Source organism: Oncorhynchus tshawytscha, linkage group LG05 (genome assembly GCF_018296145.1).
Source record: "Oncorhynchus tshawytscha isolate Ot180627B linkage group LG05, Otsh_v2.0, whole genome shotgun sequence".
Lineage (NCBI taxonomy): Eukaryota > Metazoa > Chordata > Actinopteri > Salmoniformes > Salmonidae > Oncorhynchus > Oncorhynchus tshawytscha.
The window spans coordinates 26,477,786-26,538,910 of NC_056433.1; the positions used below are offsets into that span (position 1 = coordinate 26,477,786).

The 61,125-nt window shown below is 42.3% G+C and overlaps 3 protein-coding genes across 6 annotated transcripts; 1 reads left to right on the forward strand and 2 right to left on the reverse strand.

Moving 5' to 3' along the window:
* The first annotated feature begins 28,760 nt into the window (after positions 1–28,760).
* LOC112251747 (POU domain, class 3, transcription factor 2-like) lies at positions 28,761–32,179 on the forward strand. Its single transcript, XM_024422699.2, has one exon. It carries the CDS (start codon positions 28,932–28,934, stop codon positions 30,060–30,062), a length of 1,131 nt encoding a protein of 376 aa, XP_024278467.2. The 5' UTR covers positions 28,761–28,931; the 3' UTR covers positions 30,063–32,179.
* A 5,670-nt stretch (positions 32,180–37,849) lies between these two features.
* On the reverse strand, positions 37,850–45,862 carry LOC112250398 (failed axon connections homolog, metaxin like GST domain containing a). The gene is made up of 6 exons (XM_024420500.2): positions 45,357–45,862; positions 43,107–43,242; positions 42,716–42,912; positions 42,233–42,450; positions 41,697–41,813; positions 37,850–39,310 (listed from the first exon to the last, which is right to left on the reverse strand). Exons 1-6 carry the CDS (start codon positions 45,614–45,616, stop codon positions 39,024–39,026), a joined length of 1,215 nt encoding a protein of 404 aa, XP_024276268.1. The 5' UTR covers positions 45,617–45,862; the 3' UTR covers positions 37,850–39,023.
* A 675-nt stretch (positions 45,863–46,537) lies between these two features.
* Positions 46,538–56,506, reverse strand: LOC112250399 (cyclin-C). Of its 4 annotated transcripts, none has more exons than XM_042321751.1 (12): positions 56,326–56,506; positions 55,778–55,884; positions 51,080–51,164; positions 50,572–50,731; positions 50,345–50,396; positions 50,138–50,193; positions 49,202–49,237; positions 49,007–49,098; positions 48,854–48,921; positions 48,674–48,753; positions 48,466–48,584; positions 46,538–48,356 (listed from the first exon to the last, which is right to left on the reverse strand). In XM_042321751.1, the coding sequence occupies exons 1-12, from the start codon at positions 56,355–56,357 to the stop codon at positions 48,302–48,304; spliced, it is 942 nt and encodes a 313-aa protein (XP_042177685.1). In that variant the 5' UTR covers positions 56,358–56,506; the 3' UTR covers positions 46,538–48,301. The 4 variants fall into 4 exon arrangements, with proteins under 4 accessions (XP_042177685.1, XP_024276270.1, XP_024276269.1 ...); XM_024420502.2 differs by having other exon boundaries at positions 50,572–50,641; positions 56,326–56,505; XM_024420501.2 differs by lacking the exon at positions 56,326–56,506 and adding an exon at positions 56,144–56,193 and having other exon boundaries at positions 50,572–50,641.
* Positions 56,507–61,125: the final 4,619 nt, after the last annotated feature.

A 61,125-nucleotide genomic window follows, 5' to 3' on the forward strand; every position in this document is an offset into this window, starting at 1 on the left:
ACATCAAAAATGTTCATTTTTATTATTCATGTCTATAATTTTTCAATATTAATGTAAGAAAATTGGCATTGAAATCAAATAACTATTGATATTACAGAACAAGCAGTAAAGCTTTATATGATATCAAGTTTTACTTTTAGCTTTGAAACTTTATGGAGTAGTGGTTAGTGGGTAAGGCCACAATGTCATAAATATGCAAAATATGATCAATTATTTCTCAATTATGCTTTTAGATACAAATATTATATATATTATGTCAACAATCTTTGTAAAACAGGAAATTACAACTTTCCCTAAATAATTTTACTTCTGGGTGAGCGAGATTAGTTTTAACCCTATCCCAAACTTTAACCCTTACTTTAACCACTCAGAATGAATGCCTACATTTAACACTGTTGCCTAAATTTAACCAAAGCCTCGGAATTAATTCCTAAACTTAACCAACGAGGTAAGTTTCTGTTTTGTGCAGAGTATCTCACAGTCAGCCATGTTGGATCCATTATCGACTAACCCCTATCTCACAAAGTCAGCCATGTTGGCTCCATTATAGACTAACCCCTGTACCTCACAGTCGGCCATGTTGGCTCCATTATAGAGTAACCCCTGTACAGCACAGTCAGCCATTTCGGGTCCATTACAGAAAAGCGGAGCCATTTAGAAAGGGGGCCATGTTTGAGGTCACGCCCTTGTTTATATGGGGAGCTGAAGCTGATGGTTTTAAAATGGCGTCCAGATGGTGACAGAGCCTTGATTGCAGCAGAGGGGCTTCTGCGTACCACCCACTCCTGCTGTCCAACTACACTCCTCTATCTTCTATCACTTCTCTATCCCTCCTCTTGTTGTCTCTGGGCTCTCTATTTACTCTCTCCCTGGATCTGTTTCTATACTGTCTCTGTGTTCTCCATCAACTTATCTCTGTATTTTCCCTTTATTCTAAAGCTCTCTCTACTCATTTACTCACAACCTCTCCTTTCTTCCCTTTGTCTCCTCCCCTTCCTCTCTCTCTCTCTCTCTCAAACACACGCACACACACACACACACACACACACACACACACACACACACACACACACACACACACACACACACACACACACACACACACACACACACACACACACACACACACACACATATACAGTTCTCCTGCAGACCCAAGTGATGCATGGCAGTAGTGTGTACATTGTCTGTGTGATGGATAGGACTACCCATGGGTAAATTACAGTGTGTCGCCTCCACCCCCAAGCTTAAATAAAAACACTCCTCTATATTGAGATCGAGAGAGGGAGAGAGAGGAAGAGAGAGAAGGGAAGAGTGAAAATGAGCGATAAGGAGATGGATTGAGGGAGGTGGAGAAGGAGAAGGAGGGAGAGGGAGGGAGAGCGGGAGTGTGGCCACCTGGGACAAAGGAGTTTGTATGTTGTTCAGAGTTGATCTTGTCTCAGGTGTTCAGTGGACTCATCGTGATCATCATTCCCAAGACTCTCTATCCTAGAGAGGGAGGGAAGGAGGGAGGGAGGTGAAGAGGGGGGGAAGGAGGGAGGTGGAGAGGGGAGGAGGAGGGTCGCAGGCAGCAGATACAGATGTTGTGATTGTTTTTGTGTCAGTGTGAAATATGATTAGTGTTCTCTCTCATTAGGGAGCTGATCAGCCTCGTGCCAGCCCCCTCACACACGTTCGCTTATGCACACACACACACACACAGACACATATGCTTGAGCTTTTATTTTTGTGTGGCATCAGTGTGTGTGTATGTTTGTGTGTGAGAGTGTGTCCTCATCTCAGCAGCGAGTGAGTGATTCCACAGGCTGTTGGCATTGAGCCAATGGAGCTCAGAAGGGAAAAGGAAAGAGAGGAGAGAGAAGAGAGAGATGGAATTAAGAGAGGAAGAGAGAAGAGATGCAGATCGAGGGGAAAGGGAGAGAGAGGCAGGGGCTGTGTAATTAGTAGCAGGTTTTATGCAGTTCTTTGCTTTTCTGTAATTAAAAATGGAGAGAGAGAGAGAGAGAAAGAGAGAGAGAGAGAGAGAGAGAGAAAGAGAGAGAGAGAGAGAGAGAGAGAGAGAAAGAGAGAGAGAGAGAGAGAGAGAGAGAGAGAGAGAGAAAGAGAGGGCTGTGTAATTAGTAGCAGGTTTTATGCAGTTCTTTGCTTTTCTGTAATTAAAAATGGAGAGAGAGAGAGAGAGAGAGAGAGAGAGAGAGAGAGAGAGAGAGAGAGAGAGAGAGAGAGAGAGAGAGAGAGAGAGAGAGAGAGAGAGAAAGAAAGAGAGAGAGAGAGAGAGAGAGAGAGAGAGAGAGAGAGAGAGAGGCAGGCAGGCATAGTTATTCTCCCTTTTACTCTGCTTCAGGGGCAGGTGTGTATAGGTCTGTGAGAGAAGTCCAATAAACCTTGCCATTTGCCAAGTGAACTTCACCTAGAAATTGATGAAAATTACTGTATTGAAACAAGCTAATCATTGTCTTTTGTCATTGGTGAGGATGAGGAGGAGGATGAAGAAGAAGATGGTAAAGAAGAAGAGGTTACTCAAAGTATTTGGGTAGGTGCATTGGGGAAGATGAGGATGATCATCTAGAGGTTATGTGTTAGGTCCTGAGGATGAGGATGAGGATGATGAGGATGATGAGGATGAAGGAGTTGGTGTGCTGTAGCAGTGATGCGTCATTGATATTCATAGCAGAAGATGCTGATGAGGAACCCTATGCAGTAACCCTGGGCTAACTCTATACTGCTGAGCTGACTCTTTCTCCGAGCAAAGTTGGCTCTAAAGTCTTCTCTCTCTTCCTCTTTTCTCTGGCTTCCTCCCCCCTTCCCTCTCATCTCTTCTTCAACTCCATTTATATCATTTCTCTTATCTGTTTTTTCTCCCGTCTCTTTCGGGATCACTTCCCTTCACTCTCTCTTCTCTGCTCGTTTTCCTGTCTCCCCCTCACTCTCCCAGGCTTTTGAGTTAGGCCTGGCTGATGCATGCAAGTAACTCACCCTACCAACCACATCAATCTGACCTGCCCACCCAGGTGAGGCACAGCAGCCATTTTGTGCCAGAACACTCACCACACACAGGCAGTGGCGAGCCGAGCAGTGGTTGTGCCAACAAGAAGCTGGGGATAATTAGGTGACGTACTGTGAATTGGGACTTCAGCCAGGACACTGGGGTTAACACTGCCACGAGTGTCATGGAACATTTAGTTCCCATGTATTAACAGAGTGAGGTCCTTGGTGTAACATTGCCCACAGGACGGCACCCCTTGCAGGGAAGTATCCCCGTCAGCTTTCAGACCAGAAGGAAGTGTCCCTTAGTGGCCCTCCAGCACCAGAATTCTGATTTTCACAGACCATGCCTAAACTTATGTAGCTTCAAATAAAATACCAGCAGAGGGATAGCTGTGTGTGTGTGTGTGTGTGTGTGTGTGTGTGTGTGTGTGTGTGTGTGTGTGTGTGTGTGTGTGTGTGTGTGTGTGTGTGTGTGTGTGTGTGTGTGTGTGTGTGTGTGTGTGTGTGTGTGTGTGTGTGTTGTAGTTGCAGTCCAGAGATACAGCCTCTGCAGACAAATATGAAGAATGACATTTCTCTGTGCTCTCTCTCTCTCTCTCTCTCTCTCTCTCTCTGATTGTCTCTGTGTCTCTCCTTGTCTTTTACTCTCTGAAATACTTTGTCTCTCTCTCTCTCTCTCTCTCTCTCTCTCTCTCTCTCTCTCTCTCTCTTTCTCTCTCTCTATCTCTCTCTCTCTCTCACACACACACACACCTTCCCAGGGGCTCTCAACTGTGATAGCAGTCCAGCACAACCTTGTCATTCATCCGACTACTGATACTATCCTCTTTTCCCTCCTCCCCTCCCTCTTTTTTTCTGCTTCTCAGAAGAGAGACGTGAGCGTGTGTGCAAGAGAGAGCAAACTGAGAGGAGAGCTGAGAGGAGAGCTGAGAGGAGATGTTGCAATGTAGCCAGAGAGAGAGAGGGAGAGGGAAAGAGAAAGAGACAGAAGCAAAACAAGTGAGTGAGAGAGGGGGCGAGGGAGATAAAGAGACAGCCAGCGAGAGGGAGAGCTAGCACGCTCACGAAAAACACTGATACCCTCTCCTGCTTCTTCTCCCCTCTCTTCGTGCTCATCCTCCCCTCCTCCTCCCCTCCTCCCTCTCTCCTCTCCTCCTTTGTGCTGTGTCTCAGTGGTGCTGGCTTTTGAGTGGCAGGCCGTCACAGATCAGCTCCCAGCTAAAGCAGGGCTGCCAGCCCTGGGCTGACGGATCAGGACCAAGCCTAAGTGGGTTTATCAGTCCGGCGTAGAGCACCCCCCCCCTCCAAGACACAAAGAGTGGGGATAATACACACACACACACAGAAGCACACACAGACAAGCAGACACACACAGGTTAAATCACACGCGCACAAGTTCAGATACGCACACACACACACGCAAAGAGGAGGGGTTATTAGGCAACCAAAGCAAACCTGCGAGTGAAAGTGCCTTACTGCCTGCCTGCTAGCAAGAGATGTGACTGGATTCTTAAGCAGCCAGCAAGATGGAGTGAGGGGCTGCTGGATACACACACACTCACAGGCTGAGAAGCGCAGGCGTGCGCACAACTGAACACACACACAGGGTTCAGGTACATATGCTCAAACTAGAGTTTGTCTGTGCTTCCATAGTAGCAATAAAATCACAGTATCGAATTGCAGTACGTACAGAATCGTGAGAATCGCAATATGCATTGTATCGACACCAAAGTATTGTGATAATATCGTATCGTGAGGTCCCTGGCAGTTCCCAGCCCTACGCGGGATTTGGTATACGTGTTTGTGCAGATTTCCCTGTCTGTAAGTGTAAAGACTTTGCTTTATTGCTTTACAGTATTTAAGGAATCATCATCCATGAGAAAAGTAAACTATTTTGAAAACCTGCTGAAACTATACTTGCTTAAGTAACCAGACACCTTCAGCGTATACTGTACAAACAGCACTGTCTTTCTGATTTAGGAAACCATAAACACCAACACTACTTCACATCCCTGCAATGGATGTTTTGAGATTATAATCAGGTGAGAAAGTAGTACTAAACTTATGTAAAGTAATTCTACATGTTATTCTTCAGGATTTGGATAAATCGCTTATTTCTCCTCAGTAAATATGTGTGTGTCGATATGTTCTCTGTGTGTAGGCCGAGTTCCTCTCTCACTGTGTGTAGTTGGGGATATCTCGTTGTGTAGCTGTGGAAGAGGCAGTGCTAATTATGTCATTAACACAGTAATTAGCTGCATGTGTAATTGGTGGTGTATACATAAGGCAGGCTTCAGGTTGGAAAACACACACGTCACCTGAACTAACCAGCCAACCAACGGCCCATCGTCATATCAATGTAGACACATACACACACAGAACCCTCATGATATCAAACATCTACACACACAGACACACACACACACCTGGCCATGTCAATAAAGCTCTTAGAGACTTGAGATGTAAGGGTTACAGGTTTGGATCGATTGGCTGGAGCTCTAAGGAGTGAAGTGTGTGTGTTTGTGTGTGTGTGTGTGTGTGTGTGTGTGTGTACTGTAGGAGGGGGTAGAGACAGAGAGATGACATTTTCATCTACTGGCAGGTTGACACATCCTCTGGGAGGGGCCATGGGAGGGGGAGGGGTTAGACAGGATTGATTGACACGTGTGTTGTGTGTGAGAGAGGAGATGGAGGAGAGAGAAAGGGAGAGGGTGGTGGAGGAAGAGGAAGAATGAAGGCGATAGCAGAGAAGAGAGGGGACAAGCAGCAGCTAGGAAGAGGAGAAGGGAGGATTGTCAAGGTGACGCTCTGGGTCTTATCCATTACACATAGGTTCTGTTTGTTTAGAGGAAACGACATGTTCGCCTTCCCAGGAAATGACTCCTTTGCCTGTGTAAGATCCTCCCTAGAATGGAGACCGCTGCACTCAGCTCTTTTCCTCCTTTCTCTTTTTTCTCTCCTTCCCTTCATCTGCCCCATGCTCCATCCATCGCTCGTCTGTCACGGCGGGGGTGCAGCCAATCCATCATGGGTCGGAGCTAGGCGAGGCATCAGTATGTTTGTTTGTGTGTGCGAGCGTGTGTATGGCACATTCAACCCCTCCAGTTAGTATGTATCGATGTGTGTGTGGGGGGGGGGTGTAGGTGTGTGTGTGAGTCTGTGTGTGTTTCCTCCCTCCTCACCTGTGTTTAGGCTTTAATAAACACTACCCTCTATGTGGTGTGACATGCAGGAAATAGATGTGCTGTAGATTGGTTCTGAGTGCTCTTTGCATTCTGATGGATTGCTGTGCAGGGCACAACCACGCCATGCAGGCCTGGAAATATGATGAAATAATACCACCACGGTGTGTGTAAGAGAGAGAGAGAGAGATGCAAGAGGTGTTGTAGAAATCTGTGAGGCATCGGTTCCCTCTATTCTTGCGCTGTATACTGTATGGGAATAGTCACCATACAAACTGCTCAACTAACTATCCACTGATCCTAACCCTAGCACAGTGTACGTGTGTCTGTGTGTGATGGTGTGTGTGTGCATACTTGTGTCTGTGTGTGCGTGTTTGGTGTGTATGTGTAATCTGCCAACAACTCTAAGGTAAATTATATCCCATACGCCCAATCTTTATTGCTGTAATAGACCTACCCCAGTCTGGGTGCATGGTAGTCCACTACTCGCCCTATTAAACTATTACACTAACAATCTCCTATTGAGCTATTAGCCCTTCGAGCCGAAGCCTGGGAAAGCCTGGATAACTGATGGCCTGTTGTTTTATTTACATTCTCATTTAGGTTTTTTTATTTGTCTTGTAATAACCTTCTGTATTTATGAGCCTATTTTCAGAGTTGTTACTGGAACAAATGTGAGTGTGTGTGTGTGTTTGTGCGTGTGTGTGTGCCCGAGTGTGTGTGTGTGTGTGTGTGTGTGTGTGTGTGTGTGTGTGTGTGTGTGTGTGTGTGTGTGTGTGTGTGTGTGTGTGTGTGTGTGTGTGTGTGTGTGTGTTGTACTATACTGACAGATGTATCACACACCCTCATCTCCCAGTGTGCTGTCTATCATTGTGGTTTTCTGTTGAAGATAAAGGGTGGCAATGTACTGAGTCTGACACAGACTTTGTTGGGCGTCACAATCTCACTCCATCATAAAACATTGAGCTGCATGTATAACATTTCATTGGTGTTTCGGTACCTAATCACTCAAACTGGAATCAGAAGTTATCTAGCTCTTTTTCCAAGACGAAAAGATGCACCTCAAACCTATGTGAATGTACTGTGTCTATGTTTCAGTTATGCAGCAAACTCATACACTGCAGGAGCTCTCTCTCTCTCTCTCTCAGCGGTGCTGTTTACAAACCACTGCTCCTACTGTATGTAGCCAGTGTATCAGATTGTAAATAATGCAATGTGTGTGTTTATGAACCCAACACCCCCTCTCTCTCCCTCTCCTCTCTCTCTCTCTCTCTCTCTCTCTCTCTCTCTCTCTCTCTCTCTCTCTCTCTCTCTCTCTCTTCACAGGAAATTGAATCGAAGGGATTTGCTGGGTTGACCCTACCTGACATGTGTGTGCGATTTTATTGAAAAACAAACAATCAATGAAGAAAATGGATTTGATTCACAGTCGGTGTGTGTGTGTGTTATCCTTACACTACTTGCAGCCTGTACCATTTTTTTCTTACTTTAATCTTGAAGTATTTCTCAATTGCAATGCTTCAAATGGATACAGTATGTTTTGTTGTAGAGCGTCAATAACACTGACCATTGGCTGCAGCCATGACCCTGATCAGAGTGTGTCATGCCAGTTCCTCCGACCTTGACCATGACTATGACCACACACCGTTAGATGTTAATGATCCGTGGACACACACATACACACGCACGCACACACAAACACAGTCCATCGACTCAGGCACTCACCATAAACACACCACTGATGAGCTTCCTGCTGGGCTGCGGGTTGAGCCTGACTGTCTCTGGAACTCTGGAGGGCTGGTCTCTCGTTAACCCCACAGCCCTATACTCTCACCTGGGCAGAGCTGTGTGCATGTGTGTATGGGCAGGCAGAGTTGGCAGGTGGGTAATAGAGTCATTAGCAAGCGCAAAACAATAATGGTGTGTGTGTGTGTATGTGTGTGTGTGTGTGTGTGTGTGTGTGTGTGTGTGTGTGTGTGTGTGTGTGTGTGTGTGTGTGTGTGTGTGTGTGTGTGTGTGTGTGTGTGTGTGTGTGTGTTTGTGTGTGGGTGTGTGCGTGCGTGCGTGCGTGCGTGTGGGTGCGTGCGTGTGCACTATCGTTTATACAATTAGATAGCTACTTTACCAGTGCCAAAATTTGACTGTAGGGTGTCAGCAAATATAATTAAAAGTACCCTATTAATCTATGGTAAAGATACTTTTACAGTGCATTCGGAAAGTATTCAGACCCCTTGATTTTGTTACGTTACAGCCTTATTCTAAAATCAAATCAAATTGCATTAGTCACATGCGACGAATACAACCTTACAGTGAAATGCTTACTTACGAGCCCCTAACCAACAACACAGTTTTAAAAAACATATGGATTAGAATAAGAAATAAAAGTAACAAGTAATTAAAGAGCAGTAAAATAACAATAGCGAGACTATATACAGGGGGTCCCGGTACAGAGTCAATGTGCAGGGCACCGGTTAGTTGAGGGAATATGCACATGTAGGTATAGTTATTAAAGTGAATATGCATAGATGATAACAAAAGAGAATAACAGTGGTGTAAAAAAAGGTGAGAAGGGGGGGGGCAATGCAAATAGTCTGGGTAGCCATTTGATTAGATGTTCAGGAGTATTATGGCTTGGTGGTAGAAGCTGTTTAGAAGCCTCTTGGATCTAGACTTGGCACTCCGGAACCGCTTGCCGTGCGGTAGCAGAGAGAACAGTCAATGACTAGGGTGGCTGGAGTCTTTGACAATGGATTAAATAGTTTTTTCCCCTCATTTTTTACACACAATTTACACACAATACCCCATAACGACGAAGCAAAAACAAGTTTTTAGACGTTTTTGGAAATGTATATTTAAAAAAACTGAAATATCATATTTCTAGAAGTATTCAGACCCTTTACTCAGAACTTTGTTGAAGCATCTTTGGCAGCGATTACAGCCTCGAGTCTTCTTGGGTATGACTCTACAAGCTTGGCACACCTGTATTTGGGGAGTTTCTGCCATTATTTTCTGCAGATCCTCTCGAGCTCTATCAGGTTGGTTGGGGAGCGTCACTGCACAGCTATTTTCAGGTCTCTTCAGAGATGTTCGATCAGGTTCAAGTCCGGGCTTTGGCTGGGCCACTCAAAGACATTCAGAGACTTGACCCGAAGCCACTCCTGCGTTGTCTTGGCTGTGTTCTTAGGGTCATTGTCCTGTTGGAAAGTGAACCTTCACCCCAGTCTGAGGTCCTGAGTGCTTTGGAGCGCTTTGGTTTTCATTAAAGATCTCTCTGTACTTTGCTCCATTCATCGTCCCTTGATCCTATCTAGTCTCCCAGTCCCTGCCGCTGAAAAACATCCCAACAGCATGATGCCCTAGGGATGGTGCCAGGTTTTCTCCAGATGTGATGCTTGGCATTCAGGCCAAAGAGTTCAATATTGGTTTCATCAGGCCAGACAATCTTGTTTCTTATAGTCTGAGAGTCCTTTAGGTGCCTTTTGGCAAACTCCAAGCGGGCTGTCATGTGCCTTTTACTGAGGAGTGTTTTGCGTCTGGCCGGTCTACCATAAAGGCCTGATTGGTGGAGTGCTGCAGAGATGGTTGTCCTTCTGGAAGATTCTCCCATCTCCACAGAGGAACTCTGGAGCTCTGTCAGAGTGACCTTTGAGATCTTGGTCACCTCCCTGACCAAGGCCTTTCTCCTCCGATTGCTCAGTTTGGCCGGGCGGCCAGCTCTAGGAAGAAACTTGGTGGTTCCAAACTTCTTCCATTTTAGAATGATGGGGCCACTGTGTTCTTGGGGACGTTCAATGCTGCAGAAACGTTTTGGTACCCTTCCCCAGATCCCCAGATGCCTCGACACAATCCTGTCTCAGAGCTCTACAGACAATTCCTTCAAACTCATGGCTTGGTTTTTGCTGTGACATGCGCTGTCAACTGTGGGACCTTATATAGACAGCTGTGTGCCTTTCCAAATCATGTCCAATAAATGTAATTTTCCACAGGTGGACTCCAATCAAGTTGTAGAAACATCTCAAGGATGATCAATAGAAACAGGATGGACCTGAGCTAATTTCAAGCCTCATAGCAAAGGGTCTGAATACTTATGTAAATAAGGTATTTCAGTTTTTTAAACGTTTTTTTATACATTTGCATGAAAAACGTACACTTTGTCATTATGGGGTATTGTGTGTAGATTGATGAGGATTTTCTATTTATTTAATCAATTTTAGAATAAGTCTGTAACGTAACAAAATGTGGAAAAAGTCAAGGTGTCTGAATACTTTCCGAACGCACTGTGTATCGACATTCTTAGGACCGTTTCAAACGTCTGAAATCAAAGTCTGTTTCTAGTGATTAAGCTGGGAAAGGGCTTGTTACATAAGCCAGTTTGTCCACGTTTTATTGTTATTCAGAGAATATCTGATATATTTGGATTTGGATGTGATTGTAACTCCAGCAGGGGAGAACGCTGTGCATTCCTGCTTCCCCAGATAGAGTGAAATGAAATGAAAATAAAATTAAATGAGATGCTCTTCTCTCTGATCCTGGTCTCAGCCCTTTCCTCCGCTCAATCTCAACCCATCCCTCCCTTACCTCCCTCTCTCGCTCATCCTTCATTCCCTCCCTCCCTTGCTTTCCCCTCCCCCACATACCCCTGGGTAATCAGGGTGCTCTCTCATTCCGTGGCACACGGACACACATTGATCTGGTTCGCACACACACACACACACACACACACACACACACACACACACACACACACACATTGATCTGGCCCGCAGGTCAAGTTCAATAGGAACATCCAAACTGCTCTTTTTTCAGATTGTTCTGCAGTGCATGGTTCTGCAGTGCACCGCAAGGAGCTCACACACACACGTTCACTATTTTGCACGCACACACAGAGCAATAGACACATAGTCATGCAGGCATGCACACTCATCCACACACTCCATAACACAACTGTGTCTCATAGGCTCCGGCCCTGACCTGGAAACCACCCAAAACACACGCCATGTACCTCTGAGATACACATAAAACATCAACCAAATCAGAACCTCGTGTTTTTTATTTCACTACACACCATCACACCATTTCTGTAACTGTGTGTGTGTGCACATCCATTTGTGTGTGCGCACACACATAATTAAATCTCAGGGTGAGGTTGTGTGTATGTGAAGGAAGGTGGGGGTTGGTGGGGGGATCCCACTCTGCTAAAAGTGTCTCTTCCCTCGCTCTGTAATTTTTATTCTGTTATGATTCTGGAGTAATTTATCCCACTGAGAGAGAAGGAAAAAGAAAGAGATTCAGAAAGGAGGGGGGGGGCAATGGAGAGACTGAGAAAAATTGAGAAATAGAGAGGGAGAGAGAGGATGAGTGGTAAAGAGAGAGTGGTAAAGGGGTAGAAAAAGATAGAGAGAAGAGAGAGAGGAAGTAGGACATGAAAGATTGATGCAGAGAGAGAGAGGGTGAGAGGAGAGAGTGAGGGAGAGAGAGAGAGAAAGAAAGAAACAGAAAGAGTGAGAGGAAGAGGGGGAGGGAGAGAGAGAAAGAAAGAAACAGAGGGAGAGGCAGGATCCAGAATCTGCGGTGCCACGCTTTGATTTAGCAAAGCAAATTAAATTTTGTTTGCTTTATGCAAAAAAGCAGTGTTGGCCTCAACCAGCCTGATTCCACTGGAGGCGGATTATCGCTAATGGGAACTAGCTCCCCACAAATTCATGCTACAGGGCTACCACTAACGGATTTAGTCTCATGCATAGAGATGGGATATGCTACATGAATTAGCTTAGCGCTATGTAGCCAAGCAACTCTCTTCTAACCCTTTGAGATCACAGGACCAAATTAATTGGCTAGGTTGCTGGAGTTTCGTTTTATTCTTACGGAATAATTTTTTATCCCGTCCTCCAAAAGCTCACTTGATATGCATGGAAAGAACATATTTGCTATTGTGCCTTGACAAAAGCAATCTGTCTTTCTTTTTTTTTCTTTCTTTCTTTCTTTCTTTCTTTCTTTCTTTCTTTCTTTCTTTCTTTTTGTGGCTCAGCCATTCTCTTGTGGAGGGAAAATGTTTGCTAGGGTTGGTACATAAAAATGTGCTCCTGAACACATACATTCCTACACTCTTAGAAAAAAAGGTGCTATCTAGAAAAAGGTTTCAGCCGCAAACCCCATTTGGAACCCTTTTTTATAAGAGTGTACAGAACACAACACACTACAACCCCATTCCTACACACACACACACACACACACACACACACACACACACACACACACACACACACACACACACACACACACACACACACACACACACACACTGTCGCTCTGGCAGTCTGTCTTTCTACTTGCCCATTAAAACTCTCAAATTCCCAATGCTTAGGGATACCTTATTGAGCTCATGAATATCTCTGTGCCCCGGGGTAACCAGGGGTAACCATAATCAGGAAGTATGGAGATAGTAGTGAGCTGAAAGCTGGGTTAGAAACCTAGGAAAGTGGCAGAACAGAAGTAACTACTATAGGAAGTAAAGGAGAGAATCATTATGTCAACACTGCCTGGGAGACATTAAAAGACAACAACAAATACTTACACAATGTTGTGTACGTATGTGTAGACGCAGAGAGAGAGAGAACAAGACAGAGTTGCTTGCTTATTGCTCCCTGAGGTCTTGGCTTCATCCATTCCGGGTCCATCTGGGTCTCCATTTTGGCTCTGTGTCAGAATGGGATCTTTAGATGCAGTAGTAGTATAGTCCAGCCTCCCAGCCGGCCCATTAGACACAACACTTACTGTGGTGTACATCTGAGTGAATAGGGAAAGGGTCAAAGACAACTGACCGGTATCCTAAACATGACCAGGACAAATGGCCACCAGGGAAATGTGACCTTAGAAATGATTAAAGACAGCTTGAACACTACAGTAATCAATTACTGGAGTCACACTAGAGCAGGTTTCCCCAACTACTAGGAATTTGGCCCACGGGTGATTTTATTAGTAGCCGAGGGGGGCTACTATACGGGGATTGTTTGTGAGAAGATTACCACAGCCCTCTGCAATTAAAATCGTTAAATTAACCAATGGCAGTGTTCATTGCTAAAAGAGATACCTATTCAACAAAATGGGAAATCTGAAGACTTCATGAACTAGAAACAACAAGCTAAGTTGGAAGGGATAATCAAACTCCTAAAAGAGAAAATGAAATCACTTGAAAATCATTCTTGTAAATGTAATGTGCGGGGTCACAGGACTTGAAACTAGAGTGGAAGCGGGCAACACAACTTCCTTCCTTCTGTTTGGGCAGGAGAAGCTGGGTCCCATGCCACTCATTAACATTGTGCACCACACGGATCAACTCCACAACGGCTCTCACTGTATGATTGTAGGGATCCACAGCTTCGAAGTTAAGCAGCGAATTGTTCACCTTGCAGCGGAATCCGGGGCTCTGACCTATGCAGGGAAGAGGATCAGCATCTACCCAGACCTAAGTGACAAACTGCTAAAACCGAGGGAGACCTACAACAAAGTGAGATTACAGCTACGAAAGCTAAACCTGAGATGTGGCTTCATCTACCTGGCAAAACTCATACTGACCTTTCACAACACAACACGTTTTTCACTGCCATGGAGGCTCAAGACTTCTTCGCAAAGCACATCAAACCCAACACACAAGGGGACAAGCCGACAGATGGAACCCCATAACTGGCTCATTATTCAGGTATGCTGTCCATGCACAATCACACAGCCTAGCCTATGGCTATGATGCTGCCCTCAGCATAAGAAAATGATGAGGACACCCATCATGTTTGGTTACAAGGAACGATGTTGCTATTATTGCTGAGCATTGAACTTGCCGTAATTATATTGCCTATGTTCCAGGACATTTACACAGTGATGACACCACACCAATTAATGAACAATGGACAATATATGGCTGTGTCATTAGTACTGTGACTGTTTCTTGAGTGGGTACAGCGCATTGAATCAATTTAGACTAAATATGACCATATAAATTGATAGCTATCCCCATACTAATTTTTCTTTCATTTTGTATTCATTTTTTTGCTACTGGCAAGGAGAGATGGCCACTCCCGTATGAGATACTACCTCACAATTGATTTGAGTCTTTTCTTCCTGTTGATTCCTGTCCCCTTCGGTCCCCAGCTGGTTAGGTTACAGAATGTATCTCCCAGGGAGGACTTGCCCTACAGACAATGATGGATTATTATAGAAGATCTAGAGTAAAGACTCCACTTGTTACTCACACCCTCTTCTTTTTTTGTAAATAGCATAGAGCACTTGAAAGAGGGCAAATGTAGGTTTAAGGTCATTTAAAAAAAATTAAGATAATGGATTAAGTGCTATTGGTTCTACAGCTATCCTATTTCTGATGGTTTAGGCACTAGGCTTGCATATCTGTCATATCTTTCTTTTCATTTTCTTTCATTTTTCCTCATTACTTAAATACTGGAAGTCAAACGATACCCCCCAACGTTAGGACAATAGAATAATCAAATGCTTTATCATTTAAATATTGAAAAAGAATCTGTCTACGGACAGAAACAACATAACACAATATAAAGTCTTACAAGCATTAGAAACAACATTGGGTGTGGATACGGTGGGAACATGTGGTTCTGAGAAATGTATGTAAATGTTAAGTCTATTGTTTTTTCTATGTGCATTGCCTTCGGAACTATTCAGACCCCTTGATTTTTCCCACTTTTTTTTACGTTACTGCTTTATTCTAAAATTGATTTTTTTTTAAATGTCAAAAGTCCTCTGCAATCTACACGCTATACCCCATAATGACAAAGCGAAAACAGAAATACCTTATTTACATAAGCATTCAGACCCTTGGCTATGAGGCTTGAAATTAGCTCAGGTGCATCCTGTTTCCATTGATAATCCTTGAAATGTTTCTACAACTTGATTGGAGTCCACCTGTGGAAAATTCTATTGATTGGACATGATTTGGAAAGGCACACACCTGTCTATATAAGGTCCCACAGTTGACAGTGAATGTCAGAAAAAACAAACTAAACAAACTAAAGAGAGTTCCTTGATGAAAACCTGCTCCAGAGCGCTCAGGACCTCAGACTGGGGTGAAGGTTCACCTTCCAACAGGACAACGACCCTAAGCACACAGCCAAGACAACGCAGGAGTGGCTTTGACACAAGTCTCTGAATTTCCTTGAGTGGCCCAACCAGAGCCTGGACTTGAACCCGATCGAACATGTCTGAAAAGACCTGAAAATAGCTGTGCAGCAATGCTCTCCATCCTGACAAAGCTTGGGAGGATCTGCAGAGAAGAATGGGAGAAACTCTCCAAATACAGGTGTGCCAAGCTTGTAGCGTTTGCAAACATTTCTAAAAACCTGATTTTGCTTTGTCATTATGGGGTATTATGTGCAAATTGGTGAGGGAAAAAAACAATTTACTACATTTTAAACGTAACAATGTGGAAAAAGTCAAGGGTTGTGAATAGTTTCCGAATGCACTGACTGTATGTCAAATAAAAATTATATTTTTAAAAGGTACGGCAATTGCACCATCCACAACCACAGGGGTCTGGAGAGGTGGGTGAGCTCAGCCCAATCCATCACTGGGGGCACACTGCCTGTCCTCCAGGACGTCTTTCAGCACCCGGAGTCACAGGAAGGCCAATGAAGATCATCAAGGACCTCAGCCACCTGAGGTCCTTGATGACCTGTTCACCCCGCTACCATCTAGAAGGCGGAGACAGTAAAGGTGCATCAAAGCTGGGACCGAGAAACTGAGGCCATCCGACTGTTAAATCGTCACCACTAGCCAGGCTCCTGTCCTGAACTTAGTTGCTGTTACTAGCCAGCTACCACCCAGTACTCAACCCTACATGTTAGAGTCATTTTTGTTGTTGTTTTTGTACCTTTACTTAACTAGGCAAGTCAGTTAAGAACAAATTCTTATTTTCAATAACAGCCTAGGAACAGTGGGTTAACTGCCTTGTTCAGGGGCAGAACAACAGATGTTTACCTTGTCAGCTCAGGGATTCAATCTTGCAACCTTCTGGTTATTAGTCCAACACTCTAACCACTAGGCTACCTGCCACCTCATTGAACACTGGTCACTTTAATAATGTTTACATACTGTTTTACCGACTTTATATGTATATACTGTATTCTAGTCAAGGCTCATCCTGTATAACTACTGCTGTACACACCTTTTCTATTCACATAGTGTCCATACACACCACTATAATGTAAAAGTGGAAATATGTTTTTAGAAATTCTTACAAATTAATAAAAAATTAAAAGCTGAAATGTCTTGAGTCAATAAGCATTCAAACCCTTTGTTATGACAAGGCTAAATAGGTTCATGAATAAAAATGTGCTTAACTAGTCACATAATGAGTTGCATGGACTCACTCTGTTTTCAAAAATAGTGTTTAACATGATTTTCGAATGACTAGCTCATATCTGTACCCCACACATACAATTATCTGTAAGGTCCAGGGAGGTTTTCCAATGTTTTTTAGGATAAAGATAAACGGAATAGAACTAAGCAAAGGCAAAATCCTAGAGGAAAACCTGGTTCAGTCTGCTTTCCAACAGACACTGGGAAACAAGTTAACCTTTCAGCAGGACAATAACCTAAAACACGAGACCAAATATACATGAGTTGCTTACCAAGACGACATTGCAAAGTTGCAGGTTTTAATTAAATTGGCTTGAAAATCTATGGCAAGACTTGAAAATGGCTGTCTATCAATGATCAACAACCAACTTGACAGAGCTTGAAGAGTTTTAAAAATAATAATGTGCAAATATTGTACAATCCAGGTGTACAACGCTTTTAGAGACTTTCCCAGAAAGGTGTAATCGCTGCCATAGGTGATTCTAACATATTGACTCAGGGGTATGAATACTTATGTAAATAAGATGTTTCTGTATTTCATTTTCAATAAATTAGCAAACATTACTAAAAACATGTTTTCACTTTGTCATTATGGGGTATTGTGTGTAGATGGGTGAGATCATAAAAACAATTTAATCCATTTTGAATTCAAACTGTAACACAACAAAATGTGGAAAAAGTTAAGGGGTATGAATACTTTATGAAGGCACTGTAATCTATATTCCGGACTCTGACATTGCTCGTTCTGATATTTTTTAATTCCTTTCTTTACATTTTGGGGATTTGTGTGTATTGTTTTGTATTGTTCGGAATCACTGCACTGTATTTCACTGCACCTGTGATAACATCTGCAAAATATGTGTACCCGACCAATACATTATATATTATTTGTTTTACATATCTTACATACTTCATCAGAAACTAAAGCTTATTGGGCAGTTCTATCTCTCGATACAGATAAAGCTTTTGATAGAATAGAATGGTCATATCTTTGGTCGATTTTGAAACATATGGGGCATGGCTCCAATTTCATTAATATGATTAAAATACTATATGCCAATCCCTCAGCCAAAGTTATAACAGGCGATACCTGCTCTGTTCCATTCAGAATAACTACAAGTAGCAGACAAGGTGATCCCATCTCACCTCCGCTATTTTTATTGTCTATGAAGCCATTGGCCCAGGTAATTAGACAATTGAAAGAAATCATCTCTAATATCTCTCAATTCTACAGATCATCTCATTATATGCTGATGATATCTTACTTTATCTAGGCAATGTATCTATATCCCTCCCAAACGCTTTGAAGATCATAGACAAATTCAGCTCCATCTCAAGTTATAAAATAAATCACCCCAAATCTGCCCTACTGCCTCTCAAGACCCCGATGGAAGACTCCATCTCTACTTATGGAATCACAATAATTTCCCATTCATATTTGGGAATACATATTATTTCCTTCCTTAGATAAAACGATTGCCAGAAACTTTAATAGAACACTCAAATTAAGTTAATCCGACCTCAACTAGATGGACTAACATCCCAGTTGCTTTAAAGCTTAAAGTTTCAATATGTAACTTTTTGGGGACTAATCAAATTCACATTTGTGAATTATGGATGTCATTCTTATTGAAAGCAATTCTAAGAAGCAGATCTGTTCTATGTGCATATTTCTATGCTTCCCAGTCTTTTACTTTCGGTTTTGTACACCAGCTTCAAAAAGTAGAAAATACAATATTTTTGGTTATGGAAAATACATTTCACAGCTGTTTAGAAGGTACAATGATTCTCTACACTATACTTGCTTATTTTGTCACATAAACAGAAATTAAGCGAGTTATTTAAAAAAAATTGTAACCAGGAACCAGCAGAATATCTATTGTCAAAATGAATATATCGCCAAGACTGAATTTCTGTAGGTCAATTCTTCCCTTGTCTCCCCCTTCTGACTATTGTGATAAAGTCCATAGTGTGGTTTCCGCATGGCAAGGTAAGCGATCCCGGATAAAATGAACATACTTACAAAGAGGGAAAGATGTAGGAGGACTATCCGTACCAAACTTGTATTTTGTCCCATCCTAAATTGGTTTAGACATGATTCTTTCACACCCTGGCTGAGTATTGAGAAATATGGTATCCTATTGCCCTGGAAGAGGTGGTTTTCACTAATATATCCCTTAGACAATGTAAACTAAGATTCGGTCCTATTATTGCTAAAAAATCTCTATTTGTCTCAAAATTGAAAAACAATATTACTGGGAATCAAAATGGCATTCACATACTCCAATATTTCACAATAATGCCTTGCGATCTGAAGAGTAGACTTTTGTATCCCCTCAATGATCCAAAATGTGAAATATGTGCCCTTGCCGATATCATGGACGATAATGGTTTGAGAACATTCCAAGATTTGAAAGACATACACATTACCAGGCAACTCCTTTTTTCAAAATGTACAACTTAGGTCAGTTATGATGGCATATGGAGTCCCTTGGGAAACCCAACTACCAAACCATCCAATGATGGGATTTATAAATAAATGATCTGGGCCCCCGAAAGGACTGATCTTCATAATATACAGTACGTTGAATACAAGGGGCCGCCCATTTTGTGACGAAAAACGACATTGCAACACAGCGTTACGCTCCGTACCTTCCGTCTCCATAGTGTGTAGATTTACCTTAAGGGGGGACAAAAATAAGAGGGTCCCTGAATGGTCGTCCTCCATACACGTTCCCATCTTTAAAGCCACAGAAAGAGAGTCAAGAAATGGGGAAAGAGGGAACAATGAAGAGACAGCTGGAGTCCGTACATTGAATAATTGTAGAGAAAAGAGGGAGAAAGTATTTTGTGTAGGATCAACATGGTGAAGTTTTAGTGATCACCAACCCTAGTCCCGGAGAGCTACAGGGCGTGCAGGCTTTTGTTCCAACCCAGCAAGCTTGATAATTGGTTAGTGAAATCAGGTGTGTTACTGCTGGGCTGGAACTCAAACCTGCACCTGTCATAGCTCTCCAGGATGACCACTATAGACTATCACATAAGCTTCCTTGATTTGAAGTTTGGATCGTCACCCATCAATGGCTTTATTGATCAGTATTGGTCATTGATACTTTGGCGTGTGATTGCTGGATCAATTTGGTCAGTCCTGCAGTCCAGCGTACATCTCTTGTGCGGGGTCTGACAAAGTCAATCATGAGTGAGAACCCAATTGCTTTCTCTCCTTTTCCCTTCCCTTCTCTCTCTTTCTCTCCCTTTCTGTCTTACAATATCAGAAACAGACAAAACCACACATACACACACACGCTCACACACAAATGCATCATATCTCAAGCACTTCCATCAAATGCATTTATGATAGATTTACCTGCCCATCTCCAATAACAAGTGAAGATTGTGGACTGTCAACGGACCCATCCATACATCTAGATTTACCACTGTTCCAGCCCATAGTGGGAGTCATCCATACTGAATATGTGTAAATGTTACCCCGTGGTGCGTCCATTTGTATGGATGGCTGTAGATGCATCCGTTTTATGGGCCACAGCGCTATATTGTCAGTATAGTTCTACTGAGATTGACTTGTGTTTTAACCCCTGAGTTGGCCATCAGTATTGATTAGAGTGGACTTAGCCTGGGTATAATCCGTGCTTGGCCCGTCACTATCGATCGGGGGGAGCTTTCAAGTGGGTTTAACACCCCCTTCCCCTCTCCTCTGTTTCTACGCTCTTTCTTTCTTGCTCTTCTTTCATTACTCATCCGAGTGGAGAAGTGGAAGAGGAGTGGAGGAGTGGAGGAGAGGGGCTAAAAGGGATTCACTATCATGTACAGAAGCAGATGTGACAGACATACCTCTCTCCAGGACATTACACACCGTTACAATGCTCCTCCAGTAAAACTGTTAAATATGACCATATGTACAGCTCCTCTATCCTGGGTTTGTTCAGGACATTATACAGCGTAACACAAGATTCATTAATATATGTCACTGTTAGAATGCTCCCCAGTGAAATATGACCACTCACCGAGTGGTGGGAGATGTTCCCTTGTTTCTTTATGGGTACATTTTAGATGGTCATATGCTACATTCTGTGGTTCCATCCGTGTGTGTGTGTGCATGCGGCTGTGTGTGAATTTGCACTCATCCTGATATTCGTGCTGTCTCTGTGTGTGTGATTGGCAGAATATGAGTTTATTATACTGTGTGTGTGTGTGTGTGTGTGTGTGTGTGTGTGTGTGTGTGTGTGTGTGTGTGTGTGTGTGTGTGTGTGTGTGTGTGTGTGTGTGTGTGTGTGTGTGTGTGTGTGTGTGTGTGTGTGTGTGTGTGTGTGTGTGTGTGTGTGTGTGTGTGTGGGGTGCTGAACGTAGTGTGGGAGACGGAGAGTGTGCTTGGCGTTTCTCCTCCATTCGTCCTCCCAGAGGCAGATCAGGCGGAGGGGAAATAAATTGGAGAAAGAGAATAAATCAATGCTAAACTGAGCGCCAGCGAGACCTCCTAACCCTGACTCACACACAGGCGCACACACACACACAGGCACATTATATCCAGAGAGAGGAAGGGAGGGAGGGAGGAAGGAAGAGAGAAAAGGAGGGACGAAGAGGGAGAGAGAGAGAGACCTCATAACCCTGACTCAAACACACTGCACTATAGGGAGAACAATACGACCAGGACTGGGTGTATTTGCACTGGGAAAAGGAAGACTCAAACACGCATGCACACACACATCATATCCTGTACATAAAACAGAGTATACATTATTAAATAGCCCACCCAAAACAATTTTACAATCTCAAACATTATGCTATTACACATTTGTTTTCACAATGGAAATACGAATACGACGCGTAAGCTTGTGTAAGTGCAAGCTGGAGCATACAAGTCTTCAGAGGAGAGCTATGGTGATAGGAGTGGGGGTTGGGGTATAGAGATTGAGTTTGAGGTATAGAGATTGAGGTTGAGGTTGGGGAATAGGGCCAAGGCTCTTCAGTCTTTTCCATTCTCCTGCAGTCCTCCAAACCTCTTCTCTCCTGAGTGCAGCCAGCCCACTGAGACCTGATCTAATGCCGAGTGCCACATGTGTTGGAGACGGGGAACTTTGAAGAGAAACTCACTGGGGGTGGGTGCGTGCGTGCGTGCATGCGTGTGTGTGTGTGTGTCTCGCTCTGTCTAAAGGGCTGTTTGGTGTGTTCTGCACAGGTCGAGATGGGGGAGGTGGGTTCTTGGGGTCTTGCATTCAGATGTAATTAGTCGACACAAAGGCCTGGTTAAAGCTGGAATCCTCCGAGCCCCTCTCCCTTTGATTATGTGGGCCAGCTGTGGAGGAATGGCCATTATCTCCCTGTATCCAGCAGCATAAAGGAAACCCCCCAGCCTCACTCACCCCTGCTTTAGGGTTCCCACAGGGGGAGGGCCATGCTGTGGTCACCCCGTTGTACACACATACACACAATTAGCCTGCTCCTTGCCAAGAGTGTGTACTATCTGTATTATAAATATCATAAAGCGGAAACTCACTGCGCGTGGGGACACTTACCCCATTAGAGTTGGAGAAATTGAATCTTTACAGCATGAAGGCCATATAATTACTGTTAATTTAACACTCAGATTCTCTGTCATTAACTCTCAGTCTTTTGAATATATAGTCAGCTGAGGCTCCTGAAACAGAGAGACAAAGCCTTTCTAACTGGCCTGTGTTGACAGCCGTGCCAGTCCTTTGACTGAATTAACACATACTGTAGCCTGTCCGTCTTAAAAACAGGACACACATCGTTTATGCGTTATTAAGTATTGTAATTGGGCGGTCAGTAGTTTGCATATTACACCATTAGGGTAATATGTTTTGCTTCTCTCTGCCCATGACCGTTGGAGGCCCCCGGTGACAAGTTCGGTAATTCTCGGAATTATGACCTAATCATCACAAATGTTCTTTCGATCTGGGTGATTCATTATAGGCTTGATTGATGCCCAGATCGGCTACTTTATTTGATTCTTCAATTCATTGATTTATATGTTATATATGGAAAAGTGCATGACTTTTTAACCAATTCTTTAAGCTATGGTATGCAACTTGCATTGAAGTAACTTGATCTCAAAATTATCTTAAAGTTGCATTCCGTAAACTTTCCACAATCAAATAGCCCTGTCAATGATGAGTCTGTAATAGGCAAATAAATGACGGAATACAATTCCTTGATAATTTTTTTAATGGCATGCCTATCAAGTTTCTTGTTTAATCTATTGCCACAGAGTGGTAGGTAGGACAGACAGCATTTTCAGTTTACAAACAGCACCATCTTCCTGATTCCCTGCTAGTTCTGGTTCTTGGAGGTAGAACAAACATTGAACAAAATAGAACAAATTAAATTTAACATCCCTGCAAATAATTCAGTTTTGGTGGAAAGTAACTACAAAATTATTTCACAAATCTCCCCAAAACAATAGTGTAGGCTTTATTTCAATATTTGAAATGATTTATATAGTTGGCACCTATACAGTTTATAATAAGTGTCACTTAATATCCAACACTGTTTTGCCTTCTCTCTCATGTTATGCATAGAAAACTATATTTATTATCAGTCCTAATTAATATCACAAAACAAATGCCCTTCATCCTGTGTTCTAGACTACATTATCCCCTACTGTGTTCAAGAAAACTATGGAGCACAGGTGTATTTGCCTTTGATTATTTGTAATTATTCATGTTCATCTTTATTTATTTATTTTAGGTGGTGGGCCAAAGCCAAAAAACGTGAAGTTGATCAATCCCTGACGAGGGAAGAGATGATTTTTTTTGTAAATTACAATAAAACATTCATATGATGACTATAACATTTGTTGGCCCCTTCAATTCCTGCACATGTTCTCATAAAAAGTATATTTCAACACACTGTCTGCTCAAGAAAATATGCAGAACTGCTAAACTTGGTACCAATCAGAACTCCTGTACATATCCCTCATGATGAAGGCAGCCAATGGCCTGTTTCTATTTACCATGTAAACACAGCTATGTAAAAACACCAGCTGCTGTCTGATGAAGTGGACCAGATATAGCTAGCTAGCTCCCAAACTGAAGTAAGAGAAATATCTGTTTTCGAGTGCACTTGATGCAGAATCCAATACGAATGGTCTTGATCATATGAAGAGGTATCTCCGTTGACCATTTAGCCAATTTATTGAAAGTTAGCCAATGTTACAGTTTTGACTAGCCTAGCCAGCTATTGTAAATGTCCATTTGTGTTTCATTAGCTATATGTCTGTGAATTAAAAATGTTTTATCATGTTTTGGCATGATTATGTCTCATTTGAAGTGACTAGCAGCAGGCTTAAAGAATCATTCAATTATATACTTTGCATAGAAACCCGAATAAAAGCATGCAGAGGTGTCATGAACGCTAGACAGCTGCATATGCATATTAGCCAATACATATGGCATAGCCTACACATAGCGTACTTTGCAAATTGTAATACAATCTTCTCTAAAAACAGTTGTACAATGTACTCTGCAATAAGATAACCAGAGTTTGATTTCTAAACCAGATGAGTTCTCAAATAGCTGCTGCCCAATACCATGGTGGGCCTGCATAGAGTTGGATGCATTGGAATATAAGGTATGGAGAATGATAGAGGCTGTAGGATTATAGAAAAAGCAGTAGGGAAATGAATGTTTGAGTTCAGTGAATGTGAGTATATTTAGGTGGTTCAAATTATTAACTTTCCTACTAACTTTCTAAAAGTTGATGATACCAAAATCTGACTAATCCATCCATCATTCTACTAACTACGAGCTATGGATTTCTCTTCAAAGTCTCCAACCGTCCACAAAGGGGAAGTGTTTCATTCCCTTTGACCTACACTGTTGGAGCTCGGCACTTAAGATGTCCACTGTACCCTGCATTTACATCTGCACCCCTGTGCATGTGACTAACAAACTCTCTGAATCAAAATATACCCCCCCCACACACACACACACAAAAAATGTATTATTGAGAATAAGACTAGTAAAATACACCAAGTGCAATTTATATATTTGGCTATGCATCAGCAGTTTTTCTCTTGTTATGTCAGTCACTCAATTAGCTGACAATTAGCCATGTCAATTGTTTGACTGATAGCTAGATTAACTATCTAAAATTGTTGTAATCATGGCCGAATACTGACTGGGCACACAGGGCACATGCCCAGGAGCCCTGACCTCCAGAAGGCTCCCATTGATTTTGTTGGTCATTCTCATTCAGATATCATATTAACATGGCATAAGTCATGGCAAAATGTGTAGAATTGCAGGAATTTAGCATTAAAGGCTCCCACCAGAGGGCAATGCCACCACTATTTCTACGTAATTTCTGTCCGATAGCGGAAATAAATTATTTAGGATCCACCTCCAAAGAATGACGCAAGCTGCTAATGCATATTCACAAATTAGGGTGGTGAACGTTGTGGTGATTTCCACGTGGATTCAAAAATTAACAACAAGTAGACACTTGTTATTTCTTGCTGCACCAATCAAAACCATTCATCTTGTGGCGATGGGGGGAGCGAGGTTCCAAAATGATATCATATCACACACAATTTTACCATTTATAAAATAGCATTTTTTGAATACAGACTAGCTGAAAAATAAGTGAAAATGTACAAATTATCCAATAGAATATAATACTTTGCTGGTAAAAAGTGGAGGTGCAAAAATGCAAGTTTGCAAAGCCTATTTTCATTTTCTGCATGGCTCAAATGGCCAAGTGTAGGCTATGGCAAAAAGCTGTTTGGATCAGCCAAAGATGATATATTATATTGCTCAGCTCAGTCACAACTTGTAAAGAGGAAGAACATTGCAGGTGTTTCTGATTAATAAACAATGGTGGGTGGTAACATTTTTTTTTAAATAGCCCTGAAAAGAAACGAAGAGTGAAAAGTATTAGCACGTCATAACATAGGTGAAACATATGGCATTGACACAGAAAATATCCAAAGTTACCACTGGATTTCCCACTTCAACCCCAAATATATCATACTTTGACTAAAACAATTACTTATTGACTTAAATCATTGTGCAACGTTATGGGTATGATATGGGCATTATCTTTCAGCTGGAAAAAAAATCCACTCCTGTGGGTGTTTAAAACTACAAAGATGTATTTCCACCCCATGGAAAATGTGTAGAATTGCAGGAAATTAGCTGTAAAACGGAACAAAAAAAATGTATCTGCCCCATGGCAATTTTTTTTAGAAATGCATTCAATTTGTTATAAAATTGCAACATTTTCTCTCCACAGCATGGAAAAATGTTTAGAATTGCAGGAAATTAACTTTTACAAATTAAAATGTTCTCTCCCGGGGCCACTAAAATGTTTTGCTGCAAGGTGGGGGGCCCCTCAACCAAATCTTCCTTAGGGCCCCCAAATGGCTAGAGCCGGCCCTAGTTTCATGCATATACATTGGAACAAAGAACACCATCCCAAATAGTGTTTCACCATTTATTGGGTACGGAGACAAATAGTAAAGGTGTCTCAGGCAGTATTTGAAGTATCTAAATATAGTGTAACCAATCAATGTATATCAGGTGCCATGGAAGGCACAATCTTACAATGTTGCAGTACAGAAATGAGAGCTTTACCATCTGCCAAAACGTCTGGGTTTCTGATGTAGACTGTAGAACTGTCAACAACACATGCTTCAGTACCCCTCCCTTCTCTCTAGGAGCATTTGTGTGCCCAGGCCCGTTAGGCATATCAAAATAAGCCCACCCTGGTCACCAATGTAGCTGACCGATGTTGAGAGAGACAAGTGCTTTAGCATAATGTGTGTGGTCCAGAGACGAGAACTCAACCATCTATGGCAAAAGTCTGAGCTCCTGATTGGGACAATAGAATTCTCCCCACTGCATTTTACAATAGTAAAATAATCTGTCTGTAACCTGTTAAACTGATTCTACATTGAATTTAGTATTTGAAATGCTCAAACAAGCACGTGTATCTGTAGTGGGTGTTCCTCTACTCTAAAATGCACAAGACTGTGCAGACAAAATCCCCTCAAAAAAGACAACATTCAAATGCTTATGTGGTCCCAATGTCTAAATAGTGATGGCAGAGTTAGTTCAAACAGCAGTAGAATGGTTCTCCTCACAGGTGAGTGAATTGGCCCATGCTTGGTGAATAGCACTTGGTTGATCTCTGGGAGAGGGACACAGGAGAGCTGAATAGATCATCTGAGACAAAAAAAAAGTGAGAGACAAGAATTAATACAATAAATCATCACTGTGAAGGAATGTAGTTTGTGAGCTTGAAAATGAACATCCTGACAGTCTGAGGCGGGGTTCTCTGCAATCATCCTACTCCAACTATAGACAGGGATAATGTGGCATTTCTTATTTGTGAGTATGAATGAAATTAGTGGATCCTGCCTTTATGACTCTGTTATATTTACACTACTTGTCCAATAGATTTTTGTAGTCTTAAATTATTACTTGGAATAAACGAAAAGCTAAAACAATCCGTGTCCAGGAATGACATGCTAGCTAGTGATAAAGCTATCTAATCCTGCTAGCTAGAGATAAAGCTATCTAATCCTGCTAGCTAGCAACAGATCTACTTGTTGTAACTCGCTCGCTAACTAGAAAGCTGCTACATTACTATGGTTGCTGGGTTGTAAATTGGGAGAAATTTTACAGCTTGCTAAATAGTTAGATTACAAATAAATAAATACTTTACCCGATAATAGTGTGTCAGGGAGATCTCTCTTGAGCTGTCACCAGCTGTCTACTGCCTTAGGTACTGATAAATTGATTAGCAGAGGTGTTGAGCAGAGAAAGTACCACAGATAGTACACAAGTTTTGATTGGTTTACAGTTTAGTACTAGGCAGCGTTTGACAGACCAGCTAGAGAACATAAAAATAAGTCATTAGAAAATTGCAAGAATTGACATTGCCAACAAACAGAAATGTGTTCAGAATAAATGCATATACACAATATGTCAAAACCAGCTCCTCCCTAGACAGAGATGATCATCTCAAAAACTAAAGCAGGTAGCTAGCTTGATATGGCCCACCACCTATTTGGATCCACATTAGCTTTTGCAGAAGCAGCAGCTACTCTTTCTGGGGTCCACAAAAAAAACAAATGACCTGACAAGTAATTAAACATTGACAGACAACAACAAAACACTGATAGACAACGACAGTCACACAAATGTCAAATACAATAATATAGAAACAATACAACAACAAAAATTATACAAACAAACTGGCTAAAATAATACAAACTAGCTATTGAACTACCTAGTAGGCTACTGTGTATGGGGCGTGTATTGGTACCGGGTTCCAGTGTGGGTGCATGAATTGCGAAGTTTACCAAACAGGCACAGAATATAGGGGCACTGTGGGCGCCAGTGGGTTAGAGAGGATATTTATTCACCACTCTCTCCTTGGCCCCGAGGTGCCCTCTTCGCTTGCCTCCTTTTATTTGCTGTGTCGGCCGAGCAAGCTGCTCGAATGGGCCCTTTGGAATGGAACGAAAAGAAGAGGCAAATGCAGCTGTGACGTGGGCGTTGTTGTTCCATTCAATGCGCTCGCTATGGCAACGGGGCAGAGGGCCGGGAAAAATGCGCCCCTTCTCTTTGGACAGCATCGCGAGAGGCAGCTGGAGGCTCCGTGACAGTTAATATCCCACTGCTCTGAGCGCAAGCCTCCATAAATACAGGTCTACACAAAACAAGGATTTTCTCAAAATGCAACTCTATAAAAAATGTTTGGTGAATAGGTCTAGGCTATATTTATGCCAGGTAGCAGTTGTAAATGATAACTTGTTCTCAGCTAGCCTACCTAGTTAAATAAAGGTGAAATAAAATACAAATATTTGAGCAAAAAATTATAAACATTTGCACAAATGATATAGCCCATGGTTCTTATGAATTTTTACGCATTCAGTTTGTGGATGTTTCTCACAAAAAAAATATTAATAGCCTACTTATTCAGGATACATTACATTAATCGAACATACTAATAAAACTTTATCCGAAGGTAAAGTTTAATGACTCGTTTTTTCCACTGAGATAAGAGTATATCCAGTGTTTCTCAGTCAACCCCAGCTTTTCACTCTTGCCTTGTAGTTTGCAGCAGGACTGGCAGTATTGTTGGGGCGAGTGATAGGGGCTTCTATAGAACCTCCCGTGACCAATGAGCGTGGTGCTGTCAGGGGTAACCACATCTGTCAACCGTTCTTGGCCAATAAAGAGCGGAGCGAGGCGGACCTCAGGTGCGCGCCTCTGCGTCCCCTTGGCACGGCGCCAGGGAGAACGAGAGAGAATCCTAGCTGCCCCGTGGCGGAAAAGAGTAACTGTCAAAGGCAGCTTCTTTAACAAGAGAGCTATCACTTCGGCTCCGAGAGTTATGGCGACCGCAGCGTCCAACCACTACAGCGTCCTGACTACCCCCAGCAGCGCGCCGCCGCCGCACTCGGAGTCCGGGAGCATGCAGCAGGCAGCGGCGTACAGGGACGCGCACACCCTGCTCCAGAACGACTACACGCTACCCGGCAGCGGTCATCCCCTCAGCCACGCGCACCAGTGGATAACGGCTCTGTCGCACGGGGACGGGGCTCCGTGGCCGTCGAGTCCCCTTGGAGAGCAGGACGTGAAGCCAATTCTACAGAGCGACCGGGAGGAGCAGCAGAATTCCGCTAGTCTACAGCAACAGCAGCAGCAGCGACATCCTCACCTAGCGCACCAGGCGCATCACGACGCCAGGGCATGGCGAACGAGCACGGCCACCACGCACATCCCCGGTATGGCGACGTCTGACGGCCAGAGCCTGGTGTATTCCCAGTCTGGGTTCGGCCTGGGGGGAGCAGAGCAGATGCACCACCACTCCTTGCGGGACGAAGACCACCACAGCCACAGCCCGCACCTGAGCGAGCATGGAGGTGGGGGCCAGTCGTCTCTCTCGCACCACCAGCACGGGGGACACCCCGACCACTCGGACGAGGACACGCCAACTTCAGACGACCTGGAGCAGTTTGCCAAGCAGTTCAAGCAGCGGCGCATCAAACTGGGCTTTACCCAAGCTGACGTGGGGCTAGCGCTCGGGACCCTGTATGGAAATGTATTTTCCCAGACCACTATCTGCAGGTTCGAGGCGCTTCAACTAAGCTTCAAAAACATGTGTAAACTCAAACCACTGCTTAACAAGTGGCTGGAGGAGGCGGATTCCACCTCTGGGAGCCCCACCAGCCTGGATAAGATCGCGGCGCAGGGGAGGAAGAGGAAAAAGAGAACCTCCATCGAGGTGGGCGTCAAGGGGGCTTTGGAGAGCCATTTTCTCAAAAGTCCCAAACCCGGCGGCGCAGAGATCACCTCCATAGCGGACAGCCTGCAGCTGGAGAAAGAAGTTGTGAGGGTTTGGTTTTGTAACAGACGGCAGAAAGAGAAGAGGATGACGCCCATTGGAGGACAGTTACCTGGAACTGAGGACATGTATGGGGACACACCACCTCACCACGGCGCTCAAACCCCTGTACAATGATCTGAAACCCGTTATAGTAAACACACGGATCCCTAAAGGATATGAATGACCTTTATGTTTCTCTGCCGGGCCAGTTAGCATTGGACTGTCGCCAGTGCTAATTTTGGACCTATGGAACACAGTGGGAATACCGAGTGTTGGAACTACAGCACTACACCCCAGACACAGCGAGAGCTATGTGGAGTTTTCATGCAGTGGAGATGCTACGCGCAATAACGGCTACATGGACCGTGTTTGGTGTGTGTGCTAACCAAAAAAAGGTTAAATATCATTGACATCAAATCGATGTTATGGCCAAGACGTGTAAAAAAGAAAGACAGTATAGGCTGTGTGCACGAGCCTACCCGCGGGAAACAGGCATACAAGTTGCAGCCGACAGTCGGTAAATAAACGCCATCTTTCAGTCATAACAAAAGCAACAGGGGTTTAACACGGTCGAAGCTCAATACACCTGCTGAACCATTTAATACTAGCCAGTGCCATCACCAGCGTATTATTATTTAACCCATTTGTATTGTTATTATCAATGTATTATTATTATTATTATGTTTCTACCACAAAGGCAAAGCATATACCATGGTTATACTGTGTATTTCCAGAGTCATAAGGCATGCATACATGGGAAAAGGGACATGGGATATATTGAGATGTATTTTGAGATGTATTTAATCAATAAATCAATATGATCAATATTTAATCAAGTTAATTTTAATCAAACATTTGTCATAATTAGTTTCAGTTTGACTAACTAGCCTATATTTGAATTGCAGTTGGTTAATGACCATCAAAAATAGTAAACACAGTAGATATTACACTGTCAACAACATATTTACCAAGAGACATTATCTCAGTTATATATGTGGTCAGATTGTATCCAAATAATCTAAACCCATTTTCTTCATAAACATTAAACTGTCATATAATAGGCCTAAATAATAATCATAATAACAATAACAATAATAATACAGTAATAATAATTGTGGCTTTTGTATGCCTTGGCAAGGCACACACCACGGGGTCAAAATAACCATGAAAATAAATTCATTGTATTTTCCCTTGACACTTCGTGACGTGTCCATCATCGTGTACATTTGACCGTTCTGCGCGACTTTTTACAGTAGGCTATGTGTTGTATTAGTACATTTATTTATGTGTTTCCAAAATGCTGTGACCAGAAAGACCGAGACTGTAAAGACCCATACCATATCACTGAAGCCTGCCATTTGCCTTCGTTTCGTAAGAAGAAAATAACGGAATATATATGTACCAGCTCTGTCTTCAGTGGCTCTAATTAATCTATACAATGATTAATTCACTAAGAAGAATTATTCGTGGGATGTAACTTTATTTGTTTTTGTATGGCTTTGTATGTTTGTTTGTTTGTTGAATTTCCTCTTGTAGACCAGTGCCAAAGCACAAACACGTGCACTTGCTCTTGTGCCACTCAACTTGTGATATGTAGGCTATCTGACAGCATGCAGGGTCGGGGTCAACTTTGGCAATTCCTGGACTAAATTCAAAACCAATGACAATAGTCCAAATGTGTAAGCTATTTCTAGAACTTGGATTTGAATTTGAATGGTGTCAGGAGGAGGCTGATTCGGGATTTGAAATTGAAAGACGGAAAATTGAATTAAATTCATGGGGAATTCTCCACATAGGCTACTGACAAAAAATGGATTACATTGGTATAGCAAATCTATACACCCCCCACACACACACACACACACAGTCAAACTAGTCTAATATTTCACTGATAATACATAATAATACATAATAAAATGTAACATAAAATATGCCTATGACACAAGTAGGCCTTGAATTAGTGAAAAGGCTCCCTAGGAAAATACTAATTGAGTAGGCCCACACATTGAATACAAAGAATTGGTGGAATTCCATTTAATTAAATTGTATTTCCTGTCATTCACATTCAAATGTAAATATATTTTCTTGACAATTCAAATTCAAACTCAAAAGGTTGGATTGGATGTGAGTTCATACGTATTCTGAATTGACCCGATCCTGTGACTGATCAAAAGAAGGGGAAAATAAAATAAAAATTGCACAATTTCTATATTATGCTTTTTGTCATTAAAATGTATTTGTTTTTTATAATCCTTTTGTATTCTGTTCATATTATTTGAGCCTGACGAATGGATCACGGCTGTCACGCACAACGCTGTCGCAACAGGCTTGAGCGCACGAACCTGCGTTATAATTATGGATTTTATCAATCTGTCTTGGTTGCTTGCACAAAATGTCCTTCAGCGGTTTCCGATAACTGTATATTACCGCTGATTTGCACAGATATTGTCTTGGGAAAAGAAATCGTGTCGTTACAGAAGTAGCCTGTTAATAACATTTATACAAAAAATTATATTGTTCTTACTTCGACGTTATTTCTGTGTCCACTATTGGAGTCACCGTTTTCTACATGTTGCAAAGGTGTAGGCCTACAAAATAAAACAATTGCGACAGTTATAAAAACAATTTGCTTTTAGACGTCTTTATGGAGAATATACGATTACAGTGTTTCTAAAAAGAACCACATTTCTTACATGAAATGCAATAAAATCGCAGAAAAACGATATGCTATTACAGGTTATTATGTGTACACAAACGCACCAAACATTGTGACCAGGACTCAACACACCGTCAGATAGCGTACCCTAAACTAGCAGTCATGTTTGAACATATAGGCCCAGTACTAATAATTTCTCAAATTCAGTCAATAAAAAAAAATCTACATTCTCGACCACCAATACATGAATGCGCTATTGAATAAATATTTAAACTGGTAAAATATCACTTTTGGTACCTTTCGCTTTCAAAATGCCAATGACATCTTTTTTGGAAAAGGAGAAAGACATTATAAGTGGCTATAGACAGGCTTACCAGGAACATCGGTGGGATTGTATTATTTGGGCCTATAAATTAAAGCTAATTCCAAATTTTGAGAATGTATGAACAGCAAATTATTATGTGGTGATGTAGGATTGTTATTGGTTGTATAGGAGTGTTTATCGTCGAAAACATTCCTGATGTCTGTATAATAGCTTACCATTTCTGCTTCAGGGTGTCCTGTCCTTTTGCAGTCTATGTGGTCCTACTGCCTCGGAGGAAAACACGGTGGGGTGCTGCTCCGTCAACCTCTGTAACAGCCTCAGAGGGCCATCTAGTGGACTGTACTGTGTATCGCTTCAGGTTTGGCTTGTGGTTCAAACAGCCTATTGCTGCTGTTTTTATCACTGAGCACTTACATCTCTGTAAGAGATGATCTCATCTTCTGGCTCACTCTCCTTTTTATATCCTTGTAATAATCTAATACAAAGTCATCTGCAGTCGAAGAAACCCTGTATCGAACTGAGAGAGAGAGAGAGAGAGAGAGAGAGAAAGAGAGAGAAAGAGAGACTGCCCTCAGCGAGGATAAACAGATCCTTGATATTGGCAATAGGACATATATGTCAGTTTGCAGGGATCTCTACACTAAAGTTACAGTAAGGGCAATGCAGCCTCATGTCTTCACACACAGCATAGTTCATTATGAAATGTAAGAAATATACAGTATTTCAGTTGTGCAGAATATGGCCATACTATTTGTATGCATGCGTTCACAAGAAAGAGAGTGAAAAGAGAAGTGTGCGTGTGTGTTTAAAGGAAATAGACAGAAAGGGACATTTTTAAAAAAGAGAGAAAACACCATTTATGTGTGTGGGAGAGAGAGGGGCAATGAGAGAGTGAGAGTGTGTGTGTAAACCCAGCTCTCTGGAGGACCCTGCTGCCTCGATTCTGTCCTATCAGCAGGCGACCATCTGCCCTGCTCCCGGCCCTCAAGCTCCTACAGGCACTCTCTGCATTATTCATGTCATTACACACACACACACACACACACACACACACACACACACACACACACACACACACACACACACACACACACACACACACACACACACACACACACACACACACACACACACACACACACACACACTCTCTCTCTCTGAGTCCTCTGCCGCCGGCTCCAGCACTGTAGTCTGCCATCTCTGACTCACCAGAGCTTTATAATAATAGGATGCTGCTCCAGTGCCATTGTCTGAACTGGATTTCCCATTTCAAAACAGAGTGAGGCAAGACATGAGAGAGGAGAGCTACCCACTGTCTGTGTGGAGAGACCCTTAACGGATTTCAATCACAATACGGCCACAGACTGAAAATGAGCCAAAGTCCTCCAAATCGTATTCTTTAGCTCTTATTCTCTGTCTTTACCTTTCTGTTTGTCTGTCTCTCTGTCTTTACCTTTCTCCCTGTCTATCTCGGTCTTTCCCATCATGCCCCAGTCTTTCCCCACTCCGTTTTAGACCCCTCTCTCATGCACCCCCCTCTCCTCACACATACATACACAAAGAAATGGGCAACAAGGCTAATCCTCTCATATTGTTGGCTTGGCTTAGTATTGTCTTAGCACACTAAGAGGGACACTGAGACAGATGTGCGGGTGATAACACAAATTGATATACTCATAGTATATCACAGTAAGTGATGATAAGATATGTCTAGGGGACCTATGGAGTTGTATGACGTTGAGCCCTAGATGCTGAACTAAGAGAGAGAGAAAGAGAGAGAGAGAGAGAGAGAGAGGGGCAAAGAGAGACAGAGAGAGACCAACAGAGAGAGAGAGAGAGAGAGAGGGACAGAGAGAGAGAGACAGAGAGAGAGAGGGACAGAGAGAGAGAAAGAGAGAGAGGGAGAGATACCAACAGAGAGAAAGAAAGTCAGACAGTATAGTACTGATAGCAGATCTAGGATTGCAGATCTCTGTCTATCATGCAGAGGTAAAACACAATAGAAACAAAAACACAATAAAAACTAAAACACAGGTAACCACAGTAAAATTTTAAAAAACAGGTAAAACACAATAGAAAACAAAACACAGGTTACCCCCCAAAAAAACAATAATAAAAAATTAAAAACAGGTCAAATCCAATGCCATTTTCTTTTCAAAATCACGCATGGTAAAATGAACACAGCTATATTTAATGAAATATTAGGAGTAATTATTTTTCATACAGCCACTCATCTCTAGTGGTAATACATTCATAGGAAGTTCTTATCTATTATGTTACAGAGTTTTTCTTTTAGCTCATATACACATTTTCTTTTTTTTGCTCACCTATATCCAGTATACACTATGAGAGTCCACACATGTTTCAGCACACACAACACAGACTGACTATGTAATATGGCTCTAGTAGTCTAATAGCACAGATCTCAACAAGGAAGTGAAACAATAGGACTGAACTCTGACCCCTGACCTTTGCTATCTGTAACGGAGTGGAACAAAGTTGGCCATAGACACTGATCTAAGGTCAGTTTTGCATGGCCCTCATGGTTAAGGTATAGATTAGAGGAGGGACAGCTGATCCAAGATATGTGACCATGGGCAACTTCTATCTAGTATCCTAAAGAGGACCCTGGAAAGCCTATGTCAATGGTAACGTTCCACTTGGCACAAAGCTAAGCGATGAGGTATGGTAGGATGAGGATGACACAAGCGTTTTTTGGTTTGTTTTGAGAATAGATGTGTACTAGATAAGGGACATCATTAAGCATGCCCATTAGTAGTAGGGGTTTGACACGTCTACTGGATCAAATCATAATCATCAAACATTATTTTAACATGTCACGATTCCACGGTTGAAATTGAGATTACATCATAGTTTTGACAAACCAATGGCAACCCAGTTCCAGTAGAATAAGACAACTGCACACAACATAGACGTACAACGACACACAACTCGTTACCGTGTTCAAATAGGAGAGAATCTGAACAAAAAACCTAATTGGCAGTATTAGAACAAACGTACAAAAATATATAAGAAAATAAATAGCTACATTACATTAGTGCAAAAATAATGCCTCATAACATCCCATCCCCTCCATAAATACACAAAACAAATAGAAAACAAATAAATAGAAAATAAATAATGTAGACTACATATAAATACATAAATAATATGCTGGCACTGGCTTAAGCGGCCAACACCAAGGCTGTGTCTCTCCCCTGGCTCTTATAAGTGAAGGCAAGAAACATGCAGACAGGGTATAGGGAGTGACACAGACAGTGACAGACTGGTATACATCATCTATACACAAAGGCTTGTGTATCACTGTGTAAATTCACACCATGGTACCCCATATGGAGGCGGACTCTGTTTTGTACTCAGATGTGGCGACACTTTCATTGTGCAGGAGAATTAAAGTTGCAATAAGGTTTGTAGAGGATCTTAATCATCATCAGCATCACCATCGTTACCATTACAATCAGTATTATCATCTTTGCATTACTAACCGCTCCTCCCTCCTTAGAGAACCCAATCTAGCCACACTACTTCACGACTATTCTCTGCTGCCATTAGACAAGTTGAGAGCCCTGCCAAGTTGAGATCCCTGTAACGTCTAATGTGGCCATGTGTATCTATCAGTATCTGTATATGTACATGTATCTGTGTTTGTTACTGTATGTATCTGTAACTGTGGCTGTATCTATCAGTATCTGTATATGTACATGTATCTGTGTTTGTTACTGTATCTATCTGTAACTGTGGCTGTATATGTATCTATCAGTATCTGTGTCTATATTTGTATTTGTATCAGTATCTGTGTCTGTCTCTATGTTTGTGGTTGTATCTGTATCTATCAGTATGTGTATCTGTGTCTATATCTTTAATCTGTGTCCGTATCTGTATATGTATCTGTGTCTATCAGTATCTGTGTCTATATTTGTATCAGTATTTCAAATCAAATGTATTTATATAGCCCTTCGTACATCAGCTGATATCTCAAAGTGCTGTACAGAAACCCAGCCTAAAACCCCAAACAGCAAGCAATGCAGGTGTGGAAGCACGTATTTGTGTCTGTCTCTGTGTTTGTGGCTGTATCTGTATCTATCAGTATCTGTGTCTGTGTCTATATCTTTAATCTGTGTCTATATATGTATCTGTGTCTATCAGTATCTGTGTCTATATTTGTATCTTTATCGATATCTGTGTATGTATCTATCTGTATCTGTGTCCTTATCTGTGTCTGTGTCTTTGTCTATATATGTATCTGTGTCCGTAACTATCTGTATCTGTAACTGTGTCTATATCTGTATCTGTGTCTATATCTGTATCTGTGTCCGTATCTGTAACTGTGTCTATATCTGTATCTGTGTCTCTGTCTGTGTCTATATCTGTATCTGTGTCTTTGTCTACATATGTATCTGTAACTATGTGTATCTATATATGTATCTGTGTCTATATATGTACACTACTCTGCACGCTCAGCTGTGAACACCCAGCCTGAATGCCTGTACGTTGTACGCCTCGAAATCAACACATGACGTACGATGACTCTACGCCCCACACACACCACACACACCAGAAATAGGCTAATTAGAATAGACTGTTTCACTGTTCCACACAGCCTACTATTAAGTAAGACTAGCAACCAAAACTGTGGATTATAGTAGTGGTTTCATACTTAGCACAGAGTGAATTGATGCTTAAAGCAACAATGACCATTCTCTTCCTTCTATTTCTAGATAAGATTCATTCTTAAAGTGGGGTGGACAGACCAGCTATATGTGATGAAAACTGAGATGCTGAGCAAAAGCCTAAGTGTTCTTTTCATCTATTGCATCTTTGTGCTCTTTCTCTGGCCTGAGGTACACACATATGCACAGACACACTGCATCACAGTAAACATTAAGACAGGCCAGCGTAGAAACGTAGATAACAGATAACCAGCAGGATAAAGTGTGATTTTCATTGGCACCTATCAGCCATGCAACTCCATGTCTATCTAGTCTATTTCTACATGATTGTTACATCCGCCCTCAATGGCTAAAAGTACACACAACTAAGGATCTCCAGTAGTTTCCTCTCCTCCTCTTCTTTTCTTCATCTACTATGAAAGAATTGGACAAGTGGAAGAAGAATTGGACAAGTAGGCATCCACCATATTGCTTTCACCTATCCAATGTTTTCAGATCTGTGCAGATTATAGAGAGGAGATGAGGAAAGGAAGCCACTTTAGACTTTTGAGATGTCCCCAATCTACAGTATCTGCAACTCCTCCATAACATCAGACTATTCTAAAAAGGATTGAGGAAATATTCAATGGCCTGACTGCAGATGAAAAGTGTCAGTTGGGGGTCACCAGGTAGTTTGGTCATATTTAACAAGCACTGAGATGTTGTATGGGAGAACCACATATTTGCATTATATGACATTGGGATCATATATGTAATTAGCAGGCTATCTATACTATATATACTCATATTAAATCAGATTTGGGATCTGATTACATATTTATATGGAACTGCACTCATCTGCATCTTGTCTGAACAGTGTCTGACATATCAATATAATATCAATAGAATGATTCATATTTTGCAAGGACGCAAGTCACGGGGTCAGTACGTCAAACACACAATGCATCTCAAATTGGGGGACACAGGTAACACACACCACGTTGTTGCCGTGGTAACAACAACTCGACAATGCAAAACTGGGCAACAGGCGTTGATGTCACCCAGGTAGAGGAGTTTCACAGCGATGGCGTCATTAACTCCTGATCTTTCTTTTTCTCAACTCTTTTCTCCATCGGTTTATCTTTACCTCTTTCTATCACTCTTTGGCTGTTTTTCTCTCTATTCCTATTTTACTCCGTTTTTTTCTCTACTTCTCTATCTCTATTCCTTTATCTATATTCAGGCTTTCATTTCCTGCAGTCCATCGTGTGTGTAGAATCTCTGAATCCATCACTCATTAACACAAACAACAGCCTCTGGCAACAGAAATGCACCCCAGTAGTTATTCCCTGCTCAACAGGTACAGGGCGTTGTGTTTGGGGGGAGGGGGGGGCACGAGACCCATCCAGGCGTTGTGTGTGTGTCTTGTGTGTGTCATAGGGCAGTCAACACTTGAGCTGCTCCATCTCAGAGCACTCTGTGTCCATGTCCGAGTCGCAGAGCGAGTGGCCCGTGAGGTCACTGTCTGGTGAGATTGTGTGTGTGTGAGGAGGGCTGGCCTCGTCCTGGAAGGTGTCTGTACGGGAGTAGAGCCCCAGGTCCTGGAGTTTGGACGGGGAGTCGTCGTCCTCTGTGGCGTCATCGTAACAGAAATCCTCCAGATCAACGAACCATTCGGGCCAGAAGCGCCGGCGGATCCTCTCACAGTAAATGGCCAGGTTAATCAGCTCGCCTGGAGCGGATAGGGTGGGTCAAAGGTCAACACAAAGGCAAAGGTCAACAAGCTCAGCTTAGAATGGGTTAAAATGTGGTGTGTTATATTCAATAAAGATGGAGTCTATTCCAGTCTGATTGCTGTCAAGGTTTCTTCCTCATCACAGTTTTTTCCCCGTTTTTTTTTTTTTACATTTGACAATTTGTTCTTTTGTGTGTTTCCACATCACCGCACAAACAACACAAAAACAAAACGTCCACTATACAACACATTCCCCAAGGTGATCAACATATGATTTCCAAATTTCCTTAAACACTTCTGTTTAAAAATGTTTTTTTATAATATACAAAATCCAACGTTATGTAGCTAGATTGTTCAGTCCTCCACTTTGTTATTGAGGGTAAATATGAGGCCTTCCAATTGATGGTTCCACTTTTTTGCAGCAATTAGACATAGATCACAAAACTTTCTCTGATATTGATCATCAATATTTACATTTCGTAACCGACATAATCGTAGAGATAGATGGATATACATTCATAGACCCAATGAAATGATAGAACATACATTATCCCAAAATGGTATCACTTTATCAGAAGACCACCTCATAGGTAATAGGGTTCCTTTGTGCTATTTCCATATCCAACAGAGATGTGACATTTCTGGGTGCATTATATTCATTATGGCAGGAGTGTAGTAAGTCCTATGAATTATCTTAAATTGCAGTAGTTTATGTCTTAGGTTGTAGGAGCAGGTTTTAGCATGTGCACATATCTGTGACCAAGGGTTCTCCTCAATTTCATCCTTTAGATATAGAGTTTCAAATCAACCCTTCACATAACTTGGCAAATCAACTTCTTTGGCATATGAGCTTCTTTCAGTATTTTGTCTATTCTAGATGCCTTAGGTACATCCAGATTCTGTTGACGCAATTGAATACGATTTCAGAATACTGTAAGAATTCTGTAAGAAGTTAAAGAAATCGGCCTTGGATAATCCAAATCGGTCTTGTAGTTGATTGAAAGACAGTAGAGATCCATCATATTACACAGGTTCAAAATGCATGATGCCACTTTGGAACCAGGACTTAAAGGTGTTGTCATTAAACACGGCAGGTTGCTCCAAAGGTGCCTGGCAATATTGGGTCTTTGAATGGAGAATCATTGGATTGTCCGTTTTTTTCTTGGACCCGAAGTAGTGAATATATTTTAGATCCTTAAGGTATTACATTTATGGCTTTGATACTCCTCCATGCACAGGATAGTCTGCTGTCCATTGTTAAGTGAACGCAGGTGTGCACCCCAGTAATGCATTTTCATATGAGGTAGTCCAAGACCTCCAGCTGCATAGGGTAAGTGTAAAACAGTCAATTTGACTCTTGAGGTCTTTCCATTTTAAATAAAGTTGGAGAGCAGGCCATGTATTTTATTAAAAAAGTTGGATGGAATTGAAAATGGCAGGACCTGAAATACATCAACCTTGGTAATATATTCATTTTGGATTATGTTGACCCTACCTAACATAGAAATAGAGAGAGATCTCAGTCTCTGAACATTGGACTCAATCTTATCTAGTAATATAAAATATTTGATTTTATATGCCTCCTCCTGATTGCATGGTATCAGTACACCTAGGTATGTCATATGCATCTTTGTTCATTTTAAAATGTACTTTCTAAGCTTGAGAAATCATACTTTGAAATGGGCATTATTTCAATTCGCTTTGAATCCTGATACAGCACCACATGTGTCTAACAGAAGTCAAATAAATGACAGAGAATGTTGTGGTTTAGATAAATAAAGTAAAATGTAATCTACATACAATGATATCACCTGTTGATCTCCACCAATCTCTATTCCCCGGATTGAGCCATGAGTTCAAATTCATGCTAGGGGTTCTGTGGCTAAAGAAAATAAATAACTAGACAAAGGTCATCCCTGTCACGCTGCTTTGGGGGATTTGTACAATAGCTCAATCCAGGAGATAAATACCTGACCAAAACAAAACACTTTAAAGACAGCCACCAAATATGCCCATCCCACCCTATCTAATGCTTTTCAGCATCTAATGATACTGACACTTTTGGAGCATTCAAGTTTTTAGTATGACGGATTATATTGAAAAAATGGCAGAGATTGTTTGATCTGAGTGAATCAACTTTTGTATTACTGTTTGTATGCGGAAAGCCAATACTTTAGCAATGATTTTGTAATCCACATTCAAGAGGAATATTGGGCGGTAAGATCTGCATGACAATGGTTACTTTATCTTTCTTTTTAAGTAGTGTGATTTCCCTCACTGTTGCCCTAACTTGCTATTTATTTATTTTTTGGAACCCATGTAGGCCGTTTCTGGGGAGTAATGTTAACCATGACACGCAATGTGGCTTGTTGGTGAAACTCACCTTTGATGAGTTGCTCTGGCCTTGTGCCCGGCAGGGTCCACATGGCAGGGGCTAGATGGCTGAACACAGTGGCATCCACCATAGACAGCTTAGGACCCATCAGGTACTTCTTATCACCTACCCAGAAAAACACCAAGAATCAGGGGTCGAGAAGAATGTTGTATGGAAACAAGGGACATGGGGGTAAAATTTTGACTGGAAATTAGTCCTCATGGTGTAGTATCCTACTTTCTCCAGAAGAGGACAGAATTGTACAATGTATCTTGTTATAAAAAGGATGCTCCTTTAAGCACTTGAAACTGGCCATAGTACTGTAAACCCAAGTAAGTCAATTAAACCACAATGGAACCTACAGCTGGCCTTAGTTAGCTGTAGAACCTACAGCTGGCCTTAGTTAACCTACAGCTGGCCTTAGCCCTAGTTATGAGATTTACAAGGCTTGTAAGGCTGCAGACTGTACCTTGTGAAATTAGTGGGGAATGATGATCTGTAGGATTATGATTTGAATGATTATCTACAGTATACCCTCACCCTACCGAGTAGGGTGGCCAGCGTCCGCATGTCCTTCTCCATTAGAGCGTAGACCTCCTCCCTGGTAAATCGTCCAATCCCATGGCCGTACATCTCCCTCTTCACGATGCTGCCAGTCAGGCGACTCAGAATCCACTTGAGTAGGTCACTCAGTGGCCCACTCACTGCCAGCATCTTCTGGGTCTCCTCCAGGTTGTCCACCCACTGACAGTACGCTATGGTCCTGTCATCACACACAGACGTGATGCTTGTTAGGTCAACAGTATCTCAAATCCATACGCTGATAAAGTGTGGTCCCGATGGCACAGTTGGTTGGAGCATGGAGTTTGCAACACCAGGGTTGTGAGTTTCAAGGGACAGATGTAATGGTTTGCGACCCAATCACATTCACTAGTTTATCATCTTATCCCTCAGTATCAAATAAATTAGGTCTCCCAACAGAGCAGCATCTAGTGGATGTATTGCTGTAGTGTCAGGAAGTGTCTCACCAGTAGAAGTGTTCCTCCACCATCTTGGTTACAGCCTGGGACACAGCCTTCTCCGGAGGACTGAGGTTCTTGTTGAGGCTCACGCCCAGCTTCTCCTCCAGGAAGTCGATGATAAACTCTGCACCAGACACCTGCTCCTGGTTGTACTCTATCCATGGCATTTTCCCCTGGGGAGACAGCTTCCCATCAAAGTAGTTCTGCATGACAGAGGGAGAGAGAGAAAGGAAAGAGGAAGAAGGAATTTCAATGGTCAGTTACTCTTCAATAGAAAATGACACAATGTTAGTTACATCAAATAATTCAACTACGCACCAACCCAAACATCACTCTCTTTCTCTGTCTCTCTCCCCCTCCCCATCTCTCTCTCACACACAAACACACACACACACACCTGGTAGGGCAGGTCCACCATGCGCAGGTAGGTCTCTATCTTGAGGCAGAAGGGGGAGAGAGATGGGACACCACTCTTTGGCCTGGAGAACTGGTGGAGGATGATGGTATCTTTAGAGTTCAGCTCCTGTTCTTTCCTATGAACCAGCCAGAGCAAGGCAGTTTGAGCTCCACATTCTAATCACTCATTCTTATACATTTTATTGAAAGCAACTTACAGTTAGTGCATATATTCATTAAATATGTGTGCAGGCCTCCCGAGTGGCGCAGCGGTCAAAGGCACTACATCACAGGGCTAGAGGCGACACTACAGTCCCGGGTTCGATCCCAGGATGTGTCGCTACTGCGACACCCATGAGGCAACTGGCCCAGCGTTGTCTGGGTTAGGGGAGGGTTTGGCCGGCTGGGATGTCCTTGTCCCATCGCGCAACTCCTTGTGGCAGGCCGGGCCTTGGTCGCCATGCTGACTTTGGTCGCCAGATGTATGGTGTTTCCTACGACACATTGGTGTTTCTGGTTTAAGCGAGCAGTGTGGCTTGGCGGGTCGTGTTTTGTAGGACACATGGCTCTCGAACTTCACCTCTCCCGAGTCCATACGGGAGATAGTTCAAGACTGCAACTACCAATTGGAAATCAAAAAATAAATGTGTGGGAATCAAACCCTCAACTCCGAAGTAGCAAGGCCATCCTCATATTAAATTAGTGCAAATGATGTCCCAATTCAAACACACTGTACATTATTTTAAAATCTCTGGATATGTGGATCCCCTAGTAGGCTATAGTGCACCCATGACACTTCCACGCTTTTACATATATCTGGAGTCGATTATAGGCTAATGATCAAATTGTACTTTGAAAATAATCAAGGAAATGTTCTTAGATCTTACACAACAATCTCAGGTGCTACAGTAGATCCCGTTTTACAGCTATATATCATAGAGCGCTTTGCACAATACCCATGCTGAAACTTTCCTCGGGCAAGGGCGCCATTGCCACCGGGGAACTACAATGTCAAAACGAGTAGGACACAACCAAGTGAAATATTGCAACACATTATCATGGTCACTGTAGCTGATCCTATTACACGTTCGTACTGACCAACATAGTCTCAAATAGGGGCCTTATTAAATGAAAAAAAGTTTAAAGGGGGTTGTTTACAGGTAGCCTACTACTTTGAAGGCGCTGAAACACGAGGACCGCATGTTCTGAAATACTGAGGAGCTGTCCATTTAGCAGTGGTGCTGAAATGCCCACAAACATCAAAAAACAAACGTATTGATCCAGTTATCTATAGAATGCAAAGCACTTCGGTGTAATGACATATAGGGAAAGTAAATGAGACAGTAACTACTTAGAAATCGATTTAAAATGGGTCTCTAAGATAGAGTACAGGCGGAGCAAAAAAGAAGAGCTATGAGAAAACACACACAGTGCTAGCCACATGTCAAATAATAATAATAATTTTAAAAATATATTTAAAAAACAAGACAGTCAATCAAAATGCCCTTCTGTGTATACAACAACAAGCTTTAGGCCACAATGATTCCTATTGGTGTAGTGTGAAGTCAATTCAACTCGAATCCCGCATCCATCTCTGTAAGAGTGTGTTTATCTAGCTGAGTTGGCCATGGGGTTATCGTTGCAGGTAACCCGAGATGGGTTTTTTTAAGGACCGCAGCGACCAAACTCAATTCCCCCAGACATTATTTCAGCTCAAATCTAGGGATTCTACTGCGAAGCTGCAGTTTTCGGTCACAGATGGTCAATTCCTGTTAGCTAATACATATCCGGGCCTGGCTTTTAGCTGTATACTTTTCTCAAGTGTGAGGTTAGTAAAGGTCATTCTATCACAACCGCAATGTTTTTCTATACTGCAAGACTCGACTCGACAGAAAACGAGAAGACATGTTTGGCTTGGGTACAGCCATCTAGCCAATATCACATGCCCGGTCATCCCATGCCCTTGAGAAATCGTAAATAAATAAAAGAGTCAACCTTTGCAGCAATGAAAATTATCTTATTGTATTTACACACAAATATCTCAAATACCAGGCTTCACGCTACATATGAACAGATCAATGGATGGTTTTAATTTGACATCTAGTCCTAATAGCCACAATCACTGGAATAGGAAGAGGCATAACATTTGCGTGATTCATTGGTTAATTTATTTTCTTTCCATAACGGGACAAACAAGGAATCTCCTTCAAGTGGTACGGGCCGTTAGGCTGCATTCATTTTGGAAGCCTACCTGATGGCGAGCAGCTCGTGCAGTAGATAGGCAGCGGCGGCAAGCAGAGCGCCCCCGGTCAGATAGAGCGTTTTCCGCCACCACGAGTCCGACCCAAGGAGCGGCATGATCCCGCCGTAGTCCTGCAGAGGGTAAGCGATGATGTACCCATACAACGAGAGCTGCTCATTGGAGCCGCACAAGCCGAAGGAGAAGCTCTGGTTCCGTCCAAGATCAACCACAAACGATCGCGTCCAGGCGAACCCGACGCGCCAGTACATTCTCTCTCTCAGTGGCCTTTTTCTGCCTTGCTTTGGCCGGTTTTGGCTTCATCAACGGGGGCTTCATGCGTGCAAAGGGGTCGTTGCGATGCGGGATGCAAGGACGAAGGGGATAGGGGCCATCTCGCCTGGCGGTTGTCCCGTCCCCGCTGCGGGGTCGGTATCCTCCGCAGCCGATCGTCGCCGCTCTCTCACTCTGCCGCGGATAAGTGACGTCACGATAGCTGTACCTTTGAAACTCTGTTTTTGCGATCAGTTGGGCAATAGCATAGGCTACTCAATTTCCTGATATCTTCAATGTAGGCCAATTGCTGAGGCTACTTTTTTTTTTTAAACGTTCCATAAACTTTATAATATACATGTCTGCTTTGCAGCTTTGGTAACACTAATACGTAACGACTCTACATTAACTCTCCTTTGCACTACATATCGCACTAAAGTCATATAGGCCTAACTATTGTATGGTGGTGTAGCCTATGACTTTTATTTGTTGCAAGATGATCAGTAGTTCTAGAAACTTTTAGACCATTACAAAATTAAATCCAGGCAACACTAGAATGTAGGGTTATACGTGGTAGCCTATACAACTGAGTTAGCCTCGTATCGTAGGCCTAAAGCCATCCTGAAGTCTCGCGAGTTTATAGTCGGTTTCGCTTTACCGATTAATGAATGTATTTATTTTGGATTATGTCTGTATTGTTTTGCATTACTTCACTTTTGGAGCTAGAAACACAAGCATTACGCTGCACCCATGATAATATTTGCAAATATGTGTACCGACCAATAAACATTGATTTGAATATTTTGAGTGAAGTGAAGCGAAACGAGAACGGGTCGGTCAGGATGGTCATGCGTCAGGCAACAGCTGAATGCCCCTGAAACACAAATAATATAACACATTCAGTCGTGCAAAGAAGGAGCTATAGCTGCATCAACCCATTTGGTTACTGCAATATTCATTTTATTACCACAATAGATTTTCAAAAAGAAATACAGTTCAAGTAATAGCCAATACTTGACAAACCACACATTTTCATGTTGTGTTTCTATAGAGACAGGGGGAAAACCTTAGTAGGCTAATCCCAGTCAGTCAAGTAAACACATATGACAAATGATGGAGCCTGTAAAGGGAAAGGGAACTCTGAGGCAAAAGGCTGTATCTCAATAGTCTAAAAGCTGGATCCTCGCTCTCCTTTATCTTTCATGACTTGCAAACAGCCGGTATGTGAAAGTAATATGGAGCACAACCACCAACAGCCTGATTTCATCTAGATTTACTTTGCATCAGTGTATTTGAAGCAACCGATAACAAGGAGAGGAATTCACTTCAGACTATTGGGATGCACCCAAAGGGACCACTAAAATATCCCCCCCACCCCCGAAAACAAACAAAAAACATCACTTCCCTGCAATAGGACAGTGTGCTTGTAAGTCTTATTACCTTGATAAACAGCTTATTTTGTAAGGCATTCAAGCACCCAGTTCTGGACACAGATGAACACGTACATATCACAGAAACCAAGAGAAACAACCTCACACACACACAACTCCCACTGTATTACTGTACAGAAAATATATCAATATCTACAAGTAAATATGCACACAAAGGTATTGTGACACTTCAATTTGATTAAATACATGGTACATGCAGACAGAAAACATTGGACCCTGGCTTGTGTAGGACTGATTCAATATGCAATCAAGAACACACAGCTAAAAATCCACCTGCCTTCCCCACCAAAAATGTGGTCCTAACAATTCTCCACATAAAAAAAGCAGAATAAAAAATAAAACGTTTTTGTTGCAGGCTAATTACATCATGATAGTAAACACATTTGAGTAGTTTTACTTGAAGCAGACAGCAAATACATTTCATGATTTCTACCCAAGCAAATTTGCCCAATCAAGTAAAACACAAACAATGAAATGAAAGACATGAGTAAAGCTATTTACAAAGGCTGGAGATGTAACAGGTAATGAAGACACTTGAATCTAGCGGGTATACCCCCAGAAATTCCATTCTCCCCAATGACTTCACCTGCTAAGCTCTGTAACCAATCAATGTAGACCTTAGATAACAGGACATCCAATCGGGTCACAAAATCGAACAGACTTACATCCTTTCAGAACGCACCTCAAACAGTACAGGGTCCAATCATCTTAGCGATACCAGTAAAAAGGACTACTATTCTCCCTGAGGAATGAAGACACTGCCAAATGGGCCACTCACACATCACAATCACTAATGATCAAGTTCTCTGGCCCCAAGAAGCTCCATATTATATGATTGTTCCCCGAGAGTGTTTCAAGGAAGTCAGGATCATCACAACTCATAGTCCCCCCCTCCCTCACTACATCCTCCTGTTTCTCACAGTTAGGTCCATAAGGTTTTGGTCGCGTTCCCCTGCTCAGACGTTGAATGCATCAACCAATGGTTGCGAGCGAAGTCATCAACTGTGCCGGTCGGGCACTATATTGCTATAACATGTGGTTAGCTGATACATAAAATACCTATCCAGGTGTTTTAAGATCTGCCATGCGTTAGCAACACCTGGGCACAGGAACGCGCCCTTTAACTGTTGAGGGATGGAAACACAGGACTGCCGCCGCCAATTGGCTAATGCCAGCATTCCTGTGGCCATCTGATGAGTTATCATACATGTGCCGAGGTGGACGTCCCATTGCCTATGACTGGATGTAAGAGTTATTCTGGTTTCCACTGGAGCTCTGGTCATTCTCACTGGTACACAAACAAAACAGAAAACAGTTAGTTGAGACAGGAAGTGAATGGGTCATGTTAACAGTATATAGGTGAAACACTAAGGTGAGATTAGGATAGATCTCTGTACCTGTTGGGAGGCGGCTTGGGTTTAGGCATCTTGTTGAGCACTGCAGCCATTTCCTTCCTGTCGTCAAAATTCTTCCACTGGTCGTACAGCTTCAGGATGACTCGGATGATCTCCAGGATCTGAGCACAGCATATACGTTACCGCACAGACAATCAGCTTTCCCCTCCGATTGATGTATTAATATGCCATTTGTTTTGTGTGGCCGTACCTTCTCCATGTCGACAGAGAGCTCAGCAAACCACTGCCTGGCGTCTTTCTGCTGCACCACACAGGCAACATGCAGACATGCTGTGGGTGCAGGGGGAAGAATGTGTGTAACACCTCACCTATATTTTATTGAGCTGAATCTACTAGTAGGAGATGTGAGAGGCCTGACGGGGTGTCTTACCTAGTGCGATCATGAAGGGAGGGTAGAGCAAACAGAGGTCTGTCCTATACGTGTCATTCACTACTCTCCTGTAGAGAAATAAGACAGTGTTTCAATATCCTCATATCAAATCAATACATGCTCCCGCAAACAAAGAAGAAAAAAAACACATACCAGGCCAATGGCAGTAGCATGTCCTCCTGCCCCATGTCCTGCACATACTGCAGCAGGGGTCTGTAGGGGTGGTATACTATCAAACAGCAGTCCTGGAACACTCATGAAATAAGTTAATGAATCCATCCATCCAACAAATTGATGACATCTAGCATTGAATGTATTGTGACAGAGACAAAAACCTTCTATACTTACCATGAGCTCTAGTAGGTAGAACTCACATTCTAATACCTGTAATGAGGAAAGCAAATGAAGTACAAACTCAGTTTAGTAAATATATCAGTGTCATAGTCTCAACTTGTATCCCTTTTCTCTCTATTATCTGGGAAGTATCTGGGAATATTTCCAGTATCTGGGAATAACAACATTCTGCTAACTGAACCCCTACAGTGTGAATAATCACCTCCTTCATTGCGCCACCCCACCAGAGAATCAATAATTGTCTACAAGGTGTTAGGACAGCCTCAACGTGGTCCTGGCAACTCCGTGGAATAGGTAGATAAATAACCGGCGCTGCAATCGTATTCCACTTAGCGCCACAGCGATAGATACGCCCCGGTGAGGAGACGCAACCGACCACGGTCAAAAGTTTTGCCATAGGCTTGCGAACACTAGTTGTGGAATGTGGCGTCTCCGTAGACGCCAACATACTGATACCCAACTATAACACACAACATAAAGGACTCTTACTGGTTTATAAACTGGGTGGTTCGAGCACTCAATGCTGTTTGGCTGAAAGACGTGGTATATCAGACCGTATAACACGGGTATAACTAAACATTACTTTTTACTGTTCTAATTACATTGGTAACCAGTTTATAATAGCACTAAGGCACCTCCAGGGTTTGTGGTATATGGCCAATAAACCACGGTTGTGTTGTGCTTAAGAACAGCCTTTTTGGCCATATACCACACCACCTTATTGCTTAAGTATAAATATTCCACAATATAGTGAGTGTGTTGCCTCAGAGATAGGTCCCACCACAATGCAACATGATCGTAACATCTAGCTACAATAATGAATTATATTCAATCATTTAACTTCATAATAAATACTACATTGTTTAGCCTAAGAACTGTTCATACAGCACACCCTAAATGATTTCAACAGCAAGGTTAGGTCAGACGTACATGGTTCATTCTGTAAGGGAACTCCTTTGGGAAGGCATAGGAAAATCTTGTTTTTACTGTACAAAACAAAAACACTTGTTAGATTTGACATCAAATGAACGCAACCCATCAGAATGAATGTAGCCTTTGTACCACAGCAAGAGTGTATTTGTCATCTTAAATATAAGATCATATCTAAATGGAAACGCTTCGTGTCTTCTTACTTACACACAGACGTAGCTGCAGAGATCAGACGAGTGTTTGAAACAACACCGAATTCCTGGAAGAGACAGTAACAGAAGGGCTTTGAGGATGCTGTGATGGAGTAGGATGGGGGTGAATTGCACTATCAAAGACTATGTTACAGAGCAGTTAACCCTACCAGTTAACCCTATCCCTACTCCCACACAGACTATGAAAACTGGAAAGGCAGTGGGATATCAGGCCATACATACCTCCACTTTGGAGGCAAGGAACACACATGTAGGAGCCATGAGCACTGGGTCTATACTCTTCAGGGAGTACCTGCAGAGGAAGAAATAAGAAAGAGAGAGAGAAAGAGGGGGAGAGATAGAAAGAGATTTGGAAGAGGCCCAAAGCTCAGGGCTCCAGAGACTGTTTAAAAGAAAAAAAAATGTATGCGCCTAAATTGAAAAATGTAGGAGCACAATTCAAAATATTTGAAGTAACAAGACGTTTTCTTTGTAGTAATGGGGAAAGCATGACAGTGAAAAACTGAGCTCAGTGTATTCTCCATGGTACTCAGGGGCTGCGGTACAGTGAAATAATAATTCCAACAATTATCATCTGGGTGATTTTTTTCTAAATTACAATTCCAGGTCATACAGCAAAATAGTTAGGCGAATGTGGTGGCACTGTAGATATTATACAATGCTCCCCTAGTGCCATTTATAATTAGCTGATGTTCTCACAGTGTTGTTGTTATGAAAATGGCATAAGCACCTGGCATAGAAACGTTTGAAGTAGACGGTTGCTGTAGCAATGACCTGCTGGCGGAGCTTCAGGTGTTCCCCCAGTGCCTGGATCACTGGAACAGAACAATACGTTGAACACAAAGCACATCTAACCTCAATTGCGTCAAACAGCAACCTTACAAGACAAATGACACTGTACAGTGCACTCGGAAAGTATTCAGACCCCTCGACTTTATCCACATTGTTACATTACAGCCTTATTATAAAATAGATTAAATAAAACATTTCCCTCATCAATCTACACACAATACCCCACAATGACAAAGCAAAAACAGGTTTAGATTTATTTAGCAAATGTATTAAAAAAAAATAAAAAACAGAAATACCTTATTTATATAGGTATTCAGACCCTTTGCTATGAGCTCAGGTGCATCCTGTTTCCATTGATAATCCTTGAGCCAATTCTACAACTTGATTGTAGTCCATCTGTGGTAAATTCAATTGATTGGACATGATTTGGAAAGGCACACACCTGTCTATATAGGTTCCCACAGTTGACAGTGCATGTTAGAGCAAAAACCAAGCCATTAGGTTAAAAGATTTGTCCATAGAACTCCAAGACAGGATTGTGTCAAGGCACAGATTTGGTGAATGGTACCAAAAAATGTCTGCTGCACTGAAGTTCCCTTAAACACAGTGGCCTCCATCATTCTTAAATGAAATAAGTTTGGAACCACCAAGATTTCCTAGAGCTGGCCAAACTGAGCAATTGGGGGAGAAGGGCCTTGGTCAGGGAGGTGAAAAAGATCTCGATGGTCACTCTGACAGTGCTCCAGAGTTCCTCCAAGGAGATGGGTGAACCTTCCAGAAGGACAACCATCTCTGCAGCACTCAGGCCTTTATGGTAGAGTCGCAAGACTGAAGCCACTCCTCAGTAAAAGGCACATGACAGCCCGCTTGGAGTTTGCCAAAAGGCACCTCAGACCAGGAGAAGCAAGATTCTCTGGTCTGATTAAGCCAAGATTTAACTAATTGTCCTGAATGCAAAGCATCACGTCTGGAGGAAACCTGGCACCATCCCTACGGTGAAACATGGTGGTGGCAGCATCATGCTGTGGGGATGTTTTTCAGCGGCAGGGACTGGGAGACTAGTCAGGATTGAGAGAAAGATGAACGGAGCAAAGTACAGAAAGATCCTTGATGAAAACCTACTCCAGAGCGCTCAGGACCTCAGACTGGGGTGAAGGTTCACCTTTCAACAGGACAATGACCCTAAACACACAGCCAAGACCATGCAGGCCTCAGGACAATTCACTGAATGTCCTTGAGTGGCCCAGGCAGAGCCCGGACTTGAACCTGATCAAAAATCTCTGGAGAGACCTGAAAATAGCTGGGCAACAACACTCCCCATCCAACTGGACAGAGCTTGAGAGGATCTGCAGAGAAGAATGGGAGAAAACTCCCAAGCTTGTAGCATCATACCCAAGAAGACTTGAGGCTGTAATCACTGCCAATGTGACATCAGTTTTTTAATTTTTTTATAAAACTGGCAAACATTTCCGAAAACCTGTTTTTGCTTAGTCATTATGTGGTATTGTATGTAGAACAATTTAATATATTTTAAAATAAGGCTGTAACAAAATGTGTAAAAAGTGAAGGGGTCTTTATACTTTCTGAATGCACTGTATACACAAAAGTATGTTGACATTCCTTCAAATTAGTGAATTCGGCTATTTCAGCCACACACGTTTCTGACAGGTGTATAAAATCGAGCACACAGCCATGCGATCTCCATAGACAAACATTGGCAGTAGGATGGCCATACTGAAGAGCTCAGTGACTTTCAACGCGGCACCGTCATAAGATGACACCTTTCCAACAAGTCAGTTTGTCAAATTTCTGCCCTGCTAGAGCTGCCCACAACTTTAAGTGCTGTTATTGTGAAGTGGAAACCTTCAGGAGCAACAAAGTGGTAGGCCACAAAACCTCACAGAAAACGACCGCTGAAGCGCGTAAAAATTGTCAATTGCAACACTCACTACCGAGTTCCAAACTGCCTCTGGAAGCAACGTCAGTACTATTTGTCAGGAGCTTCATGAAATGAGTTTCCATGGCCGAGCAGCCGCACACAAGCCTAAAGATCACCATGCGCAATGCCAAGCGCTGGCTGGAGTGGTGCAAAGCTTGCCACCATTACACTCTGGAGCAGAGGAAACTTGTTCTCTGGAGTGATGAATCACACTTCACCATTTGGCAGTCCAACGAATGCACAGTGCAAACTGTAAAGTTTGGTGGAGGAGGAATTAATCGTCTGGGGCTGTTTTTCATGGTTTGGGCTAGGAACCTTAGTTCCAGTGAAGGGAAATCTTAATGTTACAGCATACAATGACATTCTAGATGATTCTGTGCTTCAAACTTTTTTTCAGCATGACAATGCCCCCGTGCACAAAGCGAGATCCATATAATAAATGGTTTGTTGAGATCGGTGTGGAAGAACTTGACTGGCCTGCACAGAGCCCTGACCTCAACCCCATAGAACACCTTTGGGATGAATAGGAACGCCGACTGCTAGCCAGGCCTAATCAGTACCCAACATCAGTACCCAACCTCACGAATGCTGTTGTGGAAGCATGTAAGCGAGTCCCCGCAGCAATGTTCCAACTAGAGGTCGACCGAGTATGATTTTTCAACGCCTATACCGATACCAATTATTGGAGGACCAAAAAAAGCCTATACAGATTAATCGGCCAATTTTTTAGTTATTTGTAATAATGACACTTACAACAATACTGAATGAACACTTATTTTAACTTAATATAATACATCAATAAAATCAATTTGGCCTCAAATAAATAATGAAACATGTTCAATTTGGTTTAAATAATGCAAAAACAAAGTGTTGGAGAAGAAAGTAAAAGTGCAATATGTTCCATGTAAGAAAGCTAACGTTTAAGTTCCTTTCTCAGAATATGAGAACATATTAAAAGCTGGTGGTTCCTTTTAACATGAGTCTTCAATATTCCCAGGTAGGAAGTTTTAGGTTGTAGTTATTATAGGAATTATAGGACTATTTCTCGCTATACCATTTGTATTTCATTAAACTTTGACAATTAGATGTTCTTATAGGCACTTTAGTATTGCCAGTGTAACAGTATAGCCTCCGTCACTCTCCTCGCTCCTCCCTGGGCTCGAACCAGGAACACAATGACAACAGCCACCCTCGAAGCAGCGTTACCTATGCAGAGCAAGGGTAAACGCTATTAACGCACACCCCGCTAACTAGCTAGCCATTTCACATCGGTTACACGAGCCTAATTCTCGGGAGTTGATAGGCTTGAAGTCATAAACAGCGCAATGCTTCATGCACCACGAAGACCTGCTGGCAAAACACACAAAAGTGCTGTTTGAATGAATGCTTACGAGCCTACTGCTGCCTACCACCGCTCAGTCAGACTGCTCTATCAAATCATACTTAGTTATAACATAACACACAGAAATACGAGCCTTAGGTCATTAATATGGTTGAATCCGGAAACTATCATCTCGAAAACAAGACGTTTATTCTTTCAGTGAAATACGGAACCGTTCCATATTTTATCTAAGGGGTGGCATCCATTAGTCTAAATATTCCTGTTACATTGCACAACCTTCAATGTTATGTCATAATTACGTAAAATTCTGGCAAATTAGGCAGCCCAAACTGTTGCATATACACCGACTCTGCGTGCAATGAAAGCAAGAGAAGTGACACAATTTCCCCTGGTTAATATTGCCTGCTAACCTGGAATTCTTTTAGCTAAATATGCAGGTTTAAAAATATATACTTCTGTGTATTGATTTTAAGAAAGGCATTGTTGTTTATGGTTAGGTACACGTTGGAGCTACGATACGCACCGCATCAATTATATGCAACGCAGGACACACTAGATAAACTAGTAATATCATCAACCATGTGTAGTTAACTAGTGATTATGATTGATTGACTCATTGTTTTTTATAAGATAAGTTTAATGCTAGCTAGCAACTTACCTTGGCTTACTGCAAGATTGAATCCCCCGAGCCGACAAGGTGAAAATCTGTCGTTCTGCCCCTGAACGAGGCAGTTAACCCACCGTTCCTAGGGCGTCATTGAAAATAAGAATGTGTTCTTAACTGACTTGCCTAGTTAAATAAAGATTAAATAAAGGTGTAAATAATAATAAAATAAACGGTGTCCAAAAATACCAATTTCCGATTGTTATAAAAACTTGAAAACGGCCCTAATTAATCGGCCATTCCGATTAATCAGTCGACCTCTAGTTCCAACATCTAGTGGAAAGCCTTCCCAGAAGAGTGGAAGCTGTTATAGCAGCAAAGGGGGGGACCAACGCCATATTAATGCCCATAATTTTGGAATGAGATGTTCAACAAGCTTTTGGTCATGTAGTGTATGAAGAGGTAGCCTAGCGGTTAAGAGCATTGGGCCCATAATTGAAAGGTTGCTGGTTCTAATCCTTGAGCAGACTAGATGAAAAATCTGTTCATGTGCCCTTGAGTAAGGCACTTAACCCGAATTGCTCCTGCTAAATGACTCAAATGTAAATATAGGTCATTGTTGCCGGTTATTGCTAGGAGTAGTGTCAAATGAGATGAGGGTAATTAATGTTGTGACATTGTACCATTTCCCTAACAGTAAAACCATTCCCACCACACAGATTTATCATAGCATATGAGTCTGATGAAATACCATTGGCAAAGAAGATCTGCAGTTTCCAGTAGTCTTCCTCAGACATGAACTTGATGTCCTTCTGACGCTCCTTCATCAGGTCCTGCTTGTCCAGGACCCACTGCAGACTAGTGAAAGAGGAGACAATCAACCACAACGAGCCCTCTCATACACACAGTATCATAACAAAACTGCTGATAGGAAATCTGAGAGCGGTGCGTCAGAAATAAACAATAACACAAAAATGCCTTGATGACCTACGCACAAAGTTCATGTCTGTGTGGCTACGCTGTCAAACTAGCTCGCTAGAGGCACAAAAATACTTAGCTGGCTCTACAAATAAATCTCAGCATTCATATCTAGCTAATTACCACTAAGAAAAATTACCACGAAATGTTCGTCCGGTACACTAATACTGACATACATAATATAAGACGTGGGCGGACAAGTGGGCGGACAAGCTTAAGTTAGGTAGCAAGCTAGCTTGCTAACTCCAGCTAGGCCCCAAATCAATGGAGTTTCTTTCCCATACATAGTCCTAATACATCACGTTCGGACAGAATACGTACTAATGCGAGCTCTGCCAGAAGTTCCCAGCCATGGCTTATGAGTTGAGGTAGAAAATGTTATTTTAAATTGTCTTTCTTTTTAAAGATGATACGGGACATAGAGAAGAAAGTGGTCAGCTAATAAATGTGCAGTGCAACACTCAATGCTGTTCTGACGGCGACTGGGGCGTGATGTGCTTGGGTTCCACTTAGCTGGGTCTGGGTTGCTAAATGGGTGGGAAACGCACATCTCTTGTTGTCTAATTTTGCGTGTAAATATACAATTGTTACAGTATCGATGTTGCCTAACCATCAGGGTTGGGGTCGATTATGAATTGAGTTGCAACTTGCTCTTTGATTCCAATTCAATTCTTACATTTGAATTAAATTTGAATTCACACTCCACAGAAAGAAGAATTTTAATTCAAGGAAAAATAATGTAATTAAATGAAATTCAATGTACAGGTCATTCAAATGGCTTATTTATTGTACATATCACCATAGCAATGTTTAATCTGAAATCATGTATGGCTACCAATACCATGCAGCATGAGGTTGAAAGATTTCATTTTAAAAACGAATTATCCTAAAACAATTACAAATAATTACAGTGGTCTGGAAATATTGTAAGATCATGTTGTGGGTTGTCTATAATAATTCATATTCCCCTTCATTTAAATAACATAAGAAAGAAAATCCCAGAATGAATTAGATCAAACACTGCAGTATGGAAGGGAACAATCCAGCATCTCATGACAAAAATACTATTAAAATCAAATCAAATTTTATTGGTCAAAAACACGTGATGAGCAGATGTTATTGAGGGTGTAAGGAAATGCTGGTGCTTCTAGCTCTGACAGTGCAGTAATATCTAACAAGTAACATCAAACAAATTACACAACATATACAGTTGAAGTCGGAAGTTTACATACACTTAGGTTGGAGTCATTAAAATTCGTTTTTCAACCACTTCACAATTTTTTTGTTAACAAACTATAGATAAGTCGGTTAGGACATCTACTTTGTGCATGACAAGTAATTTTTCCAACAATTGTTTACAGACAGATTATATCACTTATAATTCACAGTATCACAATTCCAGTGGGTCAGAAGTTTATATACACTAAGTTGACTGTGCCTTTTAACAGCTTTGAAAATTCCAGAAAATAACATCATGGCTTTAGTAGCTTCTGTCACGAACCGGCTCAAAGCCCGTAACAAAAGGGAGACAATGTGGAGATAAGGCGTAACAAAAGATATATTTATTAACTAAAGCAACTAAGGGAAATATACAATGGTGTGTGTAATCAGTAATCAGTAGTGTAAGTGAGTGTTTTGCATGCATGAATGTGATAATGCAGGGTGTTGAAAGATGTTGTCGCAAACAACCCAAAAACCACCAAGAAACACAACAAAATCCATAAAGGTGTCTGCATGGAGAGAGTCTCCTCCATGAATGGGGAAGTGGTGTATTTATCCTGGGAGACACCGGGCCCAGGTGTTTCCCATGTAGCTGACGACCCTCCCAACTCCACCCACCAGCATCCTAATAAGGAAATAACAGAGAGAGAATACGGCAGACAGAGTGGGAGGGTCGTCACACTTCTGATATGCTAATTAACATAATTTTAGTCAATTGGAGGTGTACCTGTGGATGTATTTCAAGGCCTACCTTCAAACTCTGTGCCTCTTTCCTTGACATCATGGGAAAACCAAAAGAAATCAGCTAAGACCTCAGAAAAAAATTGCAGACCTCCACAAGTCTGGTTCATCCTTGAGAGCAATTTCCAAATGCCTGAAGGTACCACGTCCATCTGTACAAACATTAGTACGTAAGTATGAACACCATGGGATCACGCAGCCGTCATACTGCTCAGGAAGGAGATGCGTTCTGTCTCCTAGAGATGAACGTATTTTGGTGCGAAAAGTGCAAATCAATCCCAGAACAACAGCAAAGAACCTTGTGAAGATGCTGAAGGAAACAGGTACAAAAGTATCTGTATCCACAGTCAAACAAGTGCTATATCGACATAACCAGAAAAGCCGCTCAGCAAGGAAGAAGCCACTGCTTCAAAACCGCCATAAAAAAGGCAGACTACGGTTTGCAACTGCACATGTGGACAAAGATCATACTTTTTGGAGAAATGTCCTCTGATCTGATGAAACAAAAATAGAACTGTTTGGCCATAATTACCATCGTTATGTTTGGAGGAAAAATGAGGATGCTTGCAAGCCGAAGAACACCATCCCAACCATAAAGCACGGGGGTGGCAGCATCATGTTGTGGGGGATGCTTTGCTGCAGGAGGGACTGGTGCACTTCACAAAATAGATGGCATCATGAGGAAGGAAAATTATGTGGAAATATATTGAAGCAACATCTCAAGACATCAGTCAGGAAGTTAAAGCTTGGTCTCAAATGGGTCTTCCAAATGGACAATGACCCCAAGTATACTTCCAAAGTTGTGGCAAAATGGCTTAAGGACAACAAAGTCAAGGTATTGGAGTGGCCATCACAAAGCCCTGACCTCCATCCTATAGAAAATGTGTGGGCAGAACTGAAAAAGCGTGTGTGAGAGAGGAGGCCTACAAACCTGACTCAGGTACACCAGCTCTGTCAGGAAGAATGGGCCAGAATTCCTCCAACTTATTGGGGGAAGCTTGTGGGAAGCTACCTGAAACGTTTGACCCAAGATAAACAATTTAAAGGCAATGCTACCAAATACTAATTGAGTGTATGTAAACTTCTGACCCACTGGGAATGTGATGAAAGAAATAAAAGCTGTAAAGTAAATAATTCTCTCTACTATTATTCTGACATTTCACATTCTTAAAATAAAGTTGTGATCCTAACTAATTATTATTAGGATTAAATGTCAGGAATTGTGAAAACTGAGTTTATATGTATTTGGCTAAGGTGTATGTAAACTTCCGACTTCAACTGTACATATGAGATGAGTAATGCCAGACAAGTGACTAGTGTTCTATTCCTTAAAGTGGCCAGTGAATCACAGTGAGTCTGTGCTTATAGGCAGCAGCCTCTAATGTGCTAGTGATGGCTGTTTAACAGTTTGATGGCCTTGAGATAGAAGCTGTTTTTCAGTCTCTCGGTCCCAGCTTTGACGCACCTGTACTGACCTCGCCTTCTGGATGATAGTGGGGTGAACAGGCAGTGGCTCAGGTGGTTGATGTCCTTGATGACCTTTTTGGCCTTCCTGTGACATTGGGTGCTGTAGGTGTCGTGGAGGTCGGGTAGTTTGCTCCCGGTAATGCGTTGAGCAGACGCACCACTCTCTGGAGAGCCTTGCGGTTACTGGCGCTGCAGTTGCCGTACCAGGCGGTGATACAGAACCAACAGGATGCTTTCAATTTTGCCAAATTTCTTTAGCCTCCTGAGGTTGAGGATGCTCTGTTGGGCCTTTTTCACCCCACTGTGTGTGTGGGTGGTACATTTCAGTTTGTCAGTGATGTGTACAGCAAGGAACTTGTTCGTGGACAACCCTCTATCTACATCTACGGGACTGTGATGTTGAGTGACAGGTTGTTTTCCAGGCACCATACTCCCAGATTCCTCACCTCCTCCCAGTAGGTGGTCTATTGATTGTTGGTATTCATGTCTACTACTGTAACGTCGTCTGCAAACTTGATGATTGAGTTGGAGGCATGATTGGCCACGCAGTCATGGACGAACAGGGAGTACAGGACGGGGCTGAGCATGCACCCTTGTGGGGCCCAGTGTTGAGGATTAGAGGAGTGGAGGTGATATTTCCTACCTTCACCACCTGGGGGTGGCCCGTCAGGAAGTCCAGGACCCAGTTGCACAGGGCGGTGTTCAGATCCAGAGCCTCGAGCTTAATGATGAACTTGGAGGGTACTTTGGTGTTGAATGCTGAACTATAGTCAATAAACAGCATTCTTACATAGGTATTCCTCTTGTCCAGATGGGAAAGGGCAGTGATGGCAATTGCATCATCTGTGGATCTATTGGTGAGGTAAGCAAATTGAAGTGTGTATATGGTGACAGGTAAGGTAGATGTGATATGATCCTTGACTAGTCTCTCAAAGTACTTTATGATGACAGAATTGAGTGCTACGCGGCGATAGTCATCAAGTTCAGTTACCTTTGGCTTCTTGGGTACAGGAAAAATGGTGGACATCTCGAAGCATGTGGGGAAGGTAGACTGGGATAGGGAGAGATTGAATATGCCCATAAACACACCAGCCAGCTGGTCTGCGCATGTTCTGAGAACGCGGCTAGGGATGATGTCTGGGCCGGCAGCCTTGCGAGGGTTAAAATGTTTAAATGTTTAACTTTCATCGGCCACGGAGAACACACAGTCCTTCAAAGGTTGCGAAAAATATGTTTAGCCTGTCCGGAAGCAAGTCAGTCTCGGCGTTGTGACTGGTTTTCCTTTTGTATTCCCGTGATTGTCTGTAGTCCCTGCCACATAGGTCTCGTGCCGTGGAATTGTGACTCTCTATACTGACATTTAGCTTATTTGATTGCCTTGTGGAGTGAAAATGTGGTGGTTCGTGCTTTCAGTTTTGCGCGAATGCTACCATCTATCCACTGTTCCTGGTTAGGGTAGATTTTAGTAGATTTTAATAGTCACAGTGGGTACTACACCTCCTATACACTTCCTTATAAACTCAGTCGCCGTATCCGTGCATGCGTCTAGATTATTTTCACAAGATAGCCGGAACATATCCCAGTCCACGTGATCAAAACAATCCTGAAGCTTGGATTCCGAATAGTCAGACCAGCGTTGTATAGTTCTTAGCATGGGTACTTCCTGTTTGAGTTTCTGACTATAGCAGTGGT

Excerpts from the sequence above, each read along its gene's own strand:
- LOC112251747 (XM_024422699.2), top strand. The coding sequence starts at position 28,932 with ATGGCGACCGCAGCGTCCAACCACTACAGCGTCCTGACTACCCCCAGC.
- LOC112250398 (XM_024420500.2), bottom strand. The coding sequence starts at position 45,616 with ATGTACTGGCGCGTCGGGTTCGCCTGGACGCGATCGTTTGTGGTTGAT. Across the intron at positions 42,451-42,715 it reads GTGGAGGAACACTTCTACTG|GACCATAGCGTACTGTCAGT; the intron begins GTGAGACACTTC and ends GTGTGATGACAG. Across the intron at positions 39,311-41,696 it reads GCCAGAGCAACTCATCAAAG|GCGAGCTGATTAACCTGGCC; the intron begins GTGAGTTTCACC and ends TATCCGCTCCAG.
- LOC112250399 (XM_042321750.1), bottom strand. The coding sequence starts at position 56,178 with ATGTCAGTATTAGTGTACCGGACGAACATTTCGTG. Across the intron at positions 55,885-56,143 it reads TACCGGACGAACATTTCGTG|TCTGCAGTGGGTCCTGGACA; the intron begins GTAATTTTTCTT and ends CTCTTTCACTAG. Across the intron at positions 48,922-49,006 it reads ATGCTACTGCCATTGGCCTG|GAGAGTAGTGAATGACACGT; the intron begins GTATGTGTTTTT and ends ATTTCTCTACAG.